Source organism: Gigantopelta aegis, chromosome 10 (genome assembly GCF_016097555.1).
Source record: "Gigantopelta aegis isolate Gae_Host chromosome 10, Gae_host_genome, whole genome shotgun sequence".
In the NCBI taxonomy this organism is placed as follows: domain Eukaryota; kingdom Metazoa; phylum Mollusca; class Gastropoda; order Neomphalida; family Peltospiridae; genus Gigantopelta; species Gigantopelta aegis.
Window position 1 is genome coordinate 43,091,975 of NC_054708.1, and position 72,089 is coordinate 43,164,063.

The 72,089-nt window shown below is 37.8% G+C and overlaps 1 long non-coding RNA gene across 1 annotated transcript; it reads right to left on the reverse strand.

Moving 5' to 3' along the window:
* Positions 1-3,809: 3,809 nt before the first annotated feature.
* Positions 3,810-34,291, reverse strand: LOC121384823. Its single transcript, XR_005959444.1, has 3 exons — positions 34,189-34,291; positions 18,570-18,671; positions 3,810-4,606 (listed from the first exon to the last, which is right to left on the reverse strand). It is a non-coding gene; the product is annotated as an uncharacterized LOC121384823 (long non-coding RNA).
* Positions 34,292-72,089: the final 37,798 nt, after the last annotated feature.

Sequence of the window (72,089 nt, forward strand, 5' to 3'; positions counted from 1 at the left end):
CAAATAAAGCATTCTATCGTCCTCAAATAGTCTTTTTTGTTTCAATACAAAGATTGGCGATCTAAGTGTGCTGAACTATGGTTTAAAATAAACTCATCTTCTTTTCTCTATAAAGGTAAAGAAATCGATTAATCTTCAAAAAAAAAGGGGAAAAAAAAGAAGGTCAACGCGTTTTTGTAGTGTGTTTGTTTCTTTAAAATTTGAAAATAACAATAATATTTGTATTGAAACAACATAATGTAATTAGGTCATGTTATTTCACGATTAGTCTTAAAGTAATACAACCGGCCTTGGTGGCGCAGTGATTAAGCCATCGAACTACAGGCTGGTAGGTACAGGTTCGCAGCCCGGTACCGGCTCCAACCCAGAGCGAGTTCTTAAAGGTAAACTCCAACAAGAGCCTTATGTGTTGGAAAGATGCATACCCGGACCACCAACACATACTGACACTTTAACAAATGAAAAACGCATAATTTTAGATTTATTAAAAATCCATGATTATTCCTGCTAACTGGGGGCAGTTCCGTCAGCTCCGTCTAACTTCTCTGTTATGCAGAGTGTAAACAAACGCTCTAATTTACGACAAAGCGCTTCGCTTTCATCAACCTGACTTGTAAAACAACACAAATGACTTGATAGTATAATACACTATTTAACTAAATATATTTCAATTTGCATCAATATAACGAAATGGAGTTATAGTATTTTATTCTTTAAAAAAAATGCAAAGAAAAAATGCATATTATTAGGCCTATTGGTAGGGTACGTTCGAGCAAAATCGACCACTCACGATACCCAAGTGATAATTTTCTCTTTTTTTTAGGACTACGTAATTGGTCAGTTTTGTGATTTTAGATGGGAAAGTCTACTTAATCAAGGGTTTTACAAAATTACTTACAGTAATAAAGCAGCAGGACAGCTGGTAAGGTCCATTACGATTTGAGGTTATCACACAATACCCTGTGATCTTAATAAAAGAGGCATGTCTTTTTAGTGTGCCTAGACAGTGTCTGGGGACCGTCTAAATATACACCTGTCAATCAAGAACCACAGGTACAGGCCACGGAAAGAAAAGATTAATTAACCAAGAAAACACTCCAACTATTATTTCAGTACGTGGGTTAATTTATATACAAAACATAATGCAGTTATTTCAACACTTTGACAATGGTGATTTATTTTGTATTGAAAAAGTAAACCACATATGCACGATGCTATGTTACTGGGATGGATATTATTACAGAACATTGCGATGCATCCGCAAAAATCAGGTATGTTTTGTTTCTTCAGTTCGAAGACTAATTCCTCACGTGACACGTTAGGTATTACGTAACCACCAGCTCGCCAGAGGGCGTATTCACTGGGATGGTACAAAATGGCTGCGCCCGTTATATATAATAGCCGTCACATGTAACCGTTTTATTAATTAACTATACGATTATACTTGTTGATATTAAGCAATAATGTGCATTATGTATCGTTGAATATGCATACCAGTCCAAAAGTCTTGCTTTAGCATTCCTTTAAAGGCTCAATGGGTAGGTGTAAGGCCACTACACTCTCCTCTCTATCACTAACCACTAATCACTAACAACTAACCCACTGTCTTGGACAGACAATCCAGATAGCTGAGGTGTGTACCCAGGACGGCGTTCTTGAACCTTAATTGGATATAAGCACGAAAATAAGTTGAAATGAATGATAAAGTTATACAGCCATTAGCGTTTTTTTTGGGGTTTTTTTTCGTTTCTGACAGGTCGTTTTCTCCTGACATTTACTAAATTATGCAGCATTGACAACGATGGCCCTTTGGTTATGGCTTTGGTACATGTAGATGCTGCACTCGACTGAGGAGCTTGCTTCGTGGGATCGAATCATCTCAGTGGACCCATTCTCTGATTGTTTTTTTTCCTCGTCCCAACCAGTGCACCTTGACTGGTATATCAAAGACCGTAATATGTGAAGTCTGTCTGTTGGGAAATACACATAGAAAATACCTTGCTACTACATCGATGTATGGGGCGGAATGTAGTCCAGTAGTTACGCGATCCCAGTCTGTGGGGTATTTCTCGTTTAAGCTAGTGTAAATAAGGCCGTGGTATGTACTATCCTGTCTGTGGGATGCAACATATGAAAAATATCTTGCTGCTAATCGGACAGAGTAGCCCATTGCGTAGCTGTAGCGGGTTTCCTCTCTCATTATCTGTGTGGTCGTAAACCATATGTCCGACGCCATGTAACCGTAATTACAATGTGCTGAGTACGTCGTTAAATAAAACATTTCATCCTTCCTTCATTGATATATATATATATATATATATATATATATATATATATATATATATATATATATATATACACACACACACACACATTTTGGCACCCAGTAGTTGATTTTCATTTGTGTTGGAGTGTCTTTCAACAACTCATTCAACATTCACTCACATGAATTCAAGAATGAATGAATGAATAAATGGCTGAATGAATGGCTGAAAGGATGGATAAACTACATTTAGCCACTATCGTTATGTCTATCAGAAACGTTTGTCTTGTTTAAAACACTTGATTGGATGACAGCATTATAAGCGGTTTCTAACAATTTGATCACTAATGGTGCTGCCGCTGCAGCTGTGGAGTAGTAACACTCTTGAGCACGTTGCCGTTCCCGTGGGAGTCCCTATATGCTCCTGTTACCCTGTTTCCCATCTGTACGCTCTCCGAAACCTGCTGCCGGTGAACTTATTACTCTCAATTATCACACCATTAGTGGCATGCAATAAGTTCTGATTTAATGGCAAGTGTTCGTGTGCAATTTTCATGCATGGGATAATTTTCATTTCGTAAACAAGCAACTACGGGGACCGACCACTTGCCCTTTCCGTATTAAGAACTGATTTCCCGTGGCACATCAAAGTGTACGAGTATGTACTTGTACCTCACAATCGCCAATCACTGCAGTATCGGTGATGCGCTTCACATTAGCAACACCAGCTTCACTAATGAACCCGTCTATAGAACAGGATTGTGGATTAAGCCACTTCCCAGAAGACGGGTTCCAATTTGTGTCAAATCTCAACACTTGCGCCAAAACGATATCCAGATATCTCTCATACTCGAATCCAGTCTTTGAATTCCTAGGAGACAGGTTGGTGGCGAAGTTCCCCGTGCTTATATCACAAACAATTATTATTTTGTATAGGCATTCGTGGCTCGGGGTTGTCACGGAATCGCGGTAATTTCCATTGCAGTGCCATGTACCATTCAGCGAACTAAGCAATGGTCCTAAAGTAGTGCACTTCAGAGTGTTTTTCTGTCCAAAGTTACAGCTTCATGTGATTAAGCCCAGAAGGCTGCGATATTCAAGGTCTTCTTAAAGCTTTCAACACGTGTAATGGAGACACCTAGAGACCATTTCTCCACATGACACATTAATGTTATATAATCCATCGCACAAATGAATTTTTATGTAACGCGTCTTTATGACCAAGATATAGCGAAATCAACAGCAATAACAAGAACAAAAACTCAAACTCAAAAGCAAAAAAAAACAACAACACACACACAAAAGAACAAAAAACAAAAATAGACTTAGAAGTTATTCTTCCGACTTATTTCAGTATAACTGGGGCTTGTTTTAAATTGTGTTGGTGAAAGAAAAGAAATAAAATAATTTAAAATATAAATCAAATACCGGTACATTGCTATTTAAGTCTTTCTGTTTCAATACACCCCCCCCCCCTAAAAAACCCCCAAAAAACAAAAAACAACAACAAACAACAACAACAACAAAAACACAAAAAAAAAACCCCACACACACAATAACCCCCCCAAAAAAAACAACAAGAAAAAAAAAAACCCAACGTTTTGTTTAAAGTGGTTTATGACATGAACTTTATAAAATGACAGATGCACTGCGTTCACCTTTATAGCTATTTGTGTTATGTGATAGCCCGATGCTAAATTATGTCTGAGATATACTCTTTATCTTGTGTTCTTTTGAAGATAGCTATATTGCCACAGAATTCAGTAGTAAAATGTTTCTCTAATCTGTTGAATAATTCATGTACTCCATTTCGATCTAGTCATATTCCAACAAAGATAGGACCGTACCTAGTCTAACATAAAGGGGGAGGGTGGCAGGATTAAAACAATCAAAGCACAGAAATACAGGATGTTCTTCAGATTCACAAACAGGCACTTTGTAACTAAAACAAGTTTTAAAAACCTGTTTTCTTATCTTTCTGGGGATGCAACCCCAACATTGCAACCCGCTAGGTACGGTCCTGAAAAAAGGTCAAACGAAACAATCGCTGCAAACACGTGTTTGATTCTTCTGCGACTAAAACTGGAGATTAGTTTCCATTGATCAGAAATGAAATTGCTTAGCTGGATCTGTCTCCAAGCAAATATTACTGAAAGATCGCAAATATTAATAATATGTTTGCGTACACGCTGCTTTATAAAATCAGCACCAAAACAAAGCTCTAATTCGGTCAAGTCAGTTGACCAGCCGTGTACGTGGTGGAAAAACGTTCTTGGGTTTCTCTGTAATTGCACAGAAAACAGTTCCGTTCGTGTCCAATTTGCCAAGCACGCGAGCTGACTCCTAAAATGAAGAGAACATGGCCATAATTCGTCGGAATTTTGTAGGTAGTCATTATTCGTCGGCGAATCTGTTTATGATGAGAATTTGTAAAGAGAATGCCAGTTGGAGAAGCAAAACAATAATTATACGTCGTGGTTTCTGCTGCAGGCATATACGTAGCCAGAGACTTTGTTTTGCAAATAATTAGAGAATGCCAGTGATCGAGTCATTGTTATTTACAAAACACAAATGGAAATATAAATATAACTGAGGTAGCTATAATCAATAAGACGCGTGTGTGCAACAGTATTTTATAGGAGAGAGTGGGTGGGAGATGGGTGGTTTTTAGTACCCACTAGAGACACAATAAAATTAAAACCCTCTAAAGTGCATTACGATGTAATACCCTGCCCCGAACACACCTACACATAAGGTATGTAGTGTAATAGCCTGAAGATCGAATAAAACAAATATCGTAATTCAGTCCCCAAATGTAATTATTGCTATATTGCAGATTAGTGTTGTAAAACATCACTATTTAGCAATGCCTGTTTTACATTTAGACTGATTGCGTCGTCACAGTACAACAAATATATATATATATATATATGAATGAAGGAAATGTTTTATTTATCGATGCATTCAACACATTTTATTTACGGTTATATGGCGTCGGACATATGGTTAAGGACCACACAGATATTGAGGGGGAAAACTCGCTGTCGCCACTTCATGGGCTACTCTTTTTCGATTAGCAGCAAGGGATATTTTATATGCACCATCCCATATACAGGATAGCACATACCACGGCCTTTGTTGTACGAGTCGTGGTGCACTGGCTGGAACGAGGAATAGCCCATATATAGGATTTCATATCTAATGACAAAAATCAATCGTATTCAAAATTGTATCTCCGTACAATACAGAGTCAAGAGGATGTTTTAACACTGTAGTTAATTCTTCCACGACTCACGGTTACACACCATATCCATCAGTTTGACTTTAGGAGGACTGCCACTCGCATGGCTGGTTTCGCCAATCTTAATCTGCCAAAGACTATTTATTTACGAATATGTTTTCCGGTATTTAGATTTCAATCATTTCACATGTTCCACGTATGAATACATCATAATACACACATTTTATCATGAATCATTTTTTGTAGGGTTATTCTTTTATTAAGTATTTTAAATACGTGCTTCTTAATCCATGAAATTTGCTACACTAGAAAGCGCTTTTTTTTTTTTACTGGAATATGTTTGAACAAAGGGTGACGTATCTTTCGTGTCTAGGAAGTTTGGATTTATGAGTGTCATATTTTCAATATTTACATTAACCAGCTAGAGAGAAATGAACAAACTTCAATCAACCGTCTTCGTACTGGACATTCTAATTTACAGCAGCAGCAAAAATGCACAGATCTTGCAGAGACGGTCCAATGTGACAGTAGTGCTGAAGAGCAAACACAGGAGCACACTGACTGACATAATTAATGTATAACGACACCCCAGTAAAATATATATCGGCTATTGTGTTTTAAACAAAGGTAAATGAAAAAATTAAATGATGTTTAGACAGAAAGTGTAGACGGAAGACATCAAACGTTGGGGACCTGTCAGCGACCTATAGAAAACACGAAACTCCAGTAAAAATAATAATAATAATAATAATAATAATAATAATCATAATAATAATAATAATAAAAATAATAATAATAAAACAAAAATAAACGTAGAAGAAGAAGAAAAAAAAAACGAAAAAGAAGTAAAAGAAAAAGTTTGTTTTGTGTAACGACACCATTGATTAATTAATCGTCATCTATTGGACATGAAAGAGAGGAAACCCGCTACATTTTTCCTAATGCAGCAAAGGATATATTATATGCACCATCCCACACACAGGATAGCACATACTACGGCCGTTGATATTCCAGTCGTGGCGCACTGGCTGGAAAGAGAAATAACCCTATGGGCCCACTGACGGGGATCGATCCTAGACCGAACGCGCATCAAGCCAGCGCGTTATCATTGGGCTACGTCCCGCCCCAGGAGTAAAAGAGGATTAGTAATTAAATGATGTCAGATTTATATAGATGTGATGGCATGCCCCTCATGAACCACTCTGTATACAGTAACGATATGAACTGTTCGCAAAGTATCAGCAACTATCCAACTGGTGGTTCTCGGCATAAGGGCACCTTAAAGTCGTTATTTTCATATAACCAATGAATGTGTACATGATTTGATCCGAAACAAGAAAGGTATGTACACAGTCAAAATGAAGCACATTATTTTATTCAGTGATGTATATTATTCGTAAATGACCTCTACATATCTACAATACAAATGTTTAAGGGTCTACGAAAGTCGTTGAATATATTATAGAGACTGTTTATGTAATATTACAACGAATGTGTTTTGTATCGTACATCAATGAACAAAATAGCACACTTTTGCATAAAGATCTATACGGAGTTGTACTGTGTGACACAGTCGATCGCCTGATCAGAGGTCATGACCTGTCAAAAGACGTATTCCACAATCTGAAGAGACGATAAATATCACATCTCGTCCACCGCGGTGCTACAAATAATAGCCTGACAAAGCTGTGTCGAAACGAGATGACGTTTTTGAAATGGACTAATGCATGTGACACTCATAGATACTGAAAATCATATACAAGTATGGGATGGGTGTCTTGCAAGCAACCCTCGTCCTCAAACATATGATGATCGTGACGATAATGATTATTATTGTTGTTGGTATTGTTACGGTAGTTGTTAGTATCCAGTTTCAAGAACAAAATATGTAGACGGTTTATAAAGCGAAAATGTTGATTTAGTCTAGTGCTTATTAAACGTTTTGAGTCCAGAATCGATATTAATAGTGTCTGAGACGTGAACGTCATGGCAACATCATACACATTATATGCGTGTGACGTCATTAGAAATTGAGTCTGGACTCTAAAGGTTTTCTAAGCACGGGTCCTACAACATTAGAGAAGTAAAGATACGTTTACTATCTTTGGCATGTTTAAAATAAAACAAGTAACATTTATTTATTTATTTAATTAATTAATTAATTAATTTATTAATTTATTTATTTATTATGTATTTATTTCAGTTTAGTTCAGTTCACAGTCTCGACAAGATATTTAATTTACGTTTGAAACAACGACTTATTCAAACTATTTGACCCCGTCACCATTTTGAAAATAGAGGCAAAGTCGCTACTTTACGAAGTTCATGCAGTCCAGGTAGGACCAAGTGACGACAGACAGGCGGATGTGATCAAAGTCCGCCACGGCCAAACTGACACTTAGTACAGCGGAAGTGGCGCCGACGCCAGGATGCCAGCGGATGTGACCAGACATCCCTACCATGTCGAACCCGGAAGACAGGAAAGCCTCCTGTCGATATATATTTAGATAGCATCCTAATATTCGACGAGGAATCCAGGCAACACAGGGAAATGCAGTTGTGGGGAGGTCGCGTCATGCAGTACGTCGGTTCCAATCAGACTATTGCATATACCTGACCGAGGGAACAATAGCATTCGTTACAGGTCGCAAAGCCCTTTTCTCCAAATTAACACGGCTGCGATGAGGTTGATGCTGACCAGTGCAAGATACGAATCAACAATGTTGACCTATTGCAAATCATTTAATGTCATCTACATTAATATAACAGTTTTAGCAGCAGTAGCAGCAGCAGCAGCACAGCAGCAGCAGCAGCAGCAATAAAACCATCATCAAAACCACCACCACCAACAACAATAATAGTAATAAAAATTAATAATAATAATAAATACATTACAAGACAAATATATGAATCAATCAGCCATAATACACTTCAAGAGGCTAGCATCATATATGTCAAGCTCATAGCAGGACCGTAACCGTACTTGCCCATAGGTTCATACGAGGCTGTTTAATTCCGGTATACTTTTTTTTTTGAATCAACTCAAAAAGACTAGCTTCGTTGTGAGTAATCCTAGAAAAAAACCCATCTGTCCCGGATCAGGCTCTTGGCTATCCAGTAGCGGGACCCGGGACAGACATGCTCGAAACCTTAGTGGTATAGGAGCATGTTAAAATATATTGCACTCGCACTCGAAAAAACTAAGTTACTTGCTTTTGTAGACTCTTTTCAAGGGAAACTGTTATACCATAAATTCACTATTTAATGTAAATGTTACATTAGTTCTGTTACAACGTATAATGATTATATTCCAGGGCAGGGGGCCCCTACTGCCAAAACTCTGAAACTGATGCATTACTCCGGTTGAAAATCAAATACATACCCCCACCCCATGTTCTGTAATCGTCCATCGCATTGGCCAGAACAAAACGTCAATTAGTATTTTACATCTCTGAACACACATTTAAAAAACTTTGGTCTGAAATAAATTCTTGGAGCAAACTTTGTCTAAACTATTAGTTCAAAACACCCCAAAACAAACCCATAACAATTCATAATGGTAATGAAATACGCATTTGGTCGTCATCATTCCGGTAGAAGTTGATTAACAATAACGTCATTAAAGAGGTGTTTTCACATTGGCCTTGTTAGATCCTCGGACAGTTGAATTGAGCCTCAGGCCTACGTCAAGGCCAGTGTCAAAACATCCATTTAATAAGAGGCGGGATGTAGCTTAGTGGTACAGCTCTCGCCTGATGCGCAATCGATCTAGGATCGATTCCGGTCGGTGGACCTATTGGGCTATTTCTCATTCCAGCCCGTGCTCCACAACTAGTGCAACTAATGCCGTGGTATGTATTATTATTGATTCGGACTGGTAGAATTTGCTGGACAGCTATTTCTCGTTCCAGCCAGTGCACCACGACTGGTATATCAAAGGCCGTGGTATGTACTACCCTGTCTGTGGGATGGTGCATATAAAAGATCCCTTGCTGTTAATCGAAAAGAATAGCCCATGAAGTGGGGACAGCGGGTTTCGCCATATAACCATAAATAAAATGTAAATGCGTCGTTAAATAAAACATTTCCTTCCTTCCCATTTAATAACATATGAGATGATTGCAATGACTACAGACCTGACTGAAAACGCTTGCCTCAAGTCTTTACCGTCTGAATACTGAATCACACCAAACTGCACATAGCACATGCGTCCAATCATTGCAGGTTTGACGGACACATATAGCGAACATGCTTGATGCGGTTAGGTGGCCGCCATTGTTTCCTCTAGTACTTGAACCTGGTCTCTGACACGCACTCAAACAACCAATGGTGAGAACACAGTGTTCTAACTCATTTCAGACTGTCCAATCGGATTGGCATCAGGAGATCTCGACACGCTTCAGTGAGTTTGACCCCAAACAATGTTGCTGTGACTTGTCTTTTACATTAAAGCAAAGCAAAGGATATGGATGCAGATATGTGTATTAAATAGCTGTTGTTTACTGTTGTTATAACTAGTTCATATGTTTTCTTTCTCTATTTAAAGAAAGGGAATCTGTTCCTTTAACAATGGTTGCAATAAAGATTATATTGTATTGTATTGTATTGTATTGTATTGTATTGTATTAGTGTTTAGGAATTCTGCCACGAAAATAAAAAAGGTTAAAACAACACAAAAATCCCTCACAATATCCCCCTCCCCCCCCCCCCCCCCAAAAAAAAAAAGAAAAAGAAAAAAAAAAGACAAGAAAAAAAAAAGAAACAAGAAAAGAAACGGAGAAATGAAACAACAAAACCAAACACTCCTAACAACACCCTGACTACTACACAGTGTGTGAATGTCACAGACATGCCTCTAATATTATACATGGTCAATATAATTAGTAGTGATTGGTTTCCAACAGGATCAAAGCATATATAGCTTTTGAAATCACGTTGCATTTACCTGTTTGATGGATCATTTATAAAGGATAATATACTAGTAGGTTCGTGCGATGACGTTACCAAGAGCAACCTGTGAATGGAATTCTGCTTCAAATGAGATCCATAAACGATACTCTAAAGATGATCAAAGCACGATATTTCAATGACATATTTCTGGTAATATTGATGTCATAGATGACAGAAACGGAAATTCGGAAAAAAGGCGAGGACGGCCATTCAAAAGCAGTCTTGTAATGTCATCTTCGGTTGGTAATTATTTCGGGACCACCATCAGCTGTCTGTGGGTCAAACAGTGGTTCTAATAAGATCAATAGGACAGTAATCCTGTTCTGCCAAGAGTCTTTGGATAGTTCCGGTCAGAGGTGGATATATTTTAATACCTGTCCCCATGGTGTCCTCAAGGCTGGCTGGAGACCATGTTGGCAGATGTTGGATGAGCTGGTATCGTCTTGTTATAATGACGTCACGCGTGCGGCACCTGATCCGACAACTTCGTCAAATCTCCCTGAGGTATTCTAGATGGATGGGGCGCTCTCGCCACCTGTTGCCTTGATGCGCCTGCATTTAGACTTTCAGCTGGCCATTTCCGTTTGACAGTCATTAAACGTGAAGAGGCGGGATGCGCCTCGTTCTTAGACCGCCCGTTCTAAGAGGCGATAAATCACATGGTAAACTAGTGGCAATATTGTGGTAATTTGTTTTCTTAATGTTTTAATCTTTTCTAATGAGTATTTCCTCCCTCCCTTCCACCTCTCTCTCTCTCTCTCTCTCTCTCTCTCTCTCTCTCTCTCTCTCTCTCTCTCTCTCTCTCTCTCTCTCTCTCTCTCTCTCTCTCTCTCTGTACCTCAGTACACACTGTTTAGTCAGTAAATATTAATTTTTGAAACGTATAATACCATAGAGAGTTGGGCTACTAATTTGCTCAATAATGTATTACCAGAAGTGATATAAATTTGGTTATCCAGAAATGCTACTTTTTCAGTCATATAATGAAATTATAGCTACCTATGTGTCTGTCTCTAAATATATTAAAATAAATTAAATTTATCCAAACGGTGTGATGCCACGTTGGGGGCTTTCCCTTTGAGTGTCGAGTCGAAAGAACGCCAATGGCCCAAGCGAAAGCACGCCAATGATTCGAGCGAAAGCACGTCAGTGACCCGAGTGTAGGCATGTGTATGTATGTGTGTGTCTGGAGACGGCGGAGATCCAAGAATATTGATATGTAATTCCTCGGTCGTAAATCAATGAAAACGAGTTGGATGGTACATTAGCAATATTTGTTATCCCAAGTGAATGTAATTTCATTTACAGTCCATTATTAAACAAAGTATGCACCATGTAGTTGTTGGCAATCTGCCTTAAACGGAGACACCATTTCAGAACAGTACAATGACCAAATGGGAATTCTGTTTATGTCATGATTGATGCCATTGGTGAAATATATATTATTATTCGTTTCAGTGTTGCTGATGTTGTTTATTGTTGTTGTTTTTTGGTTTTTTTTTATTTTTTTTATTATTATTTATTTTTGGCTTTTTATGTTGAAACAAAGATGCACAGAGAGACATTTTCAGGCGTTTTAATGGTTGTATATTGTGAACGAATAGATTAGAATAGAATAGATGTTTAACGACACCTCGGCACGAAAAATACACCGACTATTGGCTGTCAAACTATGTGATAATCAACATCAATATACAAATGCAACTGTTAAATAAAAACACAATGTAAAGAACTGTGCAAAAATGCAAATATCACAGACAGGTAAAATTAAAATTTAGAATAAAAGTCAAGTATCTCGAAGAAATTGCGATAACATTTCAGGATGGAATTGAAATGATTCCCTCACATTTCTTATACAGTGAATGAGAAATTTAAAAATCAAGCAAGAAAGCCATTGAAAAGGACATTTCAGAGGGTCGGTGGTGGGTTTTATGTGAAGGAACTACATGCCGTTTATCAAACAACTTTTTGATTAAAAACGTATCCAACTCGCTTTCTCTCGTTAGATATATTTTGCAGCAACTCGTAAGATAAATAGTATTTCTCTATTTAATATCTAGTACATTAATTTAATAAAGAATAATATCACTTCCGTTCTTTATTAGGATAATTGTTTTGACGGAGAAAAAAAAGGTTACAGGCTTTGTAAAATTTGGCTCAAAGCGATTAAACAAAACGTGTTTTTTGTGTAACTAAAATTATTTTTTATTATGTCTTAATTTATAAGAAATAAACTAGTGTGCCATTAGAGCACGTTGATTAATTAATCATCGGTTACTGGATCTGTTATATGCACTTTCCCACAGACAGGATAGCACATGCCAGGCCTTTGATATACTAGTCGTGGTGCACTTGCTGGAACGAGAAATAGCCCGATGGGCCCACTGACGGGGATCGATCCCATCATGCGAACGATTTACCAGTAGACTACGTCCCGCCCCCAAAAGCCAACCAACTATCACAAATGCGTGACAATATTATGGGTTTTTTACGGTCACTTATGAACTAATGCAATATGAAATGGGTTAAAGGTTTGTATTAATTAACTTCAGATGTGCGTATGTTTCTATATATATTACTACGGAAGATGAACACACATGCAACCCCAACCCACCCACCACAGTTTATTTTGCTTAACGACACCACTAGAACATGTTGCTTTATTAATCATCGGCTATTGGATGCCAAACATTTGGCAATTTTGCAAGGTTAGCAAAATATCATGGTCTTTGATACACCAATCGTGAAGCAATGGCTGCAGCGAGAAATAGCCCAATGGGCCCACCACGGGGATCGATCCCAAACCGACCGCGCATCAAACAAACGCTATACTACTGACCTACGTACCACCCACCTCCACAGAAACATAATTATTTAACATATATACATACTTGAACATACAGTTTCAGAACGAAAGCTGATAAAAAATATATCGTCTAAGAACGGATGTCCATGTTGGAAACCCAAGCACTACTGGTAAATGTCATTATACACCTCCAGGAAAAATCTTCGGATGCAGCCATGAGCGGAGGAAAAAAAAAACGAAGAAGAAAATACCGGAAGGTTGACGTACACCGGTGACGCCACGTAATTAGTGTTGCCTTGGTGTATTTGACTCTTTCCTAAACCATAGCAACTAACCCCGATAGCTAAATTTCCATTCACTTTTTCAATAAACTGATTGACAGCCGGGCCGGTCTGGCCTGCAGGGGGAAATTGCGTGTGTCCTGATTATTAGAGAAATATGAGATAACATTAATATAGCGATGACCTGAACGGCTGATCAATCAATATGGTGGCACCATATCTAATCACAGCATTCCCCCTTCTAACAAGTGTTCCGCAATTGGTGTGCCAAAGGCCAAGTTATTTCCTGCCACGAGACACAATGGACATATGCAGAGAGAGAGAGAGAGAGAGAGAGAGAGAGAGAGAGAGAGAGAGAGAGAGAGAGAGAGAGAGAGAGAGAGAGAGAGAGAGAACTGGACATGATTCACGTTACGAGCTTCCGGATGAAGTACGAGAAGTTGTAGGATCGATCCCAGTCCCTAAACCCAATATAATTTCCTCTCTTTCGTCCATTGATACATTGCTGGTGTTCTAAACAGAAACACTATTAAAAGAGTTTTCTTCCCATGTCGATGAATGCACTTGAATGGCAGCTTATCGGTCTTTAAGCTAGGGGTCAAAATATAGCTCAATGGACGAACGTCTGACAGCAGCACGATTTGTCACAAGACCGAGCTCGTTCCTAGGATCCGACCTTGATCCTAAGTCCCATTCGTTATTCCCTGTTTCATGAACTGCATTAATATTATGATGCCGAGAATCTTCGTCTTCATCCGAGTTAAAGCTATATATTTGATCATGCTTTAGATCTGGAGTAACCGTTCGAGAGCTTGACTGACTTTCCGAGAAAACGATTATATAACTGTCCACAGAGGAGATACCATATACCAACTGCCTTAGTACAAATGTCGTATGATTCCAAACCAGCCCGGTCGGAAGCTAGACGGACATTTGGATGGTTATATGGTCGCTTTCTGAGAGAACTAATATACAACTGTCCACAGAGAAGATACCATATACCAACTGCCTAAGTACAAATGTCTTATGATTCCAAACCAGCCCGGTCGAAAGCTACACGGACATTTGGACGGTTATGTAATCGCTCTCTGTCCGTCTAGCTCTCGAACGGAGGAATACTCACGCTAGATTTGGAGTAGTGTGGAATCATAATACATTTGTTTTCTCAGGCAGTTGGTATATCTTGTCTGTAAAAAACGTTCATAAAACTCGTTAATCGGTGGCTAATTTTGGGCCATTTTCCATCTACGCTGATTTAATGCACCTTGGGCGCTGTACGGGAACGGAATGGGGAAAAACGGACTTAAAAAATGATTCTATGTTTACCAATAGCGTTTCCATATGAGCGATGCTGCGCCAGCGCCGCGACACGTGAATAACAGCTGTTACCAATATCACTGTTCAACCTCAAGATGTTTGCTTCACTTGAGCCGTAGTGCACAATAATCAATACAATATGATATATTATAATTATTAATACAGTACTGATGATATGTTCGACCGCAGGAAGAAGAGTACAGAGCTAACTGAAACCTTTATAACAACGTCATGATGCATTTCGATGTGGTGAATAATAGTGAAAGCTGCTGCTGAGCACATTGATTTTTTTTTATCTTATAATCGGCTATTGGACGTCAAACATATGGTCATTCTGACACTGTTTTTTTTTAGAGGAAACCCGCTGCCGCCACATAGGCTACTCTTTTACGACAGGCAGCAACGGATCTTTTATTTGCGCTTCCCACAGGCAGAATAGCATAAACCATGGCCTTTGTTGAACCAGTTATGGATCACTGGTCGGTGCAAGTGGTTTACACCTACCCATTGAGCCTTGCGGAGCACTCACTCAGGGTTTGGAGTCGGTATCTGGATTAAAAATCCCATGCCTCGACTGGGATCCGAACCCAGTACCTAATAGCCTGTAGACCGATGGCCTAACCACGACGCCACCGAGACCGGTGGATCGTTAAAAAGTGTTCGCTTTAACAAGCGTCCCTGTTTAACGCACAGCTCCATCTCCACCCCCACCCACCCCGTCCATCTATCATTTCGTATAAAATATATTCGATAAACCATTTCACATAGACCTATGAAATTCAGAAAGCAAATAGAAGTTTCAAAATTGAATGATGACAAACACTATATATAGTAATAAAACACGCGCGTGGGAAATGTAAAGATTATACCCTGAATAATATCCCCACAAAAATATACGTTCCAATGAGTTCACTTACTACTAGTTATAAACTTATGTTATTACCAAATACGGTACGGGTCACCGACAGGTTAACAGGTATCCTGACAGATTAAATTTGAATGCCATCTCCATACTAGCAAAACACTGGCTAATATTAAATGCATAAGCGATGAAGATGGTTTATATACATATAATATAATATATCTTTTTCGCCATGAATTCTCCATTGTTTAAACTTTGTTTTATTTAAAGACACCACTAGAGCATGTATATGTATTCATTATCGGCTATTGGATGTCAAACATATACTCTTAGACAAAAAACCCGCTACATTTTTCCATTAGTAGCAAGGGATCTTTTATATGCACCATCCCATAGACAGGATAGCACATACCACGACCTTTGATGTATCAGTCGTGGTGTACTGGCTGGAGCGAGAAATATCACAATCGGCCCACTGACGGGGATCGATCCCAAACCCACCGCGTATCAAGCGAGCGCTTTACCGCTGGGCTACGTGTCGCCCACCTCCATTGTGTACGCCGAATGCCAACACAATGCAGTTGTGATATTTGAGTTAATTATGCAAATACTATATGTAGGATCGATTAATATGTAGTTATTTGCATCACAATTACATATATAAATATCGAAATATGACACAATGCAAACGCAACCGTTTCATTGCGTCAACACTCATATTGCTGTTGCTTAGTAAACGAATATTGTCGTTTCATTCCGTAATACAAATTCCATTGATATCTGAAAAGGTAAAATCATAGCTTTACAGGTTTACGGTTGCTATTCTAACTGACTGTTACGCTTAGTGTAAAGTGATCTTGAGTCGGTCACGATCGTGAATAGAACTCGCAAGCATGCATTTCATAAATTGTAAATATTAACTAAAGAAGGTCTGCGATTTATCAGTCCTTCCAACGTTATTACACAGCAGGAGTTCTGAATACGAGATCAAAATACATTTTTGTTAAAGTTTTGTTTTTATTTTTGTACGATGCTAATCAAAAAAGGAACATTTGAACAGCTTTTAATAACTATTCTGTGTACATCTTTTAATTTTGTTTAAAATTTAAGCGACGTTATTGATCCTAAGTCGGACGCTTCAGATTTATCGTTTGATCATAATTAAAATGTCACACTCAATATCAAGTAATGCGCCACCAAGGCAGGGCATATAATGAGAACTATAAGTGAACTGAAATCTCTTGTTTGCATCCGTTATGCAGTTGATTACATTATCTATTATGATATGTTTGAGTGCACTTTTATGCGGGGTCATGTCTATGTTCCCGTAGCTAACATTAACCCCGAGGGAACATAGAGCTGCGGGAAAAAAGCTGACCCATTTATGCCACACACTAAATTAATCCAAATTCGTTTTATAATGTTTACTCTAAATTTGAACAAGGTATGTAAAATCGAATGTGTCCGAATCATGATCAAACTTTGAAATAGATTAATTTTGCACCGTATTGCTGTTAATAAACTGAAGTACTTATAAGGATACCAGCTTTGGTATAGCAAACATTTAATGCATCAAAAATTACAAACGAACATCGGCTCTGGTTAAAAAACGAAGGGTATCCGTCTTACAATCACTTTACCTTAAAACATCAGAAAAAAAGAAGAAGAAAGAAATGTTTTATTTAACGACGCACTCAACACATTTTTATTTATGGTTATATGGCGTCAGACATATTGTTAAGGACCACACAGATTTTGAGAGGAAACCCACTGTCGCCACTACATGGGCTACTCTTCCGATTAGCAGCAAGGGATTTTTTATTTGCGCTTCCCACAGGCAGGATAGCACAAACCATGGCCTTTCTTGAACCAGTTATGGATCACTGGTCGGTGCCAGTGGTTTACATCTACCCATTGAGCCTTGCGGAGCACTCACTCAGGGTTTGGAGTCGGTATCTGGATTAAAAATCCCATGCCTCGCTGGGATCCGAACCCAGTACCTACCAGCCTGTAGACCGATGGCCTAACCACGACGCCACCGAGGCCGGTTAAAACAGAGGCAAAGGGGAAAGAATTGGTTATCGTTTCTTGATGACAAATATATTTTCCCTATTAGAGAGCAGGGAGTAGCTTTGTGGTCAAGCACTCGTTTGATGCGCGGTTGGTTTGGGATCGATCCCCATGGGTTGGCCCATTGGGCTATTTCTCGTTCCAGCCAGTGCACCGCGACTGATATATCAAAGACCATGGTGTGTGATATCCTGTCTGTGGGATGGTGCATACAAAAGATCCTTTGCTACTAATGCAAAAATGTAGCGGATTTTCTCCCTAAGACAATATGTCAAGATTACCAAATGTGTGACATCCAATAGCCGATGATTAATACATCAATGTGTTCTAGTGGTGTTGTTAAACAAAATAAACCTTTCATATGCTCTACTAGCTCTGTTATATTTGTTATATTATCTCAACAATGACATATTCATAGTGAACTATTTGTAAGTGACGTAATAAGCAAGTCCGTGCAACGTATTACAAAACGCTACATTTTTGATGATGTGTAAAAGTAAAAAACTCCATAAATTTGATTTTATGATGAATGAAACGGAACGATTATTTTCTTATTTTATTGCTGTAAAGAATACACAACGCAGTTCTAAAGTTGTATCCGGCTCCACGTCCGAAGACATTTGCTACACAATACCTTCAAATATTGATGACTCAAGTATGTGAAGTTTCTCTTTTCTTTGACAAGCACAATTTCCTAACAAAAAATGCCAACTTCCTGGTAATTTTTTAAACATCTACAATACACTTTTTACAGACATACTTCAGAAATGGTGACGTACCTTTAAAGTGCCGCTTTATTATCCTCTCATTTATCCTATACTTGTCGATATTTCTTTTGCCGATTCAACCTTCTTAACCAATTTACTGACCTGTTGAAATTGCTGGAAGAAAAAGGAAAAATAACACTCTCGATAATTGTTTGGAATTTCAAGCACACAACAAACACATTCCATGTTAAAAACTTGCGCTTTATAGAATTCCACTTTATTATTTACTGAACAGACAGAAATAAATCATGCAAAATGTATGAAAAAAGAAGTCCATATATAGCGACGAATGTATAATAATTGCTTGAGGTGGTTCTGGTTGTGTGCTAGAACAGTATTCGTAACACTAATGCACACACACACACACACACACACACACACACACACACACACACACACGTAAGTATATATATATATATATATGTGTGTGTGTGTGTGTGTGTGTGTGTGTGTATGTATGTATGTATATATATATATATATATATATATATATATATATATATATACAGCAGTCACTCATAACACAGAAAATAGTTTTCATATTTTCCCAGTGAGAAATATTCTGTATTGGTGTAACGTACAATACAATTACTAGTAGTGTACAAATATATCGAACTAACGATATGTTGCCATAGTCAGTGACTCGATAGCAATGCATCGATAGTTAAATCAACTATCGATAAATATCGCAATTGTTTTTCAACTATCGATAGTTTCGATAGTATGCATAGTGAAATAATTATGGTCTACGACCAACGCATGATTTCACCACCTAGTGAAATTATTACAGATTTCTAGGTACAAACGCAGACATACATACAAACACAAACATACGTACATACGCACGTACAGTCACACACATGCATACAATGTCATACATACATACAATATATAGATATTCTTATATACATACATATTGGAAGACTGAGGTAAATAGTTTCGTGAAATATCTATTCATATTAGTTATCAAGCGACTTAAGTATTCACAATACTATTGCAATACTATCGCAATAGTATTTTAAGTATCACAATACTATTGCAATAATAAAACTGACCGCAATAGTCACCCTTAACTATTACAAACCAATAACCTTGTCGGCACTAAATATGACGTCATCTCGATTTAGCAAACACACAAAACGACATCACATAGTTTAAATTTGCAATAAAATGTTTTTGTTTTTAAAAGAATAATTATAGAACTTTAGGTTTGAAAATTATTTGTAAAAGCGATTATCAAATTTATGTCACAAATGAACATTATTTTACTCGGAACATACATTTGATAATTACTCATAGCTCGTTATCCATTATATTATATTCAAATATCGCTGGACTACGATTAATAAATGTAGGAATAATCTCCGGTGTATTAATATAAAACGAACCCATTAAACAAGCGAGTTATTGCTGAAACTTAAAGGTCCTATGCCAAAGTTGAAATTACAATATATTTTTAATTTCACATTTATTTGTAATAAATAATTACAAATTAATCGATCTCACACAATTAACTCAATAATAATAAATTTCAAAACTCTTGAACTGGACCAGTGTTGAGAGGGTACACATAAAACAGTGACGTCACTAGTTAATACATGTGACACACTCTCAAGATCCCCCCTGAAATACGTTTTTTTTTTGGTTTTGCTAGTAAATTGAATTATTTGGTTGTAATTTATTATAGGCATATATAGCTGAAGGTATGGACTTTATTTTTCAAAGCAAAAATTAACTTTGAAATAGGACCTTCAAGCTTAATCGTCAATTCATTTCATTTCAGCTTATTTTCGTGCTTATATCCAATTAAGGTTCAAGCACGCTGTTCTGGGCACACACCTCAGCTATCTGTCCAGGACAGTGCGTTAGTTGTTTATGGTTAGTGAGAGAGAAGATGGTGTAGTGGTCTTACACCTACCGATCGTTAAAAATCGGTCTGGGTGGGAGACGGTACAAGGCTGCGAACTCTATACATACCAGTTTTATGCCCGATGGCTTAACCACGACACGACCGAGGCCGGTATGTTCCTCTTCACAAGCGGCCTTATTAGAAAACACTATATTTCTTTTTGTCGATAAAACTTTTAACACTTTAGAGAAGACAAATTTTATTAGGCATTGACAGTAGATAATTATGGTTTTAACGAGTCGTCAAATTACTAGGCCCTAATACTAAGTATGATTCATGTTTGACAGTCGAAGCAGAGAATGGTCTGCGTAAGTGGATTAACGTTTTAAGCGACTTGGGTATTGAGGTTTGTATTGAGATACTAGTATATGGAAATACCTCTCTTAACGTTTGCGTTATACAGGGGTGGAAATACTGCAATCTCGACCGGGAGATAGTTTTTAGCCTGTCGTCCCGTCGGGCAGGCAATTATTTTACTTTGATATTATTCATACATCAGTTTCAGTCAATCATGTTTTGTCCGACAGGTTTTGATTCGGACTGGTAGAAATTGCTGGGCAGAATATCTTGCAGGACCGTCTGCCAGTTTTGGCCCCTGCATGTATTCACAATTTATAAACTTGTGAATGAATGAATGCATAAATGAATAAATGAATTAATTAATGCATGCATGTATAAATGTATGAATGAAATGAATGAATGAATGAATGAATGAATGTTTAACGACACCCCAGCACGAAAAATGCATCGGCTATTGGGTGTCAAACCATAGTAAAATTGCTTCAATGAAGTGAAGATCAGCATCAATATTAAACTACAAAAGTTAAATTAAAACAGAATGTAAAGAGCTGTGCAAAAACATATAAATATGAAATTCAGTAACGGGAAGAAATTTCAACACAAGTTCAGTATGGCATTGAAATGATATCATCATATTTTCCCTATCAAATATTGCTTCAGATGATTGCAATCCACCCAAATGTTTCGCACCCTCGGACTACACTAGCATTGCTCACACTAACGTGGACGATCTTTCTGCAGAAATGAATGAGTCAAGTGTGTATGACACAAACCTATTTAATCTTTCCCGCACCGCCTATAGGAGGACTGCCACACTTCAAGGATTGACTTGACAAAATGAAGCTTGTTCGCAACGACTCCGTTCGAATCATATTGCCAATATGAAGAGATATATTGTCTAATGCTATGTTTAAAAATCAGTGTACGGCAACCATGGTATTGGGCAAGAACACACACTCGCTGTAACAGTGTACACATTACTAACCACGAAAACAAAGTGCAAGAAGCAAGGCAGTCTGAACATCTAACTTGCATTATATTAAAACCCCATATTACATTTTAAAGCATCCTTTATTCATTGACCATACTCTTAGTTACAACCATATCCACACAAATAAAGACGGATCACAATTAGCTGATTTACGTTTAGTATTATGTCATGCAATTTAATCAAGTTCATTGATTCTTTTCAATAAATCTATACAAACACTGTATTTTCAGTTACCGTGAAATAAAAGGCAGACACTGTTCAAACAATCGGTAACGGTACAACCAATTCGTATAAAAATACAATGATTCCGAAAAAACCCCGTTATACATCCTACGACTTTGTTTAACCATGCCAGACTGAAGTCAAACACCCTTTAAATAATATAGTGGGAACTGCAGTGAATAGTTTGCTTTGCTTGGAGTCACACTGTGGTAATTTTCTAATGTCAAAAACTTAACTCTTTTTTTCTGTATTATTTGCAACAAAGCAGGAATTAGGAATCGAAGTTAAGGTATACTTGTAATGTGCTAGTCCATTGTGGGCATGCATCTTAATCGGAAGGAGTCAGGGCATGTTTCGGGGCAAAACTTGTCGGGAAGTGGAACGACATTGTTTATATATCTGTATGATTTGGTCAAAGATCACAAACCACACAACATCCAATAGCTTTAAAACTTAAAAAACAAAACAAGCCATACACGCGCACGCGCATTTGGATTCATATACACACCCTCTTCCCTCCTAAAAAAGAGTAACATAAGATAAAATAAATATATAACATAATATAATATAATATAATATAATATAATATAATATATATACTCTTCAAAAGAAGAAACGCAAAACCACATTGTCGTAACATTTGGAGAATTGATTTAATTATTGAATGGTGAGTCCGATAATTACCAAATGTTGCAGGATTGTTCACAATTCACTCTAGTCCATTGTGAGTAAGTGATAGGACACACCACCAAGGTCAAGGTCATCTGGAGTCAATACCGGGTGTGGCCTCCGCGTGTGTTGACAACTGCCTGGCACCGCCTGCCCATTGAAGTAACCAGAGTACGGATGACGTCCCGGGGGATGGTGGCCCACTCGGCCTGCAAGGCTGCTGCCAGCTCGGGCAGGGTCTGGGGCTGTGGTTGTCGCTGTCGGAGGCGTCGGTCCAACTCGTCCCATAGATGCTCAATTGGGTTCAAATCCGGTGATATCGATGGCCAAGGAAGGACATTAATGTTGTTGTTCTGTAGGAAAGCCGTTGTGAGACGTGCTGTGTGAGGCCTGGCGTTGTCATGTTGGAACACTGCGTTGGCGTTGGCCATAACTGGAACGATGTGTGGCCGGAGGATCTGGTCAATGTAGCCCTGTGCATTCAGGTTGCCCTGCACGTGGACCAGGTCAGTTCTGCCAGTGTGTGAGATGGCTGCCCACACCATGACACACACAACCCCCGCCGAATCTGTCCACTTCCTGCACGCAGTTTGCCGCATAACGTTCACCACGACGCCTATACACGCGACATCTTCCATCATGACGTCGGAGCAGAAATCGGGACTCGTCACTGAACCACACCTGTCTCCATCGCAGTTGAGGCCATTGTCGATGAATCTGGCACCACTGCAGTCGGAGTCGACGGTGTTGTGGTGTTAAGATGACACCTCGAACTGGACGACTGGCACGAATTCCTACCTCACGTAGGCGGTTCCGTACGGTCTGGTCGGATATCCTGTGCAAACCTGGTATTGCTGCGGCTGTGGAGGTGGCAGTAGTCAATCGTTCCCGAAGGTGGCGTACCCGAATGTAGCGGTCCTGCCCGGGGGTAGTGACCCGTGGTCGACCGGATCTAGGGAGGTCACGTGTTGATCCATGTTGCTGGTAACGGTCCCACAGTCTGGAGATGGTGCTTGGGGACACATGGAATGCCCTGGCAACGGCCGTTCTGGATTCGCCTGCGTCTAGTCGGCCGATGGCATTGTTTCTCTGCGGTTCACTGAGACGTGGCATGTCCTGGATTGTCAACTGTCGGCCAGATACAGAGGCCAGGCAAGCGAACACCCTGCACTTTTATACTGTCGGTGTTCATGTTGCACGTGCAGACAACGCACGTGCAGTGGTGACATGGTTTGCACGTGGTTGCGTTTTTACGAATATTCACATTTTGGAACTTTATTGTACAGTAGCTGCGTTTTATCGAATGTAACCGTGGGAATGTGTTTGGGACATGCAATGACCTTATATTCACAAAGCATGAACCGGTAGGAAACATAAAATCGGAGTTATAACCCATTTGTACCCTTTTGCGTTTCTTTTTTTGAAGAGTATATATAATAAACCAGAAAAAGAGCAACTCCAAGACATACCAGCAAAAATAAATCCCACAAACTTAAAAGAACAACAACATTGAAGGCCACAACCAAGGACTAATTGTGAAAATAACGGGAAACTATCCATGCTTCCTTTCAGGAGGGTAAAGGTGTGAGTTTTAAATCGTCTGAAACCATAAGTATAAAACAAACGATAGATTGTAATTGGTCAAATCCTGCACCAATGAGAAGTGGCATCACTGACAACTACAATGAAGATTAACCCGAGTAACCACATGTTAGAAATAACATCAATTAGGTCATTCATTATTTGTGATGGAAAAGTGTAAATCGGGACCGAACAGTGATGCCTTTATATTAAAATATATTTAACTAGGAAACGGACCAAATCACATCGGTTTATTTAGCCATTAATCAGCAGCCGCTCAATCCATGTATTGCAAAGCGATTGCGTAAAAAAAGAAAAGTTTTTTTCTCAGCAGAATAGGAAAAGTTACAAGGGGATACAAAAAGAAAAAAAAAGAAAAAAAAGTTTTACTTAACGAAGCACTCAACACATTTTATTTACGGTTATATGGCGTCAGACATATGGTTAAGGACCACACAGAGTTTGAGAGGAAACCCGCCGTCGCCACTACATGGGCTACTCTTTCCGATTAGTAGCAAGGTATCTTTTATTTGCGCTTCCCACAGGCAGGATAGCACAAACCATGGCCTTTGTTGAACCAGTTATGGATCACTGGTCGGTGCAAGTGGTTTACACCTACCCATTGAGCCTTGCGGAGTACTCACTCAGGGTTTTGGAGTCGGTATCTTGATTAAAAATCCCATGCCTCGACTGGGATCCGAACCCAGTACCTACCAGCCTGTAGACCGATGGTCTAACCACAACTCCACAGAGGCCGGTCAAAGAGATACATGCATACCTCAACAGAAGCACATTTGAAACCAAATGCGATAACTCGTTAGTTTAAGTCGCAGACACCAGTCTGAACCCGTGAAAATGGACACTTTAATCTACAAACCTGTAGATAAAGTTACAATAATGAATGAATTAATTGATGTTTATCGTCACCCCACATCGGCTATTGAGTTATAATAGCGAGAACCATTAGTCTATGACGTTGTAATGGCGAAAATCCTTAAAGGGACATTCCTGAGTTTGCTGCAATTTTTAAGATGTTATCAACTAGCAGATACTTTTCAACGATCGTAATTACATATCAAATATATTTTTCTGCATAAAATATTAGTGGCTGTATATTAAACGTGTTTCTAATCGTTCTAATATTTGTACTAAGTAAAATTTCCTTTTATTTCCTAAAAAAAATATTTTCGTACAAATATTAAGACGACCAGAAACACAATGAATATACAGACACTAATATTCTAAACAAGAAAACATATTTATTATGTAAGTTTAATCGTAGAAATATTTTATTAGTCGGAAACATCTTACGATGCAGTAAACTCAGAAATGTCCCTTTAAAAATAGACAGAGATCGTCTCCATAATCGAAGTATGTGCATTTTTAAAAATACGGAAAATGCACTTTGTTGTATTAGAAACACCAGTTTGACTAGAAACACTTCGGATGTATAGAAATGGATAATCTATACAACAGAATCTAAGCAATGTCTGATTTCAGTTATCAGAAAACAGCTCGTATACTGAAAATAATAAGCCGTAGTGTTCAAAAACTAGCGTCTGTTACTTTAATAGCAAACACATTTTGAAGATAAACCGTGATGGTGCTCCAGACACTTGTAAAGTTTTCAATCAAAATATCATTTTAAATGTTAATGCAAGACACAGTTGTAGTTACGAGTATTGATTTCAATTTCATTTTGTAATCATATGAAGGTTGAAGCACGCTATCCTGGACACACATATCCGCTGTCTGAGCGATTTATCGAGGATATAAGTTAATTGTTGAGTGATATAGGCGTAGGTGTATTGACCTTACACGTCCAAACTCAGAAACGCACTTACCCAGTGTTGGACCATTCTCGTGTTTTGGAGGGTGAGCGTTCACGAACAATTTTGACCCGTACCATAGTGTTCTGTCAAATCAAATCCATTTAACATTACGCAAGAAAGAGCCTAAGGAGCAATCGCTCACCCTCGCCCTCCTGAGCATCATTATTTTTATTAAAAGAGCGTACGTCTTACGTCACTACACACATGCTGAACATATACATATGGAAAGTATCCACACCGTCTATAATCTCCTAAATTATAAAGCAAATGCAGATATACTATTAGCGAATTATTTGAAACAAAACTGTTTGCAAAACTGGCATCATCATAAAGACAAAGGTGAAGGTTCACCCACGTGTACATGTAGGTCAACCAGTGTTAACAATTTAACATAATTTCGTCACTGGTGTAAAGTGGGCGGGAAGTAGCCCAGTAGTAAAACACTCGCTTGATGAACAGTCGGTTTGGGATCGATCCCTGTCGGTGGGCCCGTTGGGATATTGCTCGTTCCAGCCAGTGTACCACGACTAATATATCAAATACCGTGGCATGTGCTATCCTGTCAGTGGGATGGTGCATATAAAAAGATCCCTTGCTACTAATGGAAAAATGTAGGGGTTTTCTCTGTACGAATATATGTCAAAATGAACAAATGTTTGACATGCAATAGCCTTTGATTAATAAATCAATGTGCTCCAGTGGTGTCGTTAAACAAAACAAACGTTTTTTTTACCGGTGTAAAGAGATTATGTCCCTCGTATATTGTCGTGACCACAGTCTTGTACTATGATACAAAACACTAATATCTGGTTTTCATAAAATATGTCACATGCCGCAGACAGTCATCAATTAGACGCATACATGGCGTTTTCACACACTTCGATTTCTTCGATTCGTCGCAGATTAATAACAGAAAATCAGCGACTATATTCCCATAAAACAAATCACCATTGGTGTACGGCAATTTGCGACGTGCTACAGATGTTATGAAAAAAAAACAAGAGTTGACCGCAAGCGCCACCGAGACCGGTTTAAAGAAAGCCACGCCCACGACATTCATGAATATTCAGCCATCCATCGATTCTTAACTAACAATCACCTGCCCTCACGTAACACTGATTTGGTCTTTCAAGATCCACTACCAAAGTTCCTTTATCGAATTTCAATTCTCTGCTCACACTCAAGCCTGGCTGCCAGATTCGGTGCAGATTACGTACTTAACTAGAAATGTTTTAATTAGATAAACGCCCATACTAAGGAGCACATTCGGCGAATCTCTCTCAATTTATATAAGGTAATCATTTTAGATATCATCTTGATAATTGATTTCTAAATGTCGCGCTGACAGACCTCCGTATCTTATTTTAAGCTTCCTTTAAGCCTGCCACTGTTAAGATATTTGATTTAAAACTCGTTAGCAAATTTCAAGAGCATCATGGCCTCAGGGGATATGCTCAACGCAGAGTCTTTGGAAACGCGAATTCACATTGCAACCACCCGGACTCTGGTTCCGTAAATGCTTTTATATTTGGTTATTATTACTCAGATCGTCTGGTACGATTATGTATTTTCGTTTAGATGGCAGCGTTGAAATATTCATGACTCGGGGGAATGGAGACAGAGTGAAATATCAGTAATTTAGAGGAATAACAAACAATGAGCCGGGAATTAACAGCTATTTCTGTCTATTCTGTTTAATCAAAAATTGTTTTGTGACGCAGGTTTTGTAATCTGTCATTTAGTACGACCCGCTGCAATAGACTCTGACCTAAACAACAGATGAAAACGGTTGGGAGTTTAAACAATTCATCCACACCCATATTGGGTATTGATGTTTTGGCTCACATTTGGTGGCAATGTTTAAAGATTTTGTTTAACGACACCACTGGATCACAATGATTTATTGATCATCGGCTATTGGATGTCAAACATTTGGTAATTTTGACATATCGTCTTGGAGAGGAAAACCCGCTACATTTCTCCATTAGTAGCAAGGGATGTTTTATATGCACCATCCTACAGACAGAATAGCACATATGAAGGCTTTGATATACCAGTTGCAGTGCATTGGCTGGGACTCGAACGCTTTACCACAGGACTACGTCCGCGTCTTGGTGGCATTGAGTTCTGGTTCTATAGTCTTCAATGTGCAGATAGAAACGTCCATAGTGTACTTCAATAGGACAAAGACGTGAACTACGTTTCTTCGAGAATACTAAAGAATCGGGTTGGAATCTCTCCGCCCATTCTTATTTCAGAAAAAAAAACTGTTCTTCCATTCTATAATATAGTTTTGGTGTGATAAACCTGATGCCTTACAAAACAGAGTAGCATTATGGTTGTTTGGTTTGGGTGTTTTTTATTTTTAAATTCGTATTATTTTTATGTATGTTTTTAAATATTTGTTAATAATGATTTTTCAATTGCATTCGTATCAAATCAAGTCAATCACATTTAATGTTCACCCATCAGGCAACAAATCAAGATGACGACATCATACATTTTCATGATTGGTCGATGACAAATATTTATTTTTAAATCATGATGTCATTTTAATAACTTTACTTGCTAGCATATTATTGTTGGAATAAATATAAAATAAAGATGGGTAGGCTATGCTTAGATCTTGTGCCGTGCCCGCATCGGTCATACTTACTTGACTCGTTCATTTATTTTGAAGAAAGATCCTCCATCTCAGTGTGTGCACTGTCAGAGTACTCTGACGGTGCGCCACATTTCGGTGGAGTGTAAGTATTTGAAAGAAACACAAAAAAGATATATTTGGTCAGAGAAATGTGATGGAATCATTTCAACTTTTATTACAATTTCTTCGAGATACTGACTTTTACTATACATTTGAATTTTATACATCTGTGATATTTGTATTTTTTTGTACAGTTTTTTACACTGTGTTTTTACTTGTCTCATGAATTTTAATATTGTTGTTGATCATCACTTTATTTTTTGAATTACCATGGTTTGAAACACAATAGCCGATGTAGTTTTCATGCTGGAGTGTCTTTAAATATTCATTCATTCATTCATGCTATGCTTAGGAAACATTTGCGTTTTAAACACTTTCATAAAACTATTTTTATTTCAGTATACTGCAAATACTTTTTTCTTTCAATTATACCCCATTAACATACGCAACTGGAACATGGTTAAGTCATGCCACTTTACAATGTCCACTGCTGTCTTATTTTCTTTGAAGGACGCAAAGAAGAGGAAATGACATTCTCTTCGCAAGTTGCAATAAAAAGCAACTGTCTATCAAGACAACTTCATCAAATAAACAGACATCATTAGTATCTGCAACAGCACACACGGCTTCGGTTTCTTTCATTTATTTGGTTCGCCACGTGGAAGACAAAAAGCACATTAACAAGTTAACTTGAATTATATTTAGTCACTGCGAAGTTTTCTTTCTTTGTGAAAAGGTTAAACTATGTAGAGAAACCATTGACATACTAATTCAAAGAAATGTATTTTAAACTAGAGAGAAAAAGAGAGAAATAAAATTTAATAGTCCAGAATGCGGATACTTCTTTTCGTGCCGGAAACTGTTATCATTTGATTAGGGCTTTATAATACATAGGTCAAAGGTGTTTTTTTCTTTAACGACACCACTAGAGCACATCGGTTTATTAACCATAGACTATTGGATGCCACACATTTGGTAATTTCGACATTATAGTCTTAGAGAAGAAACCCGCTGCAGTTTTCCATTAGTAGCCAAGGATCATTTATGTGCACCATCCCACAGAAATGATAACACATACCACAGCCTTTTGTATAACAGTCGTGATGCACTGACTGGAGCGACAAATAGCCCAATGGGCTCACCGACGGGGGTCGATCCTAGACCGACCCCGCACCAGGTGAGTGCTTTACCACTCGACTACATTCCGTCCTATATAGTAGATAGAAGACTGACAATGATTAGGAACTGAAATATACTAAGCGCCAAGATATGAACGCTGATTTGCTTGTCTGAAGATGTTTGTTTTGATTTAACAATTTCAGTGGATATTGTTCAGTGTAGCATGTGTGTATGCAACACGACGAGAAATTATATATTTGGCAACAGAAATGTTTTGGAATCTTTAAAATTCCACCCAGAATTAATTTTAAAGATTATAAAGTTCGTTGATTTCTATACAGGGTGTATACTACCAAATCAAATCCCATAGACGACAATAGTAACATATGTGGCTAAAATTCCTACCTGCAACGTATCAACCGACATAAACGCCACGGATATAAATACTACCACCCCTTACACTTAAAGTGAATCAGAAAAAAATGGGGGTCAAGCTGCTCGTTTCTGAGATAACGGGTAGCGTCTATGACTACCCTAGTTTCGCACAAAATTCGAGTACTTTTTTTTACAGGTACCCCATACATGTTTCAAGCACAAGGCTACTTGACACATTGCTACTAGATGAAATAAAATTGCACATTTCTTTTACCCAGATGAAACTATTATTTTTTACAACCAACACACTCACATTTATAACCAATCACAGGACTTGTGGTGTTCACTTCTCTATCAAAAGTTGGGTGCACCTCGAACTTTGACCCAGCCGGAAGTTATTTGGTTTAGTACTACCTATACTGATAACATACATTTTTCAAAAAGTGTCCAGCTATGTGTCTTTATGACAACCAGGATCTGGTGTATTCTGACATAAACTGACAACCTCACTGAAACTGTTGTTTCTACAGTGTAACCTAATATAATGTACACCTCAAAAAGCATATATATTGCATATAGTTTTGTACAAATGCAATATGTCATATTAAACAACAAAATGTTTTAAAATAAAACTCCTGAAGATATTTACTTTCAGTTGGGTGTGTGTACTCAGGTATATATGTAGAGACAACAAAGATAGTCAGAGTACCTCTACCCCTTTAAAGACTTCCATTAAAACACATGCCCTTGATTGACCCCTAGATTAAAAAGACCTTAACAGGCACATCAAAGAAATATCAGTATTAAAAAAATACACTGTCTGAGGAAGAAAACACAAACATGACTGTACCTGTATGACGTAATGACTTAATGTCCTGAACATTAGTGTTGGGAGGAAATCCTGTATGCTGGGTGTGGGTGTCTTCAAGTTACCAGGTGTGGGAATTTCAAATCCATCGGCCATGCTGATTTTCATAATGAATCATCAAAACTATTGGCAGCCACCAATATTCCTGACTATATTTTATTTATAGCCTACTGTAGTTGGAGGTTTTAATAGTTGTGATATCTGGAATAATCATGCAGCTTTAACACATTTATTTTTGATTAATTACTGAAAAAACCCTATTTTTAAATGACAAAATTACCCGAACATCTATTTTCTTGCATTATTTTCTAATCCGGATGAATACAATATGTACATTAGATGTATTCCTACAATCTGTAATCCAGCATTTTATTTAGCTAGTAACATTAGGTAATACAGCTTTAACAATAAAATAAATTATCAACTTAATCCAAGGCAGATAATCAAATCTGAAAAAATTGGTTCTGAATCTAGTATAAACTCAAAATGCTTTTCATGAGAGCTAACTAAGTGATTATTAAAAAAACCCAAAATGATCTGGAGATCTAAGTATATGTTTAACAACCTTATTGTTATGTACAAATAAGAACAGAAGGCACAATAGTGACAACAAATTTTATTATGTTTTGGGTAAAGTTTTTCTTTAAATTTTGCATAAAACTATAAATTTGTCTAAAATATAACTTAGCACCCTATAAATATGTCAAAATGACAATAAAAATCAACTTCTTTACAAATTTGAGTTTTCAGAATTTCATACATAAAAAATTAACAATGTTAATGAAAACTAAAGAAATTAACCCACTATTGGCACATGCTATTTTTAATATAAAAATAAATTGCTATTAAAATCTTAGTTCAGGTTGCCTATATATAATATCATATTTAAGAGCAGTTGTATATGGCAAGTCAAATACCATGTAAAAAGAAATTATTGAAATTTTTACAATATTAATTATAGGCCAAAACCAACTTTTCTTCAGTGCTAACTTTGATTCAAACTCCATTCAGAGCCATGTACAGAGATTATTGTCAAGGTCAAGGTCACTGTGAACTTGCATGATCGAGTGATGTCTAATTAATCAACCGGTATAGTTTAATTAAATAAAATGACAAAATCATAATATTTTTTATTATGCACTGAATATGTGCTATAGGGTGTATACTACCAAATCAAATCCCATAGACGACAATAGTAACATATGTGGCTAAAACTCCTACCTGCAACGTATCAACCGACATAAACGCCACGGATATAAATACTACCACCCCTTACACTTAAAGTGAATCAGAAAAAAATGGGGGTCAAGCTGCTCGTTTCTGAGATAACGGGTAGAGTCTGTGACTACCCTAGTTTCGCACAAAATTCGAGTACTTTTTGTTACAGGTACCCCATACATGTTTCAAGCACAAGGCTACTTGACACATTGGTACTAGATGAAATAAAATTGCACATTTTTTTTACCCAGATGAAACTATTATTTTTTACAACCAAAACACTCACATTTATAACCAATCACAGGACTTGTGGTGTTCACTTCTCTATCAAAAGTTTGGTGCACCTCGAACTTTGACCCAGCCGGTTTGTATTGTATTATACTTTTCACCACAGATCTTTGCACTGTGGTTATATATATATATATATATATATATATATATATATATATATATATATATATATATATATATATATATATATATATATATAGTAAAATTTCGTTGGGTTGAACTCGGTAGAGGCGAATACACCACAACGCTCGAACCAAAAATGAAGTCCCAACTTGCACTTACTATATGTAAATCTAGTGGTTAGCCGTTACGGTTAGGTCGAACTACCCGATGGGTCGAACACTTTCTCGAGCACCGACGGGGTTCGAGCCAACGGGATTCAACAGTATATATATATATATATATATATATATATATATATATATATATATATATATATATATATATACATATATTTCCAAATACTTACCTTTTCTCACACCCAAGAGACGATTTGTATTTTTATGCTTGGGTGTCAAACATTCATTCATTTCATGTATGCACAACTACACATTAAACAAAGAATCATCGCTTCTGGTAGCAATACATCAAACAGTCCCCGAGTCAAAGTTCAAAGTGCACTCAACTTTTCATTCCACTGTTAACGCTATCAGTCCTGCTATTGGTGATAAATGTGATAGCGTTTATTGTCATAAAATGCTGTTCATCTGGCCATAACATACCTGTAAATTAAGTTGAACTAGTATTAATGTAGGAGTTGCTATTGAGCATTAACATATAAGCAAGGCCTATTAAAATAGGATAACAGAATTTGAGCAGATCTAAGGTAGATAAAAAAAAACCTGTCCGTTATATCTGAAACGGGCAGCTTAATTACCGGCGTTTTCTGGTTTGTTTTAAAGGTGAGGGGTGTTTATGTTGACTGAAATGCAGCGTGCAGCAGTTTTAGCGACATGGGGCGGGATTTAGCTCAGTCGGTTGAGTGTTCGCTTGAGGAGCTTGCGTCGCAGGATCGAACCACCTCGGTGGATCCATTCAGCTGATTGGGCTTTTTTTCTCGTTCCAACCAGTGCACCACCACTGGTGAATGGCCATGGTATATCTTTTTCTGTTTGTGGGAAAGTGCATATAAAAGACCGCTTTCTGCATTAGGAAAAATGCAGCGGGTTTCCTCTGATGACTACGTGTCAGAATTACCACATGTTTGACATCCAATAGCCGATGATTAATTAATCAATGTGCTCTAATTGTGTCGTTAAACAAAACAAATTTCAACTTTTTTAGCGAAATATATTGGTATTGTCGTCTGTGTGATTTGATTTGGTGGTATACACCCTTTTGGGATGCACCACTGTTTGTTTTGGAGGTCATTGCTTTGGCTTATGAAGGCCAACACGAGTGGAACTTCCTTCCTAAAACATCCCATAAATGTTAAATGGGGGAAATCAATGCAGTTCTGTAACGCCTTATTCACGCAAGACGTTGAAATTAACAGGGGCCCTATGAGGATTGCATTGTATCATGATACAATATTCGCCAACATACTACTAACCTTTCAAATTGCCTCATATGATCACTAATTTATTCTCTAGCTGCACACCCGTCTGTAAAACAACATCCTCCATGGCAATCATGAGTCAACTCCGGTCACCTTTAAAAAAGAAAGAAATGTTTTATTTAACGACGCACTCAACACATTTTATTTACGGTTATATGGCGTCAGACATATGGTTAAGGACCACACAGATTTTGAGAGGAAACCCGCTGTCGCCACTACATGGGCTACTCTTCCGATTAGCTGCAAAGGATCTTTTATTTGCGCTTCCCACAGGCAGGATAACACAAACCATGGCCTTTGTTGAACCAGTTATGGATCACTGGTCGGTGCAAGTGGTTTACACCTACCCACTGAGCCTTGCGGAGCACTCACTCAGGGTTTGGAGTCGGTATCTTGATTAAAAATACCATGCCTCGACTGGGATCCGAACCCAGTACCTACCAGCCTGTAGACCGATGGCCTGCCACGACGCCACCGAGGCCGGTCCGGTCACCTTTAATGTTTGCGTTTAGCGTATTTGCAAGAATGTACAGTTACCTTCCTCATTATCTCCCCTGTATACACTTATCTGTGTATTTTGTCGGACTAAAAGTCACTAGTATTTTACAAAGTAAATATCTGAAGTATATGCCACGCACAATTATTAGGAATACAATATTTATTCTGAAGGAAAGTGGCAGCCAAAGGTTTATTTTTGTAAAATAAAAAATAATAAATAAATAAATAAATAAATAAATAAATAAATAAATAAAAATGTATATAAAAATAAATAAAGAGAGAGAGAGAGAGAGATTTCCGCCGGAGTGCAGAGTATTTAGCTATGATGAGGATCAGTGCACATGCACCGAGTTGCATGTGAGATAAAAACTAGGTAATCTTCATACAAGCTGATTCAACTGAATAGTCAATGCTCTATTCAAATGAGTTTTGAAAGGTATTATGAACTGCACAGATATCCGAGTCATTTCCAAAAGATCAATTTAGGTATTGTAGTAAATAGTATAAACAATGCGATCGCAATCATATATTTTGGTACGTGTGATTGATATGTAGGAATATATCAAATTATTGAAATTGATAATTATTTATAAAAATTAATAAGGAAGGACGGAAGGAAGTGTTTTATTTAACGACCCACTCAACACATTTTATTTTACGGTTATATGCCGTCAGACATATGGTTACGGACCACACATATATTGAAAGAGGAAAACCGCAGTCGCTACTACATGGGAAAGGGATCTTTTATATACACCATCTCACAGACAGGGTAGTACATACCACGGCCTTTGATATGACAGTCGTAGTGCACTGGCTGGAACGAGAAATAGCCCAATGGGTCCACCAACGGGGATCGATCCTAGACGGAACGCGCATTGAACGAGCACTTTACCACTGGGTTACGTCCCACTCCCAAAAATTAATAAAGACCTGTATTAAAATATTAATTTAAATCCCACGAAACACTTTGGTCTTCTACTTATATCCATTAAAGTAATTTCATTTATTGTATTGTATTGTATTGTATTGTATTGTATTGTATTGTATATATATATATATATATATATATATATATATATATATATATATATATATATATATATATATATATATATATATATATATATATATATATATCTATATACATTGAAATACATAATATCACGAACAATGCAGCTATAAAACATTAGAACCAAACAATTTCATTACTAGCAGGAAAGAAAAGAAAAGAAAACACGACCCGGCAACAAAAAAACAAAAACAAAACAACAACCCCGCAACCCCTCCGCCTCCCCAGAAAAAACAAAACCCCACAATAAATCAGAAACAAACAAAACAAGAAAAAAAACAAAAAACAACAACAACGAAAACCCACCTCCCAACAAACAAAACAAACAAAACAAAAAATAACAAAAAACATATAGTAAATGATTAAAATTGTGACCAATGAGGAATCGAAGAATTGACTGTTGTATTAATACGTATGCGACATTATGGGTCGAATTTACAATCCTGTTTATGTCTTACACGCGTGTAATAAACACCTGCGTCTAAGAAAAAGCAGGCTTCGTAAATTCGGTCCCACATGTTTAGGATTAACTTCCTTTTTTTAATTTTAAATCTAGAATTCTCAGGGATGTCAGTGCTCATGCCTAGTGACGGTGACAATTTACGAATTTATGCTAAATTATATATATATATAAATATATATATATATATGTCACAGGGATCCTATAATACCCGTAACTGAATAAAACTACGATTATCCAAATATCTCTCCTAACTGTCTATCTATTAGATCTCTCTGTATCGGGCCGTCTATACCCGAGTGGCTTGGCTCTAGGTATAATCAGAGATAAGATCTGATATATATATATATATATATATATATATATATATATATATATATATATATATATATATATATATATATATATAGCACGTTTAGTTCACTAGAAAACACAACAAAACACAATACACTTTGGAATCTGTATTAACACTACGCTGACAAATGTACTTGCCGCAGTAGTTAATTAACAACAACAATATAATAACAACCCAGAGCTAATCACTTAATTAGTTAATCACTAGGTGTCTAGTTTACACAATATTCTAATCACTTCACCGTGATACAACACACACACGTGTGATAATTGAGAAACGCTGCCAGGGGAACTTAATTAAAAAAAGGAATTACAACTCTATTCCTAACTGGTTAATTTTTAATTAACCCTTAAATACTCATTCACTAACCTTGTAATACAGGATTAATACTGGTACATATCACAATAAAGACAATAACCTACAGTTTACCTAGGTCCTCAGGAATGACCGGCTAAGCTTTATCTTACCAAATACTCGTATAAAGATATTAGAACAGTGAAGCCTACAATTTACTTCGTCAGATTACCGGAGACACTGTCTAAAGAATATTGGTACAATAAAGTATTAAAATATTTAAAGTCACATCAATCACATCAAGGTTATACAACAGAGCAGAAATATATATTTACCAAGTCCGGTCTGAACTAATATAAGTCGTCCAGTTGGACCACGTCCGTTCCCCTGAATAATTCCAATGTTTCTCCCCGATATCTCTAAAATCCTATCTATTTATTCAAAAATCTCAGAGACAGCGAATATCGCCTGGGGGCACAACGCGGTACCTCACCTATCATGTGATAGTTCCACAAATCCCAGAGACGGTATATTTCCTTACAAGCCTAGACTGGTCGTCGGCTAGTTCGCGAGAGATACCATGGTCGCGCGGCGGTATTACGTAACCACTCTCCACATGGCCTCCACACCTGATCTAAGTGCATATTAGGACGCAGGACTACCACCCTCGCACGGGGGTATTACGTAACCAAGCTGCACACAACCCTCTAAAACAATTAACATCGCCACAGGCGAAAAGATAAGAGCATGTTCCGTCACAATATATATACATATATATATATATATACACACACACACACACACACACACACACACACACACACACACACACACACACGATAGATTAATTACTAGTAATCAGCACTTTTTGCAACAAAAAAAAACAGCGAAATATACCACAGGCTTCCATATTAGGATAATGCGTCTTCGATTTCACAAGCGTGCACAGATGCCTTCCTTCGTGTGCTTCGTTTCCAAAGCAGTGCTATTTCTAACATACATTTTACATTATTAAAACGGACCTCGAGAGTCACCATCGGCCCCGTAGCTAACAAGCAACCCCCTCACCTTGTTAAAAATAAAATACTAAAATAGCATCATAATAAACTATAAAAAAAAAAACCCAACAAGAAGCAAAATTACAAGCAGCTGTTTTTGGTTCACTGCTTATGATGTATGCGTATAGAGAATTACATGTGCAGGTGTTCTTACAATAAAATAATAACTGCAACACTGCATTGCACTACACCGACCCATTTTCATTGAAGTATTATGGGTCCAGCACAGCATAAATGCACCCTAGTAGGATATATGCACACAAAAGTCAAGATAAAATTAACAAAGGAATGAAAGACACTCGGTGAATCCTAGGTACTGAATTTCGGGGCTGCGATATCTGTTATCCGTTTCACCTTCCTCATTGTTCTCCCATCTGATGGGGTAGCCATTGGAAAATGATTTCTACAAGATGGGCAGGAGTGTTTGCTGAACACTATTGAAATATAAATGATATAAATACAGTGGTCGGATTTACTATCTGATTGAGATTTAATTGGCTACATTGACGCCATGGCTGAATCCACAAAGAGTCTGTATCACGTCAGGTCTACAAAGGATTATGGCTTTTTCTGTAGTTTGTGAACTCAACCAATTTCAAATTGTTTAATAGTAGCAATGTTACCCACATAATGGTACATAACAGGTACGCATTCTACGAACTTAGAAGAGTCCCCAAAATCTTGTGTTGTGACTAACGAATGCACAGGACGCGTTTCTTTTTTTAAAGAGTATCCATGTTGGTCGGTTGTTTCAGGGAGAAGATTGCCATACACGTCAGTTTACCTTGGCGTGCGAAAGGTGGACCTTTTCAAATTGTACCCTCTTCCCTAGAATTCCTGCATACGCTAACACGTGGTCATTATAGATGAGTGGGTTGCATCGCACAACATTTGTGCAGTGATTGTTCTATTACGACAGTCACTTCAATCCAATATTCATTGCACTGGAGTCTGACACGAACACTTAAATATTTAACACCAATGATGTTTTGTTTCTCTCCAACAGAAGTCGTAGTTCAACGTGCAATATGCACGACAAGTTAGCCCGTGGTATATCAATAGCCCATGTGATTAATTATTTAAAGTGAACAGCTTATTGGCTAACAGTTGAAATCGACGTGTTTGTTCCCCGTATGCCTCGGGATCAATGGGCAAATAAACGATGGGAAATAACAGGCTTCGTGTATTGGCCATTGATCCCATGCACATGGCACGAACTACTGCTCTTATAATACGGGACATACGCTGTCTAGAGGTGGTGGCTGCTCCAATCGATGCCACACCCTGGCAATCACGCTAAGCTTCCACCAGATTTGATTTCTACAACATACATTTAATTCACCTTGAATGAAGGTAGTTTTTCCTTCCTACCGGTGCGTTGGTGTATCACGAGATTTTAGTCAAACCATATCCTGTGCATGGGTTATAATGGTATTGATTTTTATATATATTTTTTTTTTCCGAGGGAGTTAAGAAGCCCCACACGTTTCAAGTTGTTTGCGCTAACTGGTTCGGGACAATAGCCTTATCCACACACTAAGTGAGTTCACCTTTTCAAAACACATACATCAACGCGTTCAAAGGACGTGGATGTTTGTTTCACGAATACAAATTGCGTCCATACATTTTACAGAAACAAATTAAGAAGATCTGTCCGTTATTGCTTCTAATTTACTGGATTAGGTACAGTATTAAAACATCAGCAAAATAAGAATAGCCATTCAACCGACTGCTCTGGTTCTAAAATGTGCATAACGTTACTTCTATACTACTTAAATAACTTTCTCCCTTATATAATATTAGCTAGCATGTCCAGTGTAATCAAAGCATGTGATATTTTTTTCAGATCAAATATTTTCAGAATTTGATAACTTTGCAAGTTAAATGTAAATTAATCGAGGTCACGTCACTGCGTTTATTGACATCTAATCAAACGTACAACGGTGACACTACATAACTGACGTATGCATTCACAGTCATCAAACAAAAACATTTCAATAGCAACTTTACACTAAAAGCTGTTCAACGTTCAGAAAACATAAAACGTTAAGCACAAGTTTATTCTTATGTATAGACATCTAAAATGACGTCATTCGAGTTTGACGTCATTTCCATTCACAAAGACACCGCGTCACATATTCTTACGTCATTTAAATATCGGGTAATGGCTGACTGGAATTAAAGTTGTGTATACATTTTACAAAAACACACTGTATTATGCTTGAGATTATATGATACAGACATGATTACCCTCGTGTTTTTCGGTATCGTTGATTTCATATATTAAAAATAAAAATAATGTATTTTATTCATAATATATGATATTGACGATACCGAAAAACACGAGGGTAATACCCCTCTCTCTCTCTCTCTCTCTCTCTCTCTCTCTCTCTCTCTCTCTCTCTCTCTCTCTCTCTCTCTTCCAGTTATGCATTTTGTAATATTAGAAACAACAGGATGACCAGAAACACTTCGGCCCTACGGAAATGGATAATCTAAACAATAAAATATAACTAATTTTTTTGTTTCAGTTGTCATAAAAGACTCTAATAGTGAAACATATGCTAGGGTCTGTCCATTTAATGATTTTGTTTAAATAAGAAATAAATTGTTGTTATTTAAGAACTATCTTTGTTTTGATGGATCAATACTATTCTGGAACTAAAACGGTTCATTTCATTTATTGTCATATTACATGTTTATAGGATTGCAAGATAAATAAAGTAACTGAGGTAAGATATCGGCTGTATCCTGCACAAGTCGAACAGCGAATGTCACTCGGCAGAGCTTCACGACATTGTCTTTACATATACAACCGTAAATAAAATGTGTTGAGTGCGTCGTTAAATAAACCATTTTCTTCCTTCTCTTTTCAATCTTAAAAGGAGGTACCCCTTTGTTTTTCGATACCAAATATGGCTTTTGTTACTATAACGTAAATTATTAATGGGACACACCCTAGTTTTTAAACACTACATCATATTGTTCACTATTAGAGCCGTTTGTGATAACTGAAATCAAAAATTACTTTAATTTTATTTTTTAAATTATCCATTTCCGGAGAACTGAAGAGTTTCTGGTCATCCTGTTGTTTCTAATATTACAAAATGCATTTTTCATATTTTTAGTCGTTATTGATTCGATTTCTAGGCTATGTTTTAAAGATATTTTCCGGTTTTAACGTCACAGACTCTTGTGTTACTCTGTTGTAAGTGTGGTACAAGTTTGTAGATTATCTAAACTTAGTGTCCATTTTTATGAGTTGAATCTAGGTTCTGCGCCTTTAAGTCATTATTTTAAAATGTCCAATACTAGCCTTTGCCAACTAGCCTCTTGCAAATTCATGAAACGTCTTGCACCGCTCTTCATGTGGAATCGTTAGGTCTACGATTACACTTTCGAATGAACGCCACATCTCTAAAATATATTACTCCTAGTGTCGTGTGTATGTTCAATGTATTCAGCGTAAATCCACTTCTTCACTTTTATCACTTATAGTACTTATACTATGCTGATCTCTGCGCCTGCATCCGTTTATTACCGACGAGCACCTGTGAAAGCAACTGCACTCGTTCTGTTTATGGCTTTCTACCGTTGGGGTCGCTACTAATACACAACCGGTCTTCTGTTCCCGAAAGTGGCCAGCAGTGAGTTATTTGACAACGAGCTAGTGCTCTGATGACAGCTCGATCGTATGCTACAAAATGGACATGTCCAGATACATTATTGAGAAGCAGATAAAATGATTTATGTTGGATGTAGAGAAAGAAAAAACCCTAAAAGGTTTAATGATACAAGAAATTTTTCTTATATTTTCAGTGCAATCAAAGTGTGTGATATTTTTCAGATCACAAACTTTAAGAATTTGATAACTTTGCAAATTAGGTGTAAATTAATCGGTCACGGCACTTAGTTTATTGACATTTAAGCAAATGCACTAGGGTGACACTCCATAATTGACGTATGCTTTCACAGTCAGAAAACTAAAAACGTTTTGCAGTAGTTTAGTTTGATGTAAGAACATAAAAAATGACGTCATTCGAGTTTGACGTCATTTCCAATTAAAAACACACCGCGCCAAATAATCTTACGTCATTTGAATATCTAGTAATGAAAGACTGGAATTAAAGTTGCGTGTAAAGTTTACAAAAACAAAACAAAAAAACGTTACATTGAGCTTGAGATTATATGATAAAGAGATTATTACCTTCGTGTGTTTTGGTATTGTCATTATTATATATTAGGAATAAAAAGAGAGAGAGAGAGAGAGAGAGAGAGAGAGAGAGAGAGAGAGAGAGAGAGAGAGAGAGAGAGAGAGAGAGAGAGAGAGAGAGAGAGAGAGAGAGAGGATTCGGCACGAGTCTATGTTAATCGGTATTTGTCGAGGCACTGCCGAGACAAATACCGATTAACTAGACGAGGTTGATATTTTACATATTAAAAAAACACGAGTAGCGAATTCTATTTATCCTATAACACTTCTAAAATAACATTTTAATTCAATTTTTAGTAAACCACAATACTAAAGTCGCAGCCATCGGTAATATGACGTCATCACGATTAGCACAAATTAGTTTAACGTCACGCATTTTACACAAATCTTTGAAAACGTTACGCTCATGTACACCGGTCTTGTTGGCTTGTAAGCAAATGACCCATCCACAGCAATACATTACCTAGAGACCTTGCAAATTTGCATACTATTATTAACCGAGTTATTAAAGTAAATTATCACATGGGTTTATGACATGGATATCATGGGTAAGTTAATAGGATATATATATATATATATATATATATATATATATATATATATATATATATATATGTATGTATACGTATATGTTAAAAAAAACCTTTCGTAGCTATACTGGCTGCGTATATTTGGTGTAGGGAAAAAAGTAGGGAAAACACAAACACATGATAATGAAGGTTATTGTACAAATCGAGCATGGATTTTATCAGGCTGTGCTGTATCAGAAAAACAAATCATATCAGTTGGAATTATCTAGAGGTTGTTCCTATGGTCGACAATGTTTGGAGATAAATGAAAGAGAATCAGAAAAAAAGTTACATGGCTCTTATACACAATGTCATTACATTCGTAATCTTGATAGAACTTGATATGCAACAGCACATTATGTTCTAGGTGAGACTATAGATACTTATTGCGCCAGGGCATTCATATTTAACACTGCATCATATAGAGCCATGCATACTTTATTATATACTGCGAGTTTAATCTAACATCTTGATAGAACTTAATATGCAACAACTCATTGTGTTCTGGAGGAGACTAATTATTGCTAGCAAGGCTTTCATATTTAACAATACATCAGATAAAATGGAATAGTGTAAATATTACTCAGGACCCTTGCAGCCAGTACATGTTAGATTCTGAACAAAAGCGCTTATGGTTAACAAGGCTGTACGGTGTGATGCAGTGTATCCACCACATTGGGTTACTTGATGAGAATCTAGTCAATTCGACCCTCCCAAAATCGCTAGCAAAGAAGGTGAAGGAGCTTAACTCCTACATCAAACCAGCACGTCCGAATTTAGATACTGCATTCGACTTGAACTTGACAAATCAAAATTGGGCTAATCAAACCATGGACGTGTTGATTAAGCATTATGCTAACTCTAAAACTACTGAAGTCTAAGATTATTTCGGCCATGTCATCTAAAAACTTAGACTTCGATCGTGCTCAATTTACCGCTATCAAGTCGGGAAGAAATAACTACAAAACAAAATTAACCGATTCTAGTCTAAAAAATTTCAACAAACAAAATTCTATCAATTTCGGCACAACCTTTCGGACAAATCTCAATGGCGCCTTCCTGAAAGTAAGAAAAAAACTCTTCTTTTTGGTTCATCAAACCTCACCAGAATTAATTTGGAGAAGCATCCCGAGGTGCAAGTAGAATGTTACTCAGGCACCATTTTTAATCACTTTCGGACCATGTTCTCAAAATATAAGGGCAAGTCTCAACCCAAAACCATTGTTCTTAACATTGGTATAAACTCAAAATATCAAAATCCAACTAGTGCAATAAATCAGTTGCGAAACATGATAACCTCGATCAGGAAACGTTTCCCTAGGTCAAAACTACTTTTTATTGAGTTTAACTTTTCGGACAGACTTTTGGCTAGTCAAAAAAACTGCTTCATCTAAATAAATGTGGCTGCAAAAACAATGAGGGGCATCAAACTTATAGCTGTGCTTCACGCGTGTGATTTTGAGGTTGGGCAGGACAACATTCACTGGACAGAAATAAACTTTATCGCAGTTGGATGAGGTACTTAAATTTAAACTAAGGCCGGGAAAGGATAATGTCCACCCTGATTTAGGACTAGGAACTAACATTGTTAACCTAACTGGTGACGCTAACTTTCTAACATCCGCTAAAAAATCATTACTGGCCAGGGGTCTGAATTTTGTTCCCACCCCCAACCAAAAACAAGCTTAGGGGCTAAACTTGACAATGGTGTAATGGATACAGCAATTTTTGACCACAAAAGAAACTGGCCGACTATTTTCGGCATTCAACTGGAGAAAAAATTCCCATTCACGGAAAAGCTCATAAAAGGATAGTGGAAAAAGTGGGTGATATGACAGTTTACACAAATCAGCAAAATCTTTCTGTTATGGAACGTCGTGCTCTTACCAAACTACGCAAAAACTGCAATTTTTTTTATAAAACCTGCAGATAAAGGGTCAGCCACTGTCATTCTATCAAGGGAGAACTATATCCGGGAACCCATAGAGAGCTTAATAATTCAAAGTACTACAAAACATTGGACAAAACTATTTGGCTTGAGAAATGTAAAAAGTTCAATGCAATTATTCAATGTCTAAAAGATCAGGGACGTATTAATATAAAAAAAAAGTAAAATATTTAGAAGCCAGGTCACAATGACAAACCTGGAAATTTTATCTACTTCCAAAAATCCACAAGCCAGTCGATACATGGACCGATATTAACACACCACCCAGTCGTCCAATCATTTCAGACTGTGGAACAGAATCGTACAGTATTTCAGAATACACAGACTTTCACTTAAAACCAATTGCAAATAGACATGAAAGTTTTGTGAAAAACACTAAAAATCTTCTATCACAATTATCAAAAACCAAAATCCCAAAAGATTCATTTTTGGTTACGCTTGATATTGACTCCATGTTTACCAATATAGGTATTGATGCAGGCATTGATTCAGTTAAGAGAGCATTTGATAAGTACCCAGATCCAAAACATTATTGAGCTGTTAGAATTAAGCCTAAAAGGAAATGATTTTGAGTTTGATGGAGAAATGTATCAGCAAGTGTGTGGTTGTGCTATGGGCAAACGTTTTAGTCCAAATTTTGCATCTATCTATGTCGCCGAATGGGAAGAGGCTGCTTTAAAGAAATCAAGTAAAACACCTCTTTTGTACCTCAGATATCTCGATGATATACTTATCATGTGGCCACATTCTAAAAAAGAATTTTGGAACTTTTTTGAGCTATTAACTCAACAGGATGACAATATCAAACTTAAGGCCACCATATTAGATAAATCAGCTGACGTTTTGGATGTAACAATTTATAAAGGTACACACTTTGAAACATCAGGATACCTAGACTACAAATGTTTTTCAAACCCACAGACACACACCAACTTCTCCACTGCAAGTCTTTTCACCCACGCCACACCTTTAAAGGCATTGTTAAATCTCAGATTATTAGATTTCACAGACATTCTAGTAACAAACATAATTTCAATGAGGCTTGTTCACTCTTGTTTAGTGCTTTAAAACCTAGAGGATATTCAAAAAGGGTTTTAAGAAAAATTAAATCTAAAACTGTTCGAGAATTAGAAAATCCCCTTAGGGCAACTGAAGACTATAAACTATACAAATATCAGCATAACCAATCACCTCAAATAAGCACTGGCTCCTCTACTACTTGTGTCAAAACCAGGTGTAGACTTCACAACGTATTTAAAACGCAGTCGACTTTCAAAAGTCAACGGACCAAAATTGAATATCAAATTCGGACAGACATGAACTGTGATTCGAAAAATGTAATATATCTAATCACCTGTAATTTATGTTAAAAAAAAAACCAGTACGTAGGACAAACGCAAAACCAAATGAGAATTAGAGCAGTTTGTCACAAGTATGATATTCGGCATGAAGTTGACACCCCTCTTCGCCAGTCACTTCAATCTACCTGACCATTCGTTAGATGAACATTTTGAAATACATATACATATGTTCATACATATCACAAAAAGTCCCTGTCAAATACAATTATGTGCACGTCGATATTTTGTCCATCACAGCTAGGCTGATCCAGTAAAACCTGTTACATACATTCACACGCAGACTCATACAGTGAAGCCAATGGCATGGGGTAAGTGAGTTCAGAAAATTGAATTTCACTACTGCGTACCATATCCATGTCGGATAATTATCTGGAAACTGTTGATTCGCGGCCAACATTGAACCCAGGGTTTAACTCTTCGTTGAATGCTTTGCAACGAATCGGCGCTTTCTCATTAGTTATCCTTTAAATACTGTGTTGTTATTGAAATCTATGTTCATTATTTATGTAAGCGATCATTGATTACTCCTATTAACGGTTAACACATTCGTAGCTATACTGGCTGCGTACATTTGGTGTAGGGAAAACAATTAAACACAAACACGTGATAATGAAGGTTATTGTACAAATCGGGCATGGGTTTTATCAGGCTGTGCTGTAACAGAAAAACAAATCATATCAATTGGAATTGTCTAGAGGTTGTTCCTACGGTCGACAATTTTTGGAGATAAATGGAAAAGAATAAAAAAAAGTTACATGGCTCTTATACACAATGTCATTACATTCGCCGAGTTTAATCTAACATCTTGATTGAACTTGATACGCAACATACATTATGTTCTGGGTGAGACTATAGCTAATTATTACGTCAGGGCATTCATATTTAACACTACATCATATAGAGTAATACATATTTTATTATATACGGCGAGTTTAATCTAACATCTTGATATAACTTAATATGCAACATCTCATTATGTTCTGGAGGAGACTAATTATTGCTGGCAGGGCTTTCATATTTAACAATACATCAGATAAAGTGGAATAGTACATGTTGGATTCTGAACAAAAGCGCTTATGGTTAACAAGACACCAAGTGCACTAATCAATGGATGCATCTTGTAAACTGGATTATTCGAGATATTGTACATAATACGGTGCAGCTGTTGGAGTGGTAGTCTTAGCGCCTGCAACATTGATCTCAAATAGTCTGGTCTGGGTCCGTGCGTATAAAGGTTTGAAGGTTAAAGGGACATTCCCGAGTTTGCTGCACTTTTTAAGATGTTATCGACTAACAGAGACTTTTTAACGATTGTAATTACATATCAAATATATTATTTCTGCATCAAATATTAGTGGCTGTATATTAAACGTGTTTCTGATGTTCAAATATTTGCACACGGTTAAATTTCATCTTATTTCCTAAATATAGTTTTTTTCGTACGTACGAAATTATTTGAAGACAAAATCCAGTTTGGGCTTCTTACAAATATTTAGACGATCAGAAACACATTGAATATACAGACAATGATATTCTAAACAAGAAAATATATTTAATATGTAAGTTTAATCGTAGAAATATTTTATTAGTCGGAAACATCTTACAATGAAGCAAACTGAGGAATGTCACTTTAACTTTATAATAAAGTAAACTTAAAAGCAGATACAAAAATATTTTTGCCACATTATTGTCACATATTAGCAGATAACATTAGTTATGTTTTTATTTCCAATACATTCTATTTCAGTTGTATAATTTTTTGTTGTTGAAAATCCTGTATTAAAATTGCTTTTTAGATAAAAGAAAAAACAAAGACCAAGAGTTAACTCTGTGGTTCTCTCTGGAATTATGAAGTAATTTCTATGATTTGCGCATAGAGTACTGACTAAACCCATTACAAAACGTTTAGCGTAGGTGTTTTGTAAGACGCATTGCAGCTCTTACGTGAAAACAAAAGTAGTTATGAAACATTTTACTCGTTATTGGGAGTACAAAGTATACAGTAAAAGAGATTTAAAGAGATTTAAACCATTGTTCGATATTTTATTATAAAGTTTACCTTTAAGTGTGTAGTCCGTTCCATCATTCTGTAAACATTTAAAAAACCAGAAGAAGTTTGGTTTGATGTAAGAAGAAAAGTAGCAGTGTTGTGGACATAACAAACATATACTATTTTTGTGTGCAATTTACAAATCCATAGGCTGAGAAATAAATAACTTCTAGTAAATTACATAGTATGAAAAAATGCGTTCCTTGTGGGACGGATTATAGACTGAAATCTCTAATGGCGTCACATACATCCAATCTCTTTGGCGTTGCTATAGCGTTAAAGTCGCAGACTCTAGATTTAGAAGCACGGGACCAGGTGTTGTTAAGTATTTCCCATGAAATCCCAAACGATCCCGTGTCAGATTCAGACACCTCCCTCCCCCGCCCATCTGATAACAATCCCCATATGCCAGCATTTCCATTAATCCTGTGGACTGTGCCTTTTGTGGATATGTTCAAAAGATGAAGAAGACTACACCCGTGTCCGTTTCATTACAATTCGTTAATTTAAAAAAAGCTCGATTTCAGAATTTAAATACGGTTTGAAAGCACTCGGTGTTATCTAACGGCGACTCGTGTTGTATTATCTCCACCCAGCATTCATACATATACATATGTTCATACATGTTAAAAAAAGTCCCTGTCAAATACAATTATGTGCACGTCGATATTTTGTCCATCACAGCTAGGCTGATCCAGTAAAACCTGTTACATACATTCACACGCAGACTCATACAGTGAAGCCAATGGCATGGGGTAAGTGAGTTCAGAAAATTGAATTTCACTACTGCGTACCATATCCATGTCGGATAATTATCTGGAAACTGTTGATTCGCGGCCAACATTGAACCCAGGGTTTAACTCTTCGTTGAATGCTTTGCAACGAATCGGCGCTTTCTCATTAGTTATCCTTTAAATACTGTGTTGTTATTGAAATCTATGTTCATTATTTATGTAAGCGATCATTGATTACTCCTATTAACGGTTAACACATTCGTAGCTATACTGGCTGCGTACATTTGGTGTAGGGAAAACAATTAAACACAAACACGTGATAATGAAGGTTATTGTACAAATCGGGCATGGGTTTTATCAGGCTGTGCTGTAACAGAAAAACAAATCATATCAATTGGAATTGTCTAGAGGTTGTTCCTACGGTCGACAATTTTTGGAGATAAATGGAAAAGAATAAAAAAAAGTTACATGGCTCTTATACACAATGTCATTACATTCGCCGAGTTTAATCTAACATCTTGATTGAACTTGATACGCAACATACATTATGTTCTGGGTGAGACTATAGCTAATTATTACGTCAGGGCATTCATATTTAACACTACATCATATAGAGTAATACATATTTTATTATATACGGCGAGTTTAATCTAACATCTTGATATAACTTAATATGCAACATCTCATTATGTTCTGGAGGAGACTAATTATTGCTGGCAGGGCTTTCATATTTAACAATACATCAGATAAAGTGGAATAGTACATGTTGGATTCTGAACAAAAGCGCTTATGGTTAACAAGACACCAAGTGCACTAATCAATGGATGCATCTTGTAAACTGGATTATTCGAGATATTGTACATAATACGGTGCAGCTGTTGGAGTGGTAGTCTTAGCGCCTGCAACATTGATCTCAAATAGTCTGGTCTGGGTCCGTGCGTATAAAGGTTTGAAGGTTAAAGGGACATTCCCGAGTTTGCTGCACTTTTTAAGATGTTATCGACTAACAGAGACTTTTTAACGATTGTAATTACATATCAAATATATTATTTCTGCATCAAATATTAGTGGCTGTATATTAAACGTGTTTCTGATGTTCAAATATTTGCACACGGTTAAATTTCATCTTATTTCCTAAATATAGTTTTTTTCGTACGTACGAAATTATTTGAAGACAAAATCCAGTTTGGGCTTCTTACAAATATTTAGACGATCAGAAACACATTGAATATACAGACAATGATATTCTAAACAAGAAAATATATTTAATATGTAAGTTTAATCGTAGAAATATTTTATTAGTCGGAAACATCTTACAATGAAGCAAACTCAGGAATGTCACTTTAACTTTATAATAAAATAAACTTAAAACCAGATACAAAAATATGTTTGCCACATTATTGTCACATATTAGCAGATAACATTAGTTATGTTTTTATTTCCAATACATTCTATTTCAGTTGTATAATGTTTTTTGCTTTTTGGATAAAAAAAAAAAAAAGACTAAGAGTTAACTCTGTGGTTCTCTCTGGAATAGTGAAATAATTTCTATGTGTGCATAGAGTACTGACTAAACCCATTACAAAACGTTTAGCGTAGGTGTTTTGTAAGACGCATTGCAGCTCTTACGTGAAAACAAAAGTAGTTATGAAACATTTTACTCGTTATTGGGAGTACAAAGTATACGGTAAAAGAGATTTAAAGAGATTTAAACCATTATTCGATATTTTATTATAAAGTTAACCTTTAAGTGTGTAGTCCGTCCCATCATTCTGTAAACATTTAAAAAAGAAGAAGTTTGGTTTGATGTAAGAAGAAAAGTAGCAGTGTTGTGGACATGACAAACATATACTATTTTTGTGTGCAATTTACAAATTCATCGGCTGAGAAATAAATATCTTCTAGTAAATTATATAGTATGGAAAAAGCGTTCCGTGTGGGACGGACTATAGACTGAAATATCTAATGGCGTCACATATATCCAATCTCTTTGGCGTTGCTATAGCGTTAAAGTCTCAGACTCTAGATTTAGAAGCACGGGACCAGGTGCTGTTAAGTATTTCCCATGAAATCCCAAACGATCCCGTGTCAGATTCAGACACCTCCCTCCCCCGCCCATCTGATAACAATCCCCATATGCCAGCATTTCCATTAATCCTGTGAACTGTGCCTTTTATGGATATGTTCAAAAGATGAATTTAGAAGACTAGCACTCGTGTCCGTTTCATTACAATTCGTTACGATGCAAAAAAAGCTCGATTTCAGAATTTCAAATACGGTTTGAAAGCACTCGGTGTTATCTAACGGCGAAATTAAACAGATAAGTCACACACAAAATAAAATCGGCTGCATGCATTTCATCCCAACTCAAGTAATAATTTTCTAAAATACCCGAATTATGAATAAAATATAATACAACATTTATAGTCCGGCCCAAAGGAAACGCTTTTTATCACATTATGAAATTTGCTACAAGTTATTTATTTATGAGCCGATTGTTTTCTAAATTGCACACAAAAAATAGTATATTTTTGTTATTTCCACAACACTTTTACTTTTCTTCTGACGTCAAACCAAACTGAAATTATTTAAATTTTGTGTGGGATGATAGGACAGACTATAGATAAACAATGTATTTCTGTACTGTTAAATAAATAGAAAAACTACATCATTCTAACCAGTGTGTAGCGTGATGTAGCTCAACAGTACCTTGCTGTAAACAGTGTATGGTTGGACGTAGATCAACAGTACCTCGCTGTAAACAGTGTATGGTTGGACGTAGCTCAACAGTACCTCGCTGTAAACAGTGCATGTCTGGACGTAGCTCAACAGTACCTTACTGTAAACAGTGTATGGATGGACGTAGCTCAACAGTACCTCGCTGTAAACAGTGTATGGTTGGACGTAGCCCAACAGTACCTCACTGTAAACAGTGTATGGTTGGACGTAGCTCAACAGTACATTGCTGTAAACAGTGTATGGATGGACGTAGCCCAACAGTACCTTACTGTAAACAGTGTATGGATGGACGTAGCCCAACAGTACCTTACTGTAAACAGTGTATGGATGGACGTAGCCCAACAGTACCTTAATGTAAACAGTGTACGGTTGGACGTAGCTCAGCAGTACCTTGCTGTAAACAGTGTATAGATGGACGTAGCCCAACAGTATCTTGCTGTAAACAGTGTATGGTTGGACGTAGCTCAACAGTACCTCGCTGTAAACAGTGTATGTTTGGACGTAGCTCAACAGTACCTCGCTGCAAACAGTGTATGGTTGGACGTAGCCCAACAGTACCTCAATGTAAACAGTGTATGGATGGACGTAGCCCAACAGTACCTTACTGTAAACAGTGTATGGATGGACGTAGCCCAACAGTACCTTAATGTAAACAGTGTACGGTTGGATGTAGCTCAGCAGTACCTTGCTGTAAACAGTGTATGGATGGACGTAGCCCAACAGTATCTTGCTATAAACAGTGTATGGTTGGACGTAGCTCAACAGTACCTTAATGTAAACAGTGTATGGATGGACGTAGCCCAACAGTACCTTAATGTAAACAGTGTATGGATGGACGTAGCCCAACAGTACCTTAATGTAAACAGTGTACGGTTGGACGTAGCTCAACAGTACCTCACTGTAAACAGTGTATGGATGGACGTAGCCCAACAGTATCTCACTGTAAACAGTGTATGGATGGACGTAGCCCAACAGTACCTGCTGTAAACAGTGTATGGTTGGACGTAGCTCAACAGTATCTCACTGTAAACAGTGTATGGGTGGACGTAGCCCAACAGTACCTTACTGTAAACAGTGTATGGATGGATGTAGCCCAACAGTACCTTGCTGTAAACAGTGTATGGTTGGACGTAGCTCAACAGTACCTTACTGTAAACGGTGTATGGATGGACGTAGCCCAACAGTACTTTACTGTAAACAGTGTATGGCTGGACGTAGCTCAACAGTACCTCGCTGTAAACAGTGTATGGATGGACGTAACCCAACAGTACCTCACTGTAAACAGTGTATGGTTGGACGTAGCTCAACAGTACCTCACTGTAAACAGTGTATGGTTGGACGTAGCTCAACAGTACCTTGCTGTAAACAGTGTATGGTTGGACGTAGCTCAACAGTACCTCGCTGTAAACAGTGTATGGTTGGACGTAGCTCAACAGTACATTGCTATAAACAGTGTATGGTTGGACGTAGCTCAACAGTACCTCATTCAAACCAATGTGAGACATGATGTAGCTCAGTAGTACCTCATTCTAAACAAAGTACAGTGGGATGCAGTGCAATGAATACCTTATTCCAACCAGTTTGCGACTGGATTAGGTATCTTATTATAACAGTGTAAGGTGGGACGTAGCTCAGTGCTACGTCGGCTGGTGGTAGCTCAGTGCTACTTCATTCTAACCAGTGTACGGCGTGACAAAATGAAATACAGATCACAATCTTATGTACTGCACACACGTAGTCAAGGATACATGACCAGCTACATTTTGTACAAATAGATGATAACAACACCGTTAGTTTGTCACTCCAAGCTGCTTTGTCGGCAATGCTTTTTTGCTGGGTAATTTACTGCCGTCAAGCATAGTTGGAGCTTTGGCAGCACCAATAGATGCAAATTATATTCCATTTGGGGTGGGGTGGGTTAAGTGCAGACCTGAACAATTTGTTCCACGGGCATCTCCAAAGCATCACGAAGTGACAAATCGCCTATGTAGTGGCTGTTACACTGAGTCCTTGTCTATACGTTATGTGAACATTTTCCTCCTGGAGTAATGGAACCAAGATAACGTGATGGTTGCAGTTTACAAATTTCGACACAACACTTCAGAGATCAGTGATGAAAGGAAGGTCTTGACAATCATCTTATGACCAACATACACAATGCGAGATTAAGCATGTATTATGCATTTTTTCTAAATACAAACCTTGCAAGGGAACAGGGTGTTAATTTTATGGAACATTGCTGTCCCAAATAGCAATGCAACGTTTCTCTTGGCACTTAACACGCAGGACGGAAGACACTTAAACCCACTTGCATTTAGATGAATACTCGTTTTAAAAATTGCCTTTCAATTATATTAGGTTTGTGCACGATGTTTTTTTTTCCCACGAAATACAATTATTCAAATTTGGTTACGCCTTTAGAAGCAAATCTAATCACCTTCAGAATAGCTTTTCACACCATGAAGAAACAGCGCTAGCCACCTTTTAGACGGTTCGCGGTATACAATAAATAACCGTTTTAACTTTTAAAATTCGGAAACGAAAATCGATTAACACCAGCTATTGCTTAATGGTGTTTCTGTAGCTTTTCTGAATACTTCAGCATCTGGAAATTAATTTTAACGAATGTATTGACATCTTGAGGTAATTTTGTAATTTAAGCAAACAATGATGGGTCCAGCTAAGAAACATGCCCTAAATTTCAATTGATTTATAGCACTAACAAAGTTACAGATTTCATCACATTTTCTGGCATCTGGTCATGACAGGATTAGCCAATTTACATAAAATAAGCAAAATCTTCCAAAATGCGGTTTGCAGGCATAAACATCATTACAACTGCCATCTCGCCTCTCTCTTATAGACATTGTTTTCCAGTGCAACATATCGTGTTGCGCTATCATTGTATGAACTGCTTTGATCCTTTTTTCATCTCGCTGCCGAGATAATACAGTACACTACCGATTAATCACGCCAGAAAGCATCTTTACCCTCAGACCTTCATAATGGTTAGTACTGTATTTTTGTGTGGCCTACATTGAAAATATCAGCCACGACAAACACAGTAGTATTGTAAGGGAAGGCACATACATAGAAAGATGTAGTCTAAATGGATAAATACCACCCCCCCCCCCCCCCCCCAAAAAAAAAAAAAAAAGAAAGAAGGTAATTGCAGCTTTGATGTTTGCTAAATATGATTTGACACCAAGTCGACATGCAGGTATACTGATTTGTTTTCATTTCAACTCATTTTTGTGTTTATATCCAATTAAGGTTTAAGCACGCTGTCCTGGGCACACAACTCAGGTGTCTGGGCTGTCTGTCCAAGACAGTCGGTTAGTTGTTAATTGTTAGTAGTTAGTGAGAGAGAGAGAGAGAGAGAGAGAGAGAGAGAGAGAGAGAGAGAGAGAGAGAGAGAGAGAGAGAGAGAGAGAGAGAGAGGATGTAGTGGCCGTACACCAACCCATTGAGTCGTTAAAACTCGCTCTGGGTGGGAGCGGGTACCGGGCTGTGAACCCTGTACCTGTCAGCCTTATGGCTTAACCACGACGCCACCGAGGCCGTCTATACTGAATTGAAAACGACACTCTCCTTTTAGTATACGACGTGGGTGAACTGGAACTGTACGAGCGTGAACCTTCCAGAGATGTAAGCACGTATCAAAGGGTTGGTTGATTGAATGAAACTGTACTTTAATACAAATGTTAACCTAGTCTCTCATGGGAGTTGGTTTCGTGATTTCCTCCTTTCGCCGAGACGATCCCAGTCCGCTGATTCCATTCTTACACACCATCATGCCCCGAAAACCTCATTGTGCGTGTTTAAAATGCCACACGTCACGAGACAGCCAGGTTACGCTTGGCAGTCGGGGAACTCCGAGATTTGTTCTTCTCATAAACAAATTGTAAGTGACAGTCAAAATGTGCAGTGGTAATAAAGGCCAATTTGCCTTGTCTGATTACTTGCGTGACTGGCTTTTCTATTGCACATGGATGTACATAATATTGTGTTAATCGACAGTTAAAGACAATATTGTCTTTCTAGGAGACAAAGATCTGCTTTAATTAAATTGGTGGGTTTTTTCTTTTCTTTTCTTCTTTTTTCCATTATCAGAGTAAAACAGGAATAGAACAGAAACCTACCAAAGGCGTCATGGGAATGAGACCTCAGTACAGTTATCATCTCTGGGTCAATCTCCTAAATGGAGATAGTTACAGTAAAAATCAACAAGTTAAGCTCACTAAAGGGTGTTTTCCAAATATGCCGCTTTTTGCGTGCAGACGCGGATATTTCATTTCAACTTATTTTTGTGCTTATATCCAATTACGGTTTAAGCACGTTGTCCTGGGCACACACCTCAGCTTGGCTGTCTGTTAAGGACAGTGGGTTAGTTGTCAGTGTTTAGTGAGAAAGAAGAGGGTGTAGTGGCCTTACACCTACCCATTGATACCTTAAGAACTCGCTCTGGGTTGGAGCCGGTATCGGCCTACAAACCCTGTACCTACCAGCCTGTAGTCCAATGGCTTAACTACTGCGCCACAAAGTCCGGCAGACGCGGATAAGAAAAGTATAGTATATATTTATATTAAGCGTATGAAAGGTGTTTTTCCATGTATGCAGTATGCGGATAGGAAGAGCCGGGAAATGTGCTAGCCTGTCTGTGGGAGATGTCTATAAAAAAAAACCTTGCCCTACTAATGGAAAAATGTGGCGGGTTTCCTCTCTACGACTATATGTCAGAATTATCACCTGCTTGACATCCAATAGCCGACGATTAACAAATCAATGGACTCTAGTGGTGTCGTTAAATAAAACAAAGTTTAACTATAATATTGTGCGGATGATTACACAGGTGGAGTACACCTGCGCAACAGTATGTTCACCGACCTCGGCGGCGTAGTTGTTCAGCACGTCCTATAGCTCAGTGGGTAGGTGTATGGTCGCTATACATCCCCACCCCCCTCGCTCTCTCTCTCTCTCTCTCTCTCTCTCTCTCTCTCTCTCTCTCTCTCTCTCTCTCTCTTCCTCTCCTTCCACCCCCCCTCCACTCACTCTTTGTCTTCCCCTATTTCTCTCTGCTTCCCTCCTCTGAAGTCCAACCTTTCTCCACTCGCCTGACCCCCTCCCCCCCCCCTCTCTCTCTCTCTCTCTCTCTCTCTCTCTCTCTCTCTCTCTCTCTCTCTCTCTCTCTCTCTCTATCTAGCTATCTCTCGCACTAACAATTAACCCATTGTCCTGGACAGAGATTGCCGTAACCATATTTTCCGACGCCATATAACCGTACATAAAATGTGTTGAGTGCGTCCTTAAATAAACATTTCAACGGACAGCGTGCGCGAAAATAAAATCAAACTACGTACTTGGGCATAAGAGTGATCTAGAGTGTCATCATGGGAGACAACACCTAGAGCGATCTGTTTCATCTGTGTTACCTTTCTACAGGAATATATAACACACCTGTAAAGTGCTGTCCTGCAGAAAATTAGATTTTTCCAATATATTATAAAATGATTTTTGACAAACTGTCGAAGTAGAAGAGGTGGCATGCTCGAAAAGCTAAGTTTGTACATTGATACATATGTAACAGACCAGTGGAAAGTCTATTATTGTCTGTAATGAAATAGACTAGTGGAAAGTCTGGGTTATTTTTACTGGCTGCAATGCATTTCATTATGTGCATTATACGGTCGCACGTGCATTGCGAGGGCAGTGATCTCCAGCCAATGGGAGACGGCTGCACTGCAGTGAGAGACAAATAAAAGCGGTTAGCGACGAGCGTTCGGAGATTTCCGCTGGGAACTTATTGGGTCGGTAGGTAAAACTGTATGAGTTAGGTTAATTGGGGCTGGGGGTGGTCGTAATTTACTGTAGTTGTTATTTAATACATTCGACAGTGAACACTGCGATTATATGTTATGTTTTGTGTTTTGATAATTATGTACTAAATATTATTATTTCAATTGGTGTTTGTGTTTTATTACATGTAATTACGGCATCCGGATGAATTTCGAATCTGCGTGGATGAGCACCCGTGAGGGAGCTTCCATCTCCTGTCAACATTCACTTGTTGAGGGTTGAAGGGAGATTGACGCTCACTCGTGGCCGTTCCGTCCTCGTTGATGGTATTATTGTTGTTCTAGATTTAGGACGGTTACATTTGGCGCTGTGAGTAGGGTAGGTTGTCCGTAATTACATAGTTTATGCAGTGATCATTGTCAAACAGTTTCGTATTTGAACGGCACGTTAGGGAGTTATTATTAGTATAGTAATTATTATAGTAATATGGATAACGATACGTACGTACTGAAATGTTGGTCGGTAGATCGGGGCAGGGATCGTACCGATTCATTTGTTTACGAAAAACGCGAAGCAGGTGCAATGTCTAGCCCTAAACTAGAAGTAAACCCTTGCTTTGAAATGGATGCGGGTACGCCCATTACGAGTAATCGTAAAGTATCGTTAGGACGAGGTTTAGACGAGCGTTCAGTGGCGATGGTTCAACCGGGTACAGGCCTTCGGCCAGAACCGTTCAATGGTGAAAAACCGGAGGATTGGCCCGAGTGGTTGAAAATGTTTGATTTATATGGAGATTTAAACGGTTGCAATGTTGAAAATAACCTAGATTGTTAGGCGTGTGTTTGCGTGGAAGGGCACGAAAATTATATTTTGACATTGGTGGCGATAAAAGTGATAATTTTGAGGAATTAACACGAACGTTGAGTGATAGATTTCACCCGAAAGGGAGTGGCCATTTAGCAAATGTAGAGTTTTAGACATTGTCAGATTCAGTCCGGTGAAAATTTTATTGATTTTGGGATCAAATTACGACGGTTAGCACAACAGGCTTATCCGGGTATGGGTGTAGTAGAAATGGAACAGTTGTGTGTTACCGAGTTCATTGATAAGATAGGGCAAAAGCCTCTGCGTTTGCAAATGCGTCATAAACATTTCAAAACCGTAAACGATGCCGTAGCGTTTGCGATGGAGTGGGAAATGATCGAAAGGGCGGATAGAGAGTGTAGACAAATCTGTGACCTCCGTGACCTCTAAATCACTTGCGGGTAGCGATAACGAAATCGATCAGTTAAAAGATAAAATACTAAAGTTAATTCGTGAAATGAGAGAACTTAAAGCCATGCGCAAAGATGAAAAACAAGATGGCTTCCTAAACGAGCAAAAGACGAGAAATAGGTCTTGTTGGAATTGCGGCAATACAAACCATATGGTTAGATTTTGTCCAAAACTTAGAAAACCCAAACTGTCTGAACAAGGTATGTCGAAAGACCCAAAAGAGTAAGTGTTGAAAACGGGGTCCAATTTTCAACACCGTGTTTTAGTGGGACCAATATTTCTTGTCCTAAATATTTTGTATTAGGACGGGTGAATGGTGGCTTGGTAGACATGATGTTTGACACAGGGGCCGCTATCACGATAAGCGAGACGTGTTTAAAATCCGTAGGTGGAAGTTTTTCTGCAGTCCCATTAGATCTGCATTTGGTGGGATTGGGGAAAAGTTCATTGCAACATTTGGGGATGGTAGAAGTTAGTCTGACCTTGGGGAACAACCGACTTGTTGTGCCCATGGTGGTCATAAAGGACTTGGGCTATAGGGTTATTTTAGGTGCAGACGTCCTTACCAAATGTGGGGCAACGTTGGACTTGAAGACCGATAAACTTAAACTTATGTCGGGTAATGTGCCAATGCATCGTAAGGGAAAGGTTATATCGGTACCTATTGTTACCAAAGGGGCTGTTGTGGTTCCCGCTAAATATGAGATGACGTTTTTTGCAGCATTAAATGGTGAATTCTGTGGGGATGGGTGCGTCGAAAGTATTGATACTTTTGAAAGGGACAATACCATTGTTGTAGCAAGGGTATTAGTTACACCGCGCAACCGACAGATTCCCGTTAGGGTTGCAAATCTAACTGAAACGGAAGTGAAAATTCCCAAGGGTAGTTGTTTTGGAAACTTGGTCGAGGTAGAAGAACAATGTGAAATTGTTTTAGGGATTGATCCCGTAAAACCGAATTTTGGTTCTGCCAAATTTGGAGAATTAAATGTTGATCGGAAACAGTTGGATAGGTTGTTAGAGGCAAATCAGGACGTATTTTCTAAAGGTCTTGTTTATCATAAAATAATACCCTCGACAGTGACCCAGTTAAACAATCTCCTCGTCGAGTACCGTCTCATAAACAAAACGAAGTGAAGCAAATAGTTTCTGATATGTTGGATAATGGTATAATTCAACCGTGAAAATCTCCGTGGGCCTCTCCAATTGTCTTGGTTAAGAAAAAGGATGGCACAACGAGATTTTGTGTAGATTATCGTCGACTGAATGATGTCACAGTAAAGGACGCTTATCCCTTACCACGAATCGACGATGTGTTAGACCATTTATCGGGGTCAGCGTTGTTTTCGTCCCTTGATTTGGCCTCAGGGTACTGGCAGGTAGAGGTGGACCCAGGAAGTAAAGGTAAAACTGCGTTTTGTATACCAGGGGGATTATATATGAATTCAATGTAATGCCATTTGGTTTATGTAATGCCCCAGGGACATTCCAACGGTTAATGGATTGTGTTTTAGCTGACTTACAAGGGCAAACGTGCATGATTTATATAGATGATTGCATTATTTATACGAGTGGCCCGTTTAAGAAACATTTAGACAGCCTATCCCAGGTATTTGATCGTTTAAGAGAAGCTGGTTTGAAGTTGAAAGTGTCGAAATGTGGTTTTGCCCTTAAAGAAGTGTCATATTTGGGACATACCATTTCGGACAAGGATATTTCAACTAACCGGGCAAACACTGAGAAGGTCGTGAATTGGCCTGTTCCCAAGTGTGTGGCAGACATGCGTAGTTTTCTGGGTTTAGCGTCTTATTACAGACGTTTTATCGAGGGGTTCGCGACCATTTCTAAGCCACTTACCAAGTTACTTGAAAAGGGGGTTAAGTTTGAGTGGTCACCTGAATGTATCTCGGCATTTCAAAAACTTAAGGAATTGTTAACATCTAGCCCGATTTAAGCATACCCTAATTTTAATCTAGATTTTATTTTAGACACTGACGCTAGTGATGTGGGTATCGGGTATGTGCTGAGTCAAGTACAAGATGGTAAAGAGCGAGTTATTGCATATGGTAGTCTCGCACTATCCAAAACAGGAAAGAAACTACTGTGTAACTCGTAGGGAACTTTTGGCTGTAGTAGATGGTGTTAAACATTATCTTTTGGGTCGAAAGTTCGTGGTGAGGACTGATCATGGTTCGCTCACCTGGTTGATGAATTTCAAGAATCCGGAGGCACAGGTAGCCAGATGGATTGAAGTGTTATCATCATACACTTTTGAAATTCGCCATAGGGCTGGTAAATCACACCAGAATGCGGACGCAATGTCGCGTATCCCTTATAAGCAGTGTACGCGTATTGGCATTGCTATGGTAGAAACTGTACCAACTCTCCGTCAATCACAACAATCGGATAATACTATTATCCGTTGTGTATAGACTGATTGAAAGAAAGGCTGTGAAACCTCTTCAAAATGAGTTGCCTAATACAAAGTTGGCTGTAGTTCTACGTCAGCAATGGGAGTCATTGAAAGTGCGTGATGGATATTTGATCAGGGTTTTGGATGACACAGGGCATACACAAATAATCGTACCGGAAGCCGATAGAAATGCCGTTTTAACCGGGTTACATGAGAATATTGCGGGTGGTGGACATAATGGGATTGATCGAATGATGTCCAAGTTGAAACAGCGTTATTATTGGCCAGGGTGGGTTAATGACGTTCGAACTTGGTGTTTAACGTGTAAACAGTGTGCATCGCGTAAGTCACCTAGTCGCAAAAACCGAGCTGGTATGATGAGTGAAATCCCGTGCTTTCCATTTCAACGTATAGCAGTTGATCTTTCTGGACCATGGCCTGTTACTGATAGGGGAAACAGGTGGATTATGGTAGTGCAATATTACTATACAAAGTGGGCAGAGGCCTATGCCATTCCCAACCAGGAAGCTGTAACGGTGGCTGGTAAATTGGTGGACGAGTTCATTTGTAGGTTTGGGGTTCCACATAGTTTGCATTCGGACCAAGGAGCTAATTTCGAGTCGAAATTATTTCAAGAGATGTGTAGAATGCTGGGTATAACAAAAACGCGTACAGCGGCGTATTACCCGCAGTCCGAAAGGCCTGGTCGAACGCATGAATAGGACTTTGTCAGACATGCTTAGTATGTATGTGGAGGAATCACAGAATGATTGGGATATTCATTTTCCCAAGTTACTTATGGCCTATCGTAGTGGGGAACAAGAGTCGACGAAGTTTTCGCCGAACTATCTTGTGTTTGGTAGGGAAGTGACTTTACCCATTGAAATAGTGAAGGCTCGCCGTGTATTGCAAAACCCGTGTCAACGTTTGTCAGGGAAACTAAAGAATATTTGCAAAATGCATTTAAAACCGTAGGTGAGAATTTAGATAAGTCATGGAAAGCAAAAGTTTTACTATGATATGAAATCTGTTGTGCAAAATGTTAAGATCGGTGACAATGTTTGGATGTACTAATAAAAAGGCAAAAAGGGGTAAATCTCCGAAATGGGTAAAACCGTGGATAGGGCCCTTGCGAGTTATAAAGAAAATTAATGAGGCTACTTACCGAGTACAGGGTAATGTAAACGGGAAACGTATTACGGAAGTTGTACATGTCAACAAGTTAAAATCGGCTGGTAACTATAGGGAAAACGTTGGGGTTGAAGAAAATGCTAGGTTGAGAGAAGTTCGGTTTCACCCGAACATTGTGAACCCAGAAGGGGTAGATAATGATTGTGACGATGAAGTTATTTGGTGGCGAGGTCGTGCACGGCAACAACGTGTTTTCGAGCAGCCAACGTTTGTTGGGCATGTGTCTAATACTTCGTCAAGTTCGAATTCGAGAAGTTATACTTCCGGTGCTTCACCCGTAACGGTTGATAATGAAGTGCGTTTACCTGGTGTTTTATCTGTGTCAGATGATGAGAGTACTCATCGGAAAGTGGTAGAAATGCCTAGTATTGTATATAGCGAAACTACTCAACACGTTGCATCCCCTATTTTGAGTAATACTTCAGAGGGCGGTTCTGTAGAAACATCTGCAGGGTATGTAGGCGTTAGTCCGGAAGTTGGCTCACGGGAAGAAACCGATTGTGGTGAGAAGAGGGTTTTCTCGACCCCACCGGTGATGTTCTAGATTTAGGACGGTTACACATACATACATACATACATGCATACATGTATGCATACATATATCATTGTCATGTATTGTGTTAGGACGGAAAAAATATATATTTCCATTACAAGAGTCGGCTACTAATTTGGATACGATAACAATGAAACAATTTCATGAAATATATTTTTAATTGTCACCACACCTGTCGCAGCTAGGCGAATGATACTGGAGCGATGTTATCCATATTGTGTCTGATTTAAACAGATATAAATAAACACGATTTCAATCGATAATGTTTTGTTATCAAGAAATCACATAACACATGTTCTTGCCCACTGGACTGGATTAGCCAGCTTTCGCACGGTGCTAGAAAAATCTGTCCGATCCGAGGGCTAGATGGTTTCTACATACGCGTGACGTCGTAACTCATGTTTTACGAAGATTGACGTCATAACTCATGCTTTTCAGAATTCTGTTTGCCACTTCACGTTGTATCATTGTTTTAAAAATATTTAAACAAATTAATATTTTCAACTTTATATTTATTAGTAAGTTGAACATTACATATTTATGTCGTTGTATAAGGTGGACTATATTTTTCCGCGTAAGATTAAATGAGTTTCCAGGTGAAATGTATACGAATCGTTCTACAATAAACAAACCGTACGTAGCTTACAAAATTAATGTTTTGTCACTGTAATTAAATGGACAAAAAAAAAGTCGATCGCCATTGTGAGGTATCGATAAGGCAATTACAACCCTCTTGACAAAATGTTTTTGTAAGGGCCTCGGTTCCCACCAAAAAATTTTTTTTCCCTCGGGTTGGAATTGCCTTATCTATACCTCACAACGGTGATAGATTCTATTAATACCATTTTAATCTGCATAATCTCTGTAATTGTCTGTGGCAAATCGTAGTACAATAAAACGTGGCACCGCTGTTACAAAATTGGACATTTCACGAACATAAGCTTTTGATCACTTCCAGATTTGTTCAATTGTACATGCGTGGTTCGGCAATATGTCTGCACAGAGTTTTTTGATTTAAATGCTTCAGCTATTAAAATGTTTTAAAAATAAATCTGATACGACCTACGCCATATAACCTTCAATAAAATGTGTTGAATATGTCGTTAAATAAACCATTTCCTGATACGACTTTGATGATTACTAAATGTGATGATTTGGATATACACACGTATTTCACTATATGTTTACTTGTCTGAGCACCTACAAACTGTTTACGTATCTGAGCACCTACAAACTGTATACGTGTCTGAGCACCTACAAACTGTATACGTGTCTGAGCACCTACAAACTGTTTACGTGTCTGAGCACCTACAAACTGTTTACGTGTCTGAGCACCTACAAACTGTTTACGTGTCTGAGCACCTACAAACTGTTTACGTGTCTGAGCACCTACAAACTGTTTACGTGTCTGAGCACCTACAAACTGTTTACGTGTCTGAGCACCTACAAACTGTTTACGTGTCTGAGCACCTACAAACTGTTTACGTGTCTGAGCACCTACAAACTGTTTACGTGTCTGAGCACCTACAAACTGTTTACTTGCCTGAGCACCTACAAACTGTTGTCTGAACACCTACACAGTGTTGTCTGAACACCTACACAGTGTTGTCTGAACACCTACACAGTGTTTACTTGTCTGAACACCTACACAGTGTTTACTTGTCTGAACACCTACACAGTGTTTACTTGTCTGAACACCTACAGTGTTTACTTGTCTGAACACCTACACAGTGTTTACATTCTTAGCTTTTCAAGCATGCACCTATTCTATATGTATTTCGAGATGTCTCGGAAATCATATTACAGTGTACCGGGAAATGGCATGTTCTGCTGGACAGCGTTCTGTAGGTGTGTATTAACAAATATGCACACGAGGGCACCAACCCACCTGTATAGGATGGAATGTGGATTTAAATGGATCACGTCAGTATGTCATATCTGTAGAAAAATAGCACACACATTACAATTTAACGTTTTATGAGAGAGAACGGTTCGTAAACCAAAACGCTATATGCATCCCGGTATACAATGAAATAAAGGGTAGTGTATATAGCTGGCTGTGGTTATTAAAAAAAAAAAGAAAAAAAAAAGTGATACCACTATGGAAAATACAATATGAAACATAAACTATTTTCTAGAATTTCTCATAAAAATGATTTTTTTGAAAATATCAAAGTTAATAGTAGGTGAAACCAACACAATTCATTACGCATAATACTTTTTTTTCTCACCAGCCTAAGATGATTTTTAGTCATAGACATACACACCACATCCCCTCCCCTCCCCTCCCCTCCCCTCCCCTCCCCTCGAACGAAACCGTTCTTTAAAGCTTTCAGTTTCTAGAACGAAACAAATTGTTTATTACAGAAAATTGTTTATTACAATAGTTTCAACAATATTTATTTTGTCAGGATTAATGCTCATGCTCACCACTTGATACTTCCGGGTCAGAGTTCAGCAGTATCGTCATATTTGCAAAGCGACCGCTGCTGTTGTTGACAGTATTTCCAGACAAATATTAGGAGCAGTGCTTTATTAAATCACAATATTTCCCCAACTGCCGGTGTACTTAGTACATCTGAGTTGGGTTACCAGCAAAATCTTAATTTCCGTTTTGTGCTGAACTCAGCGTTGCTAGTGTAAACTTGATTAGCTGTGATGTTCTGGAACGCCACGCGACGTTCTACTCTGTCCAATTAATTTTAAACGAAAGGTACCTCAGAGAAATCGATTTTACTTTTTGTATAAGAACACCAGACTTTCAGAGCCGGAGGAAGATGTGGGGGCTAAGGGTATTACAACATTTACCCGATACAATTTAAAACATACGAAAGAATATTTAAACTGTCTAACAATATACCAATGAACATCTACGTATGGAATATACCGCATGATTGTACGCCCCTCGCCTGGAATATCCAAGCCCGTGGTAAGTGATGTCTTGTCTGTGGAAAAAGTGCAAATAAAAGCTCCCTAATGGAAAAATGTAGCGGGTTTCTTCTGACTACGTGTCACTGTGACCAGATGTTTGTCTTTTTTTAAGCAATATTTATTGACGTTTGTATTAACATTGGGAATTGACCAACAGGCGATGCCTATATTAAGGTCTCTCAATACATTTGACAATTACAAATTTTGCGTAGCTGACAAAATAATACAATTGATTTAGCACAGCAAGCAGACAGATAAACACGAATATTGTAGCTAGGTATGTGTGTGTATGAGAGAGAGAGAGAGTGAGAGAGTGAGTGAGTGAGTGAGTGAGTGAGTGAGAGATTGTCAAAGCGTTTGCTTGCAACTATAAACTGTTGAATCATTTTGAACATCTCAGCATTTTCTTGATCGGCGAATTAGTCTCGTTAAACCGGTGTAAGGACAAAACGTTTGTTTTGTTTAACGACACCACTAGAGTACATTGATTTATTAATCATCGGCTATTAGATGTCAAACAGAATATGATCATTTTGACAGTCTTAGAGAGGACCCCGCTACATTTTTCCATTAGTAGCAAGGGATCTTTTATAAGCATCATCCCATAGACAGGATATTACACACCACGGCTTTTGATACGCAAGTCGTAGTGCACTGGTTGAAATGAGATCCTTGGACACGCGTCATCTACATGTACCTGTGTTGTCTGTCCGGGACAGTGTGATATCCTTAAAAGAGGAATGGGGATTTGAACCCAGCACTTACCAGTCTTAAAGCCGATGCCCCAGGTATGACGCTTTACCGGCCTAAGTGGTTTGCTGGTTAATCGAATATACGGATAGTAGGCATTAGGTTTGTATTCGGTCTCGGTGGTGCAGTGGTTAAGTCATCGAACTACTGACTGGTAGGTACAGGGTTCGCAGCCCGGTACCGGCTCCCACCCAGAGCGAGTTAAACTACCCAATAGTTAGGTGTAAGACCACTACACTGACTGCTCTAACATTAAACACTAACATGTAACCCACAGTCCTGAACAAACAGTGCAGCTAGCTAAGGTGTGTGCACAGGACAGCATGCTTGAACCTTAATTAGATATACGAGCGAAAATAAGTATAAATGAAATTAAATTACGCCTCTGCAGCAGATTTAATACATAAAATTAATATCAAAATCAATTGTAAATAACGTCAAACTAAATAGAAAAATTTCAAAAACAAATTTAGACAAGTCTGACAAAATTGAATCTAAAAGCAGTTGACTTAATTAGTTTAGTATGTTATCGGTAATTGAATTGTATTTCGTATTGCGTAACCTCGGTTGACCACATTATTAATTGAAGACGGAGTTACGTACAGTTTGAGAACAACAACGAACACTGACGTCATAATTGCGACACGGAAATGGACGATTATTGCATTGGGTCACATTATTTGTAACGGCTTTATGCAACACATTAGTTAAATGTAATTTCCTGGTACGGGTCATTAAGACACGTTGTCAGCAGTAACCGGCCTCGGTGGCGAAGTGGTTAAGCCATTGAACTACAGGCTTGTAGATACATGGTTCGCAGCCCGGTACCGGATTCTAACCAGAGCGAGTTCTTAAGGCCTCAGTGGGTAGGTGTAAGAACACTACACCCTCTTCTCTCTCACTAACCACTAACCAACTAACAACTAACCCACTGTCCTGGACAGACAGCCCAGATAGCTGTGTGCCCAGGACAGCGATCTTGACCCTTAACTGGATATAAGCACGAAAATAAGTTGATATGAAATGAAATAAATGTCATCAGTAATTAAATCACGCAGGTACATGTAATGTTGAATGTAGTTATTTAATTCGAAATAAATCTACAGTTGAAAAAAGCAAAATAAAATTATTCTATTACACAAACAGATGCATGTATATTCTTGACGTTATTTTACTTATTTTGGATGAAATCATTTTGGGTTTTAAGGAAGGAAATGTTTTATTTAACGACGCACTCAACACATTTTTATTTACGGTTACACGGCGTCGGATATATGGTTAAGGAACACATAGATATGGAGAGAGGACACCCGCTGTCGGATATATGGTTAAGGAACACATAGATATGGAGAGAGGACACCCGCTGTCGCCACTTCATAGGCTACTCTTTTCGATTAGCAGCAAGGGATTTTTTATAATGCACCATCTCACAGACAGGAAAGTACATACCATGATCTTTGATACACCAGTTGTGGAGCACTGATTGGAATGATAAATAGCCATCGACAGGAATCGATCCTAAATCGATCGCGCATCAGACGTCCCGCCCCGTGAGTTTTAAATGAGCAAAAAGGAAATGTTTTATTTAACGACTCACTAAACACATGTTATTTACGGTTATATGGCGTCGGAAATGAGCGAAAACGTATATCATGGTATGGGATTGGATTCCATGTAATATTAATACGCAGTGCGTCTTTTCATGGTTATACTGTGAGACTTATTAAAGAGATCTACTGTCTGGCTGTCTTTGTGTCTACTACCAAGCCATTCATGTAGCGTGTAGCTTAAGATATAGCATCCACTAATCTTGATTGAATAAATAAATTAATACCAGCAGACAGACAAACATTCAATATATATATATATAAATTAAAGTGACATTCTTGAGTTTGCTGCATTTTTAGATGTTGTCGACTAAAAGATACTTTTTAACTGTATATTAAACGTGTTTCTGATCGTTCTAATATTTGTACTAGGTTAAATTTAATTTTATTTCCTAAAAATCCAGTTTGGGCTTCTTACAAATATTGAGATGACCAGAAACATCTTACAATGCAGCAAACTCAGGAATGTTCCTTTAAAAGGCTCATATTTTTTTCAATATAAAATTATGCTGTAATTACTGTTTCCACTAGTCTGGCAATATCAATTCGTAGGGGATGAAGTGCAAAATGTTTATATACATTGATGGATATAATTCCCCAGGCGCATTATCTGTCAGACATTTACCATTACAATTTGTATTTAGACTGCGTTTATGTTTGAGATGTGTAGAATTGTTTTGACTTGATTCCGTAATTCTTCTCAGATTTACGCACAATGTAGCTAAAAGATATGCTAAATGTAACCAAAGATCTTGTAAGCTCTTCATTTAAACTCAAATCGTCGTTGACACTTGCTCATAGCCACTAACTGTTGCAGCTTATCTGTGTGAATCTATAGAAAATGGGATACGATTACTTAGTATTATTAATGTTAGTGTCAAAGTGTTCTGTAGTCAGATCCGAAAAGTTCCCTTTTATCGCAAAATCCTTTGAAATGGTTGATACTAGAATAGACTTCCTCGGTGAATATTGAATACTGTTCTGTTTCGGTTATATGCATAACTATTACCCATATGGGTAAACCTATTTTGGGTAATATCGATATGTTGAAAAAAATTAAAGTTCGTTTCATTTAACGACACCACTAGAACACATATAAATGTATAAATCATCGGCTATTTGATGTCAAATATTTGGTAAGTCCTAGATCGGAAAACCTTTACATTTTACATTAGTAGCATGGAATCTTTTATATGCACCATCCCACAGACAGGATAGCACATACCACGGCCTTTGATATATCAGTTATAATGTATTGGCTGGAACGAGTAATAGACCAATGATCCCCCGGTAGAGATCGATTCTGGTCCGATCGCGCATGAGGCGAACGCTTTACCACTGGGCTACGTATACAAGTATTGAGTCTCAATAGAACGTAAAGTAAGACGTAATACGCCGATAGCATACAACCTCACTGGAAACTTAATCGAACCAGTTGAGCTATATAAATTAAAACCGATTATGAATAATAACAAGGATATTAAACACGCTACCATTTCGTATCATGTTTGATGTCCCTTGTGAAATATTTTTAATTATCACTCGCTAAAGGTAGTACTAAACCAAATAACTTCAGGCTGGTTCAAAGTTCGAGGTGCACCAAACTTTTGATAGAGCAGTTAATACCACAAGTCCTTTGATTGATGATAAATGTGAGTGTGTTTGTTGTAAAATAGAAATAGTTTTATCTGGGCAAAAACTGTATGCAATTTTATTTCATTTAGTACCACTGTGTCTAGTAGCCTTGTGCTTGAAACATGTATGGGGTATATATAAAAAAGTATTCAAATTATGTGCGGAACTAGGGCAGTCAAAGACGCTACTCGTTATTTCTGAAATCAGCAGCTTCACCCCCCCCCCCCCCCATTTTTTTCTGACTGACTTAAGGGTGAGGGGTGGTAGTATTTATATTTGTGGTGTATATGTCGATTGACACGCCGCTCGAGAGTTAAATTATTAACAATGCTCTTCTTATTTGATACTTTACGAAATGACGTGGCTCAGTTGACTGACTTCTTGAGAAAAGTAGAACGGTTTCAGACATTAGTTTATCAATTATACTTAGATAATCTGCTTGTTTTGTTCTTGTTTCTTACTTATGTTTCTGCGATTTTTTTAAAATGAAAAGTTGTCCCCTCACCTATTTTTTATCACGAAATATATCATAATCGTTCATATAATATCTGCCGATTCTCAGTGTTTCATTAATATGAAAAACAATGGTTTCAATGAATTCCATGCAGTTAAAACCAATATTTAAACACACACACACATTGCACTACAGAGTTATTTAACTTGCGTTCAAAACGATATGTGGATTATTTTTATACGATTAATTAATTAATATATTTATTTATTTTACTTCACAGCCATTTTACCTATATATCTCATCGTTAAGTATTTGATGCAATAAATATTGCGTACATCAGATGTGGAAATGAGCAATTTCTGAAATTTTTCTTTAAAAAATTCCAAACAATTACTCTCATACAAAAATTAGTATATATAATTAATCTATAAACAAGCTGCCAACCGTACATTATTAATCATTTTGGTCATATATTGGTCATATTTTATTACCTTTGCAAACTACGGATGTATATATACGTAGTTATTAGTAAACACGCCAGTGCAGTCCGAAGTGTTCATTCACGATGTCCGATAAGCAATCCCTCTTCCCCGCTTCGTATTTACCACTGTCGTATTTTACAATGGGAACAGCGTTAGCTTCCAGTTTGTAGGTATACGACAGATCTTCAGAATCGCAGATAAATGCAGCACATATTGGTGTATTTGTTCTGATGGTGACGATTAGTAGTGCACCACTGATATGCACAACAGAACTAATACTTCAGTCTGCACAATAACGGGGAGTGTCCTACATAACAAAATAACCTGATGAAATAAAACAAAATTTATTAGTCTTTTATTTGCAGCTGTCGTGTAATGACGTCATAGATTCAGGATGTCATATGGATTGATTCATTTTACAATGAAGCCAGATTCAGTAGACTGATTTAACGTGTTATTGATATAGCAATATTCAACGCGTCTGTAATAACACGTATTGTTGTCGTTCAATAATAAAAACATTAGTATCCGGTCACAACAAATTAACAGCATTTTACTAGGAACTTAGTTCGAGCGGGTAGTCAGTTTCTGAAGGGATATTGATCTGTGGTTTAATCTTTAGAGCCTCTAAGAAGCCTCTCCATCGCCTAAAGTGTGTTTGGGTGATTGCGGACGTGTGTTAACATATGGATGTATTGATTAAGCAAACAATATACACAACAAACGCAAATATAGGATTAAAGCCGTGTGTTTTGTTAAACGCCTATATCTTTTTTTTTACTTTCAAACATGCTTGGCTGGCATTGATCATGCAGTGTTAAACTATACAGACTCTGAATAGGTATAGAAAGTAGTATAATATGAAAAGTATGATTTCGTGATTAGTTATATCTGTACATATAGATAAATAAAATACACTTCCATGCATAACGCACAACCATTTCTCTTTACACACCACTAGTAACATTGTAGTACATGTTTCGTTTTAGGAAAATTAACACTACATGACCGCTAATAGCGTTCTGGCGTAAGGTTTATATTTTACTTTAATATTGAGATAGGCAACGCTAGTGGCGCTATGATTCCAGCACACAGCTAGAATACATAATCATATAAAGGTCATTCTCGAGGTGCACACAGAAGGACTTTCACTTGCATTCAGATGTTAATGCGACCCATTAAATCTCAAATACAGCAAGTTTGGGGAAAACAATATAGCAATATTCTAAGAGAAATTGGACGTCAACTCGGGTTTCGTCAAACAAATTAGTAACAGTTGTGATATAAACTGGGCTAACGCCTTGCAGTCGTTTCAGTGAAAACGTCATCATCTTCTCACGTCAGGTCACAAACCGAAACGTTCCGTTTTGTAGCTGGCGAAATAAAAACAGCATATGATCTGGAAGGGGAGTTAAAGGTCAAACACAAACTATTTATCCCGCACACAGACCGGTCAA